General features: G+C 43.8%; 1 protein-coding gene and 1 long non-coding RNA gene across 2 annotated transcripts; both read right to left on the reverse strand.

Annotated features, from left to right (window-relative positions):
• Positions 1 to 21,740: 21,740 nt before the first annotated feature.
• On the reverse strand, positions 21,741 to 44,427 carry LOC146204933 (uncharacterized). The gene is made up of 3 exons (XR_014703057.1): positions 44,158 to 44,427; positions 23,336 to 23,495; positions 21,741 to 21,895 (listed from the first exon to the last, which is right to left on the reverse strand). It is a non-coding gene; the product is annotated as an uncharacterized LOC146204933 (long non-coding RNA).
• Positions 44,428 to 54,918: 10,491 nt separating this feature from the next.
• LOC146204934 (uncharacterized) lies at positions 54,919 to 62,373 on the reverse strand. Its single transcript, XM_084586686.1, has 5 exons — positions 62,135 to 62,373; positions 60,370 to 60,512; positions 58,669 to 58,757; positions 55,577 to 55,796; positions 54,919 to 55,328 (listed from the first exon to the last, which is right to left on the reverse strand). Exons 1-5 carry the CDS (start codon positions 62,176 to 62,178, stop codon positions 55,246 to 55,248), a joined length of 579 nt encoding a protein of 192 aa, XP_084442812.1. The 5' UTR covers positions 62,179 to 62,373; the 3' UTR covers positions 54,919 to 55,245.
• Positions 62,374 to 72,089: the final 9,716 nt, after the last annotated feature.

Below are 72,089 nucleotides of genomic sequence, written 5' to 3' on the forward strand. Positions count from 1 at the left end.
CTGCTGTAGGCACAGTTTGCGACGTCACCATAAGCTGATGAAATGTAGGTTTTGTGCTCGGGTAGGTGTTGCCAAATACTTGCTTTCTGTTGCCGATCTTTTGGCCCTATTTAAAAAGAAGAGTAATCGGATTCTGATGAAGGGGAGGAGACGCGAAGTTGCGAAACTCGCGAAAACCACTCCACCGTTTTCCTTTTTTTTTATCACTGAGCCTAATTGAATGTGTCGCGCCACGCTGCTCGTTTGGTACTGTGTGAAAAATGTAAAATTTGGGTGATGATGGTTCTTGTACGTGTTTACCCGGGCCTTGCAGGAGTATCTGTGGCGGTGAGTAGAGTGTATATAGGACAGGACCAGGGTGAAGTGCTGTCGGGTAACCACACCTGATAAGCTGAGCATTAGTCTCCGGTTGGAAGAACATCGTGAGTAGTGAACAGGTTCGCAGTAAAGGCAAAACAAAAAAAAAAAGCCGAAAGAGATGAGGCTCAGCCTAGAAGGTTTAGAAATTGATGAAACGATGGGCCGTGCTTCGGGGCTACCCTAGAAAGCCAAGGGGAGGAAGGAAAGAAGGAAATAAGTATGTAAGGAAAGAAGGCGGAGGGTCAAAGGGCTCGTATTCCAAGTTTCTTCGGACCATGGCTTAGAAGCGCCTGGGGCATGCATAGCGCGGTATCCAGGAATGCTGCAGGTACTGGCGCGTTTCTTGGAGGGGGAAAACGTCAAGGAGGCAATGAAGGCTAAGGCGTCTATCTATGCCAGTAGCAATTTTGCTGGACTGAACGTTTCGACAGTTCTACGGAGCCTTGTTTATTATTAGGCGGTCAGCTATCACAGGGAGCCAGTTTCATCAAGCACAGGGAAAAATTGTACTTCTAAGGACTTCGAGGGTGAAGAACACCGGGAGCAATGACGTTTAGATAGGGCCTGCTCAAGAAGATGAAAATTTTTTTTTTGTTTCTTCTTCATTGACTTTAGGAGGGCTGACATGGTGGTATGACCACCATGTCAGCCTGAAGGAAAGAGCAGTGATTTCAGTTTGAATGGCGACGACTTGTATTCGAAGGGTATCGAGGTTAGGAAAGCAAGAGACATGAAATGGAAGGTTAGCCAAAAAACAGTGATTGACGCGATTTGGGCGATGAGAGGAAGGAAATGAGCCTGAATGTTGGCCACATTGGGGGGCAGTTGGGAGAGCGAAAGAGTAGGGGGTTAGGGCTTGTGTACCTGGCTGGAGCGGGCCAACGGTGGGTTCAGGGGAGACGAGGAGCGCCCCGGCACCTGTCGGGTGCAGATTTTGGTTGTGTTGGCCAAGGACGCAACCTGCTGGCAGTATCTCACACTAGTTCCCCAGTTGCCTGACGAATAAACTTCATTTCCAAGAAAGCTGTGCGTGGCAGCGGAACCACGGGCGCACGCCGCCGCTGATAGCCTATGCGCGGCAGTGGACGAATGATACGGTGCCTAAACTGCTTTGAGAGCGCAGTTAATAGAGAGATTTAGCTTGCAGGAGATGTACTGACATGGACGTATACCGGTTTACCGTACCTCTCCCACGCAGGCTCAATGGCCTCGATTGCACTCACCCCTGTCAATGCGCGTGCGCAGGAGGGGCTCGGCGAACCGGTATACATCTACGTCGGTACGTCTCGGGCAAGCTAAATCTACGGCCTCTGGAGGCAGCGCCAATGTGCCCCGAAATTTATTGGAGCTGGCGTTTTTTCAACCCATGCTTATTGACTATCGCGGGGAACTGGAGAATCGCTTTATGCTACTTGTAATCAATCTTTATATCTGCCTGCCCTCTGTGGCGCAGAGGGAAACATTGTAAGCAAATTAGTTTCATTATTATCAGGGAATAGAAAACTGCTTTAGAAAAAGATTTGTCATGCAAGCTCAGGAGGTAGTTCGGCGAGAACTTTTTCTGGTAGCAATTTTGATCATAGCGATACCGCTATAAAGTTGTCCGCATCACGCGCGGTGACTCCAGACGATATTCTTAACGTTTAAATACCAAAAAAAAAATGCAAACAACCAATATTCTCACGTTACTGGCAAAACTTCATTTATCAAGATATTTTTCATGCAAAGCCAGATGCAGTCATGCTTTGAGAGCTAACTCTCCTGACGGGGCAGCCTGAAAACTCAGCATCTCTGTACTGCTCCATGACCTGTTTCGAGTTTTGGAGCTCAGCCCTTAGGCCCCCTTCCTGGCTTGAGCGGCGGCACCGTCGGCGTAACCAATGGGCAACTAAAGATTGCCCCTGGAGGCCACCCTGCCACAGTTTCCACTGGCCAACCTGGAGCGCAAGTTTCTTGTAGGCCTCTCGCAACCGCCATGGCCAGCTAAAACACAGACGTACTGGACAGTCGAGAGAACGGCACCGTAGGCATCCTGAGGGATTCCTTACAGCGTTGATACAGCGTCCTACATTTAAGGCGGAGCTTAAGAGTTACCAGAACGTTGTGCCCCGTGCGGCCACCCAAGTGCAAGTGGCAAAGGCCAACCTGGGACACAAGATTCTGCTCATCCTCGTGCAATACTCTACGGTTACACGAAGCACAGACGTCTTAGAAAGTCTGGTGAAAGGCAGCGTAGAGATCCCCAGGAACCGCTTAACGCTATCGCATTTTGCCCTTAAAAACGAAGCTAAAGCGTCCGACCAATTTTTGTAGCACGTTCAGAAAATGCCCCACACATAGCGCAGCATGAAGAGAACGAAAAAAAAAAAAGAGAGAACAAGTTGATTCGAACTGCCCCTTTTTGAGTTAAAAAACACAGAGCTAATATTCAGTGCTTGACAGAACCCGCGGGAAGCAACGTATTTCATTGCATTTTCATTCGTTTTCATACAATAATCGCCGATAGGCCGATTGGTGACGCTGCTGAGCTGGAAGCGGTGTGTACTAGCAGTGCTGCTGTAGAACTGCACCACTGAGAGAACAGACGCGTGCTGCTCGTCCTACGCCTTTGAGCACGAAGAAACTAGGTTTTCTATGATGTTTTGTCCTATTCCTGGAGATTGTGATAGGACAAAACACCACAAAAAACCTGGTTTCTTCATGCTCCCCGCACTACTCCCCATCTTCCCCGGCACGCGCGCCGGGGCCGGGAAGAGGACGCCCATTTCCGATGGAAATAAAAGTTGTGCAACCAACCAATCGGTGATGTTTAGAGCTGCACTCAAAATTCGCATTACCGAGTATCGCGATTGTCGGCCAGTATTTGTATTATTTCTTATATTTTTTATGATTTATTATTTATCTATTTAATTGTTTATTGAGTTAGGAGACAATATTATATGTCGCACTTTGTTTTTTGATGGTGCGTAAGGTGCTGCTAAACATCATCCACTATGTCATTAACGATAACTGGAATATCTTTCTCATGTAGTCTTGGTTACAATTTTGCCAACTGAACGGCAGCAGCACTTACAAACCTCTGCCTGAGGCCTTATAAGCAATGATGGAGGGTTCGGAAAAAATAAAAACACCTAGTAAAAATAGCTTGTGTTTTCCCTTCCTTCCCCGATGCATGCACTTTCGTAAAAATCGCGACGTGATATGGTGGCCCTTAAAGAGATAGTAGACGGCTGTTGAAAAAAAAAACAATAAACAAATCGGTTCAGACACCTAAGACTGGTTACGTCTGGAAATACGAAAGCATCAGCTTTTGTTGCAGTAATGCTGAAAACGTTTCTAAATTCGCGAAAGGTCTTTCTTGTAAAGTGTTTGCGCGTTTTTTGCACACCAAACCGGCGATATACCAGAGTTTCTCCGTTTGCACGGCCTGGTATAGCAAAGACGTCGATGTGCATTCGAGGTTTCATTTGAGCTTATTTCACGAAATGCTCGCGTGTGCCGATACCTGCCAACATCTATCACTGCGTAGGCGCCGCCACCGTGTTCCACGATTCCATTTCTCAATTATTATTACTGCTGCAGCGTCAACAGTCATTCCAGAAAGATGCTAAGTTGTACTTGCCGCAACGCGTTGACTACGTGCTCCTCTACACGCTAGAATTATGTGCTCTCCTTAGTCTATGCGTGTAGTACGCGCCAGCTCCAGGCGCGCAGATGGCCTGGATTCGAAGCTGAATGATTACCGGATTATTTTAGTGAATTACTCCTATTTTCTAGCCGTCCCATTCGCCGTCATTTCATTAGTACCAGCGAGTGTTGACAACGTCAACAAGAACAGCAATAGTGCCAGACAAGTCTTCGTGTAATCGGCGTAGTAATGCTTTACCATTAAAAAGTAAAGGATGGTGTTCAGATCATTTATTAGAAAAAAAAAATCGTGGAGTTCAGATCATTCAATCTTATGGTTCAGTTCCCAAATAATTCGGGGTATGGCCGTATTATCGTGCTTGTTTTTCAATATACGAAAGAGGCTTGAATAAATGCGAGAGAAAGTAGGAGCCAGCTGGCCTGCAAAATTCAGAGTTGTAATTTGTCAAGCATGGAGATTAATTGCATAGAAATAAGCAATTCCCTTCCAGCACTCCCAAGTAAGCTTGATTGAGTTACATGAGAATTGTTTGTGTGCCTTATCCCACTTTTCGACTCCGTTCTTGCAACCTCATTAGTTTATAGAGTTCATATGAATTACGCTGGGCACGTAGCCGCAGCTAACCTTGAAATGGTATGATGCTGGCTTATGTTAGCCGGTATGCAGCTTACAAGTTGTTCGCATTGTCTGTAACTATACGGTAAACTATTTTTCACTTCCTAGCCTTGCAATAACCATTTAAGTCTAAAAATGTAAAAATATACAATATCATGTTCGCCTGCGATTCTTTTTTTGTTCTTATAGTATAAGACGAACCCTGACCTACCTGGCGCAGTCGCAAGAAATTTCATTACACATTCTCTGTACTTTTTGGCCAAGCAGCTAGTGAGCAAGAAAATATGTCCAAGGCAAATGACTTCTTCTTGCGTGTCCCATTATTCGATAACCTCCCGCCGACCTTGTCGGCGGTTTGAATTCGAGCCTTCGAAGCTTGAATGCATCCAGTTCGCAAAAAAAAAAAAAAAAAAAAATGGTGTGAACGTGAAAGCGCCTCAACAAACATATTCTGTCACACTGGTGCCATGCGTCTGTATTAGAAGTACTGGCAATATAAGTTACCGGGAGAAAGCACCTCAGGTTATATCAGTGCGGCAGCGTTACGAAGGGCGACTTCTGTACGCAGCCTATTGGTGTTTTCGTGCTGTTTTTAAACCTTCACAATGAACTAGCGCTTCTTTGTGAATGACGACCACCCCCCCGGTTCGGGGCTTTCGTAGCTGTACGGTGTAAAAAGATTATCAAGAGACGAGAAAGACTAGCAGACCCGTAAAAAACATTTGCAGAGGTTTAAGGTGAGAAAGAACAAGTTCGGCGTAGTTTAACGTGGTAGATCGTAGATTTAGAGGACGTCGCTCTTTTCTCGCTGCAGGGTATGTCTGCCTCTGACAATTTCCGCAAAGGGCCTTTCTTTCTATCGATTTCACAGTAGACTGAATTCACACATCTTATCAAGCGAGTTTATACTGCTAAACCACGTTGTGCTACATACGTCACTGCTGACGCCACGCATAGTTTAATGCAAACAAACACAAAGGCAAGTAACTTACACTAAAGAGAAAAATGAAGTGGGCTTGCATCGATAGAATGCCAATTCCTGGTTACAAAAAACTCACTCTTACTGAAAACAGAGCTGTTATAAGGTAGTAAAGAGGAAGAACAGAAATATAGGTATCGCCGGCACAGCAGAAACGGTCGAGACTCGCAACTACAAATCACGTGACGCTCAAGGGATCCCGGAGGCTGACAAATGCGAATTACGTTGACCGTTTGAATGCGGTGATAGGTTTTGTCTCGAATATAATAACACGCTTTTATCATACGTAAACGACGGCGAAACGACAACGTAAACGTTGAAACGCAAATACAAAAATGTTTCGGTTATGTTCCGGCTCAGGCACTTCGTGCGTGCTCGGATAGTTTCGTTTTGGGCCTGCGGCGTCTGAAATGCGAGCTTGGAGCAGCAGATGCGCCTGGCTCGTTCACATGTGAGCATTCGGAGGTGCGAGAAAGCGAAATCCGCTGCCGCCGACACGCTCCTTCGTTCACACTTCTGAGCCAGCATACCGCCGCCGTCGCCGCTTCGACTGCGAGCTCCCGTTAACCCTGACCTGACCGCTCGACTGCAACTACGTACGCCACGAAAAGCATACATATGCTAAGTGCCGAAGTAGAACCGCTTTATTATTCAATTGTTCACTAAATCATGGCTCATCTGACCCCCGCACTGTGGCAACAAGAGCTTGAACGTGCTATTTGCAGGCATCGTAAACAAGAGGGGCCATACTTGCCACTCATGCCAAGGAAAGCGTCGATCTTATTCCGAATGTCATTCTTCCCCTGCTGCATCCTTGCCTATTGCGCTGGTCGCCCGGCGAAAAAAGGGCCTCGGATGAAAAGTAAAAACTAAAAAATAACGAAGCACCACAAATGCATTAAAAAGCTAAAAACATCAATTTGTAGAAAAAAATACGACACCACCAGCTGGATTCGAACTCGCTACTGCTTGCTCAGTAACGCTCCGCTTCTTCTTTTCTTTCTTTTTTTTTTCTTTATGGAATTACTCTCTTCATTGTTTTGTTTATTTCGGCTGAGGCCGTCACTCACTGTGAGCCGATGGTCGATTGCGAGTAAGCTGTTGCCATGTTGGCCCCTGAGGGATGTTAACCGGTCGACCTCGCGGGCCTCGCCAGCAATCACGGAGTGTCCTCTTCCGTCATAGTGTGCGTCATCCTTCCCTACTACGTAGTAGGAGAAAACAGTTTGAATTCGACCGGCGGGAACACAAAATAAAAAAAAAACCCTCAACTTCTTATCACAATATCTCATCAGTAATTCGATTTTTTTGCTGCCGAATATGCGGCAACATTGTCACGAAATGGCATCTATTAGATTTTGATAGCATATTTGGGTGTCTTTAGTGTCCCTTTGAGGCCGGTGATGTCGAATAAACCGCCAACCAATCAATCCCCGGCCATGTCACCTGCCAGAAGCACACACGTGGGGAAGACCTTCATTTATGCTGCCCAATTTACCGAGAACCACACACTTCCGCTGAGCGGTACAAACGTGCCTGCACAGCCTAGAGACAACGTGTCTAGGTCAAGATCCAGGGGTCATGGAAGGCTGGATGGCGAATTCCAATTTGGCAGCACCTGCCAATTTCGCTATGACTTGTGATCTCTTGACGTCAAAGAATCCGCCCACCAATCAGGGACGCACCTGCCAGATGCATCCTCAAAGGCCAAAGATCGGGATCTCACAGTTACCTCCTATTTTTCTAATTTACCCTGTGATGTAGCACTTTCGCAACAAAACGACTTGAGTGAACGAGAAATGATGAACGAATGCTACTCACTTCGGGGAAAGCCTGTAATCGATAACATCGACGTTGGACACTTTCGCAACGGGGTATAATGATAAAAATGGGAGGGTGATTTTTGTCACACACAGCTAAGCAAGCCTCGGAAATTCTTATTCGGCTGGCGTAGAAAACAGCTAGAAACGTGCTCTCAAACACACGCGTTCTTACTGCTAACGCTCCACCGTTTTGCACCTTTTTTTTTTCTCTTCGTAAATTTTAATGATTGTGGACTACTTTCAGGAAAAGGAGTTTTTTTTTTGTTTTTTTTTTTTTTTTGATGCCATAAACAATATAAGATCGCCTTCACCGCACGCTGCTTTTTTTTTTTTTTTTTCAGGATAACTGTGCCTCAGTGCACTCTCTTTTTGTTCGTAAGCAGGAGATTCCAGACATATAATGCGATTATATACCACTATCACGGAATGTTTTCGTTCGATTCTATTCAGTTCTTTCTATCGACCTGCTTGAATACATGTTCCGAGTTACAAGCAAGAACGGGACAATAAGGGAGTACAAAATATAATTTATAGCTAAATTGAGTTCGAGTAAATCAGATCACATCCTCCTTTTCGCGAACAGCAAAACACCACACAGGCCTCCTGTTACAAGGCCTGCCTTTACAGGGACACCACGAACAACTCGTTAGTCTTCTGTTAGTCCCGTATACCGAGTAGTAATAGTTGTTAAATAATATGCCCCGTATTTACTCAGGTTTATTAAAAATAATGTCTTTCGAAGCAGGGGCTTCATACTGTTATACAAGTGTTTTCGCCAATATACTCCGACGATGTTGCTGTTTTGCTGTAGAAATATACATTTGGAGCCCTGTTACATGGGTGTTTGCCTCGCTACGGACCAGAACCTGCATTAAATGTGATTTCACAAGTTTTGTGGTGCCGGCCAACAGCTAGAGAGACCCGGAACTCGCAAGATATATTTTTATGGCAAAATTTCGACAACAACGTCTCAGAATGCCGGCGAACACCCTTACGCAATGGTGCAGATGCTGCGATTAGCTTCTAGAGGAACTCAAAGAGGGTTCGTGCATTTCCGCGACCATAATCTAATGGCGGTGTTTTTGCCTCACCCGGCAGTTAAGCGATGCATTTAAAGTAGTGGCCCTTACTTTTGAATTTCAATAATTATAGTTATTTTTCATTTGCGTTATCTGTTGTTTATTCTCGAAAACAGCAGTTATTCGAGAAAAGGGACACTTTTGCACTGTTGTATGTTATGTGAAAATGTCGCAAATAGCCCCAATTCCCCCATTTTGCGTATTACTATCCATATTCTTTGGTCTGGGAAAACAACTATTCTTATCGAATGAACTCCTTGAAGTTGCAGTAGTCTCATGTGCACTCGTATCTTTCAGTAGATGTTGCAGTGAAAGAAACAGTTATCTCTTCGGATTTATTAAAGTAGAAAAATGGACAAGTTTGCAGTTTGCAGCTGTTTGGGCGCCCAGACTCTGTCTCTCTCTCTCTTCGGACCAGCGGCGTATAACATCCCACGAAAAACATTTCTGGCTACTCCACCGGTCAATGGGACATTTTGCTTCTAAAGTAGTTTTTCAATGCTTCCATAATTTCTAGGTAAACACTTGTGTTTTTTTTTTTTTTTTTTGGTGTGTGTGAGGGGGGGGGGGGGGTTGGCGCTGAGGACAAAATGTGCTTAGGGTTTACATTTTTGTTCGTGAGGGATAAAGGGCAACTACTGTTTAATCGATGCATCATGATTGAATTTTGCTTCACGACGCTTTGTATATATATATATATATGAAGGAAAGAAGCCAACAGTCGGCGAGGCCAAGGAAAGCGTAGGGGATGTTACTTTATGTCTTTTTTTTTTAATGTTTACTTGGATAATCACAGACATTAGTAATGTAATCTTGTTTAGGGGAAAGATAATTAAACACAAAATAGCAGGAAAAACAACGTGCCGATGGCGGGAACCGAACCCACGAAGAGCACCGGACGCGATATTCGGAGGTCGTGGGTTCGGTTCCCACCATCGGCACGTTGTTTTTTCTGCTACTTTGTGTTTAATTTACTTTCCCCTAAACAAGATTACATTACTAATTTCTGTGATTATCCAAGTAAACATAAAAAAAAAGACATAAAGTAACATCCCCTACGCTTTCCTTGACCTCGCCGACTGTTGGCTTCTTTCCTTCATGTATTATAACGAGCACCCTCATTTCCCCTAATTGATCTGTATATATATATATATATATATATATATATATATATATATATATATATATATATATATATATATATATATATATATATATATTGCGTTCAGATGAAGATGAAATTCACTCACAGTGCTTGCAGTATAAATGCCGCGAAACCGTCTGTTGGTTTATCTCAAAAAGCACTCAATTATCTGCCCTGCCGTGATGGTGCAGTAATTACGGGGCTCGACTACTGTGCCCGAGGACGCGGGATTGAATCCCGGTCGCGGCGGTCGCTTTTCGATGGAGGTTAAAAGCTGTGCTGTGCGATGTCAGTGCATGTGAAAGAAACCCAGATGGTCGAAATTTTCGGAGCCTTCCCACTACGGCGTCTCTCATAGCCTAAATTGCTTTGGGACGTTAAACCCTACAAACCAAACCAAACCAAGCTCAAATATCTGAAAAACTATTGAAAATTGTTTGGCCTCCTGCGCTTGCGCAATGCATTGCCATGCTGTGTGTACTTACCAGCCTGCGTTTCATATTAATCTGTTCGAAGTTAGCACTCGTGTACGTGTGTCCTTGCTTGTCCTTGTTCTGTCCCACGTTTTTTTTTTTTTTTTTTTTTTTTTGACAGGTTTTGTGGCGAAGAATGAAATAAACTGCCCTACCGCGCATCGTTCAGACACTGCAGCAGTCAGTCACATAATCGCTAGTACGTAGTATTTCGTCTAAAAGTATTGCATCATTGTTAGCAGCGCTCGCGTCGTCTGCTTTCTGTGAGCACGTTTGCTGAATCGCCTCCCATCATTCTGCGCTATCCAACTAATTTCGCCGCGCCAACGGTGGATCATCTCTTTCTTAGTTGATTACTGTTTTGAAAGTAATGTTCCATGCGCATGGCGCGACTGGCACTGCCTTCGTGGACTCGCTGCCCCTTCGGTGGCCTCCAGTGATGCCAGAAATGGGTTATATAACGCTGCATAATTAGGAGCCAGATACCTTCTATTCGTGTTGTTGTTGTTGTTTTTAGATTGATTCTTGTTTCAGTTTGTTTTACTTATTTATGACACATTGTAGGCACGGAGGCCCAAGCAGGACAATAGTATAATGAGAAGTGACAAAACAAATTTAATAAACCTTCGTGACTAATGTGATCTGCTGTTAAAGATAATGATTAACCATAATGAATATTATAAAGCGGTGCACTCAACTGAAATCATCTCAACGCATGCAGTAGATAATACCAGGCTGTAGAAACGCAAACCTGAAATTTCGTATTGCCCAGGCAGGGCCACGTAAGATTCCTTGGGCAAGGATAGGTCGTGTCAATACCTGCAAGGCTGTGAAGGAATTGGGGTTCCTGTTGCGGATTGTTTGTTCTTCATAATTACATTACAAAAGGCCTATATGCTTCGTCTATCAAGCGTCACCGCTGCATGTCATGTGCTATCGCTTCTTTTTAAATGAGAGATATGTTAGAGCCGCTTTCAACACCTAGCTTAAGTTGTAGAAACGAATGCCCACAGGTCTTGAGACTGTGGCATGAATGTATGGCTGTGAAGATTTGTGGGCTTATTTATGTGGCATTCAGTAACCTAAACCAATCTGCATACTTCGAGAGACTACTCTTGAATATTGCTTACGGTCGAATTAACCTGCAGGCATTCGTTAATTAGCCGCGCGTTTAACGAAATTCGAGAAAGATGGTTGACAGATTTTTAAATAGCTCTCGATTTTTAGGCATTCCACAACCAACGTGTTTTTAGAGCTTTCTGTTAGAGCTCAAGTGGCACTATTTTTGTGCTTTTGATTATCTTGTCAGCACACAAGCAGCTCCTGCGAGGTCAATAATTTAAACAAGTACTCACTCATGTGCGCTCTCTTCACGCAACCGTCGAAGGGCCTAATCATATACGATGGGAGTTTTCCCGCTGAAGTCCGCAAGCTCAGCTATTTTTAAAACCGCATCTGAGAGCGCAAACTTGCCCGTGAGGGGAGATGCGAAGCGGAGCTATCCCGGAAAGTGTATAGTCGCTGCATCTGTGATGCCAACTTATAAAAGTGTACGTTCGGCGCCGACAGACCTCTGGATAGCGAAAGGCTTGAGCGAGTAAGAATATCAAAGGGCCCTTTCCATATTTCAGGGCGCTGTAATTCTCATTCATGACCTAACGTAGGCATAGGTGCATAGTTGGTACTCTGGCCCTAGCCGTGCAGAGATGTACGCGCCCCCGCCTGTTAAAATTCAAAAAAAAAAAAAAAGCCAGCCGAAGTCAGAACTGTTTCTTGCAGCAACTCATCGCATTCGCTACCCTTCAGCGCGCTTACATGAGAATGTTTACGTGCAACGGATCGCGCCTTCCTTTAGCATCGAACTTCAGAGGAGAAAACGAATACTTCAGCTCCGTATGACTGACCACTGTATATAAACGACCAACTATCTCTGTGACCGCAAAAAGTGTACGCTCGAAAGCTTCTGAGATGCACAAGCGCCATGGAAGCCGATTGCAGTCTTTATTTATTGCGGCCAAGCGCCGAAAGGTGTGATGGCAACCAGCTTAGTATGTGATAAGGCGAAACTTTTTCAAGCACGGCGCCAGTTTGAAGAAAGATTGTGAAAACGCAAAGGAAGCAATGACGTCCTGCAGTATGGAGGAGGTGCACGTCGTGCGGTATGAATAAAGCGATTTTATTTATGTTATTGTTTGCTTTGCTTATGGTATGTCGGACAACTTTAGCGCGGTTCGTTTCAAGGAAAGGAAGAAAGAAAAAGGATCACAGTGTGACAGTGTGACAGGGGATGAGGGGCAGTATGGTTTTCACTCGGAGATAGTTCCTTGGTGCGTCCCTGGCCAGTTGTATTCTTCGTGTAATCAAAGGTTGGAACGCTACCTATGGGAGCATGATCTTTATTTTTCAGCTTCGTACAAATGTTCAAGGAGAGGAAGAGGAAGAAGAGGAAAGGCAGGGAGTTAACCGGTAAAAGAAACCGGTTTGTACCCTACACTGGAGGAAGGGGGTGAGTGGATATAAAAGTGGTGGGTAAGGGAGAGATGGTTGAAGTCAATATAGTCACATGAAAGCCATATCACGTCACATCCCATCTCGTCAAATCACATCACGTCACAGTCATATCACGTCACATAACAGCGAAATCACATCCTATCGATCAGGTCCGTGGTTTTCATGAAGTGGAACAGTGCCTGGGAGGCCTTCACCGCCGACGATCGCCGCGGCCAGTGACCTAGAATCTTGATTTCAGTCAGTGGGCGTCCATCTAAACGCTCCAGCGCACGGCATGAGACACTGTCTTTCCGCACTGTATATGGGGCATTCACAAAGATGTGGCCTATAGTCTCGTCACACCCGCAGATGTGCCTTTTTTATATCTTTACTCGGCGCACCCATGCAGTTGAGCGCACGTGCAGACGATAAAGCTACAATTCAATTCTGTTGCAATGTTACTAACTTCAAAACCTTCTGATATTCACCGACAGCCGTTTTCTGGGCAGAAACTGCCCGCTTGCTACTAGAAGCCGTCTCTGGTTTGGTTTTGTTAATGGGGTTTGTGGGATTCGGGCTTGCCGCGGCTGCCCTTTACGCGGCCTCCGCCCGCTTCCCAGTGGTTCTCCTCGTTCCCTTTCTCCCGCCAGAGGCGGCGGAGAGAGGCTCGGACGACTTGTCACTGTCGTTCGGGCCACAGCTCCTCCCTGGCGTCCCAGTGGCTGTTCCCATTGGCGCCTTTTGGCGGGAACATGGCACCGCTTTGACGGCCGCGCTCGCGCGACCCTCTGAGCGGGGCCGAAAGAGACCCCCCTGAGACATCGCAAGGTGCGTACGCTACTGTTCTTGTCTGCCGGCCTTTGTCCGCGCAGACCAGTGTGTACTCGAGTTCGTCTGCTCCGGGTCGTACCTGAGAGCGAAGCTCGAGCCTGTCGATCGTGACCCAACGATCCGCGACAGGCGTACCTTGCGGTGGTTGCCCACTCTCTCTCAAAGGAACCCTCCGGTCACTGCGAGAGAGAGAGATCACAGCACGCCCTTGCGTGCTTGCGGCGCTCATTCATTGTCACTGCGTGCGCGTAGCGGGGCCTTGCTCCTTCGCTCGCTCCTGGGACGCGGTGATGAGTGTTTGTGTACCGCTGGTGGACGGCGTTCAATAAACGTCTTCTGTGTCACTAGGAGACTTGTGTTTTGCAGCGAAGCGCTCTCCTCCCTGCGGAGGTTGAGTGCCCGCTGTGGTGTTTCAGTGTGCGCGTGGTAACGGCTGATCGGGGCTTCGGCTCGCGCGACGCTCGAACCCGCGGTGATTGGTGGCCTATGTCCACGTAGAAAACCACAGGTTTAAAGGTATACTAAATAAAAAAATTGCCGCCGCGATTTCCAGCGTTGTTGTTGTTGTTGTGGCTGTAGGAAGAAGGAAAAGAAAATGCACGGGCCTGCTACTGGCTCTGTAGCTGAGCCACCTCCGCTGCCTCGTGCCAGCAGAAGAGAAAATGGAGAAGGAAGAAAAGGATGAGGGGAAGAAAGACGCGCGCTACAACAACAGCCATCGTCCATCACCGAAACGGTGGCGGGTGCAATGACGGCTTACAACAGCTAAAAATTCTCTGGCAGGCTAGCCCCCACCGCAATCGGCGGTGACCTACCTGTCCCAGCGGTAGCTATCGCATTGGAAGTGGCCAAAACAATCCACTTTATGAACAGAAACGAGCGGAAAGTAAGTATTTTAATGAATATTTCTCAAATCACAGCACCTAGCGGGCTTCTGTGAAAGCTCTGACAAAACCGGATGGATGGATGGATGGATGGATGGATGGATGGATGGATGGATGGATGGATGGATGGATGGATGGATGGATGGATGGATGGATGGATGGATGGATGGATGGATGGATGGATGGATGGATGGATGGATGGATGGATGGATGGATGGATGGATGGATGGATGGATGGATGGATGGATGGATGGATGGATGGATGGATGGATGGATGGATGGATGGATGGATGGATGGATGGATGGATGGATGGATGGATGGATGGATGGATGGATGGATGGATGGATGGATGGATGGATGGATCGGTGGGTGGGTAGGTGGGTGGGTGGGTGGGTGGATGGATGGATGGATGGATGGATGGATGGATGGATGGATGGATGGATGGATGGATGGATGGATGGATGGATGGATGGATGGATGGATGGATGGATGGATGGATGGATGGATGGACGGATGGACGGATGGACGGAGGGACGGACGGACGGACGGACGGACGGACGGACGGACGGACGGAGGGACGGACGGACGGACGGACGGACGGACGGAATATAGGAGTTAACAAGCGTTGAGGTGCCGGCTAGTTGGTTGTAAATTTTGGAATAACAGCTCGAAGGACGAGATCTGATCTTCGTCCTCGTCCTTCGCGCTGTTATTCCAAAAAGGAATATAGGAGCGTCCCCTTTGAAACAGGGTGGTAGCAGTAGCTATCATGCTCATTTTTCTCCCTATATCTTAATTATTGATTTAGAATGGTTAACTAAACCATCCTTCTATTTATTAAATTTTTGTTCCTACATTACTAACATTATGTCACTCCTCTGCTTTTAAGCCACCAATCTTCCAGTCGTTTTTTGCTAGTTTCCGCCGCCGGTTTATTCACCAGGCCAGTTATCTCTGAACCCCAGAGCTTCAGGAACAGTGCGCCTGCATCAACTTCCCGATAGATACCATTACATTCGAGTATAATATGGCCAATTGTTTCACTGGAGTTTCCACATACAGCACCATGCGTCATCTCCATTGTTAAATTTCTTAGCTGCGTGTTCTAAGGCACCCTGATCTAGCTTAAAAAAGTAGGGCACTGCCGCTTGAGTTATCAAATAAATCTTCCTTCCTGATCTGCATTTTCCACTTTCAGTATAATTCCACACTCTGTTTCTTTTCCATCGAATTTATCCAATTTTTACCTTCTGTGTTTTTCACCTGTTGCTTAATGCTCTTTATTTCTCCGTCCTTGTGACTAGCATACTTACTAGTTAGTTTCCTAGTTCTTTTCCTCCATTTTGAGTCAACGCTTTTTAAGTACACGTATTTAAATACTTTAGCTGCCCATCTGTTACTGTCCAATTTCCTCAGGCGTTCCTCATACAATATTTTACTCTGAGCTTCCCGTACTTCGAAAGATGCCCAGCCCATGTCTCCCTGTACCGCCTCATTTGTAGTTTTGCCGTGGGCACCGGCCTAGTGCTAATCGTCCAACGGATCTCTGATTTATTTCTAATGTCGACTGTGCCTCTGATTTTAGGCATAAAACCGCATTTCTGAAAGTAAGTCCGGGCACCATAATTCCTTTCCAAATACCCCTCAAAACCTCATACCTATTGTATCCCCACAATGCCTTATGCTTCATTATCCCGGCATTCCTTCACCCTTTGGCCTTAAGTGATTGCTCATGCTTTCCAATGTATGCCAATCCTTCGTTTACCCATACCCCCAGATATTTATATTCTGCTACTCTAGGTATTTCATAGCCTTGTATTTTAAGACCCTGGTCAGTTGAGCCGTTGAAAATCATCAGACCCGACTTAACTGCGCTGAAACTGAAGCCTAGAGCGTCCCCTTCCTCTCCGCAATACTTAACTAGAGTTTGCAATTCTTCCAGACTCTCAGCTAGCAGCGCAATAATGTCTGCATACATCAAACCGGGGAGACGCTGCTCTACCGCCTTTCCACCTAATCTATACGACAGGTTAAAACCTAGGTTACTGTCTTGTATCCTCCGTTCCAGGTTTATCATATAAAGCATGAACAGCACCGGTGATAGAGGACAGCCTTGTCTTAATCCTTTGCATACTTTGACATCCTCCGTACTTCTTATCCCTTCCCACGTAATTTCTACTTTGTTATCCCGGTATATTTCCTGTAGGAACTCTATTATCTCATAACCGATACCTTCTTCTTTTAATATGTTCCACAGGAGTTCCCTGCTTACGTTGTCGTACGCCCCGTTTATGTCCAGGAAGGCCAAATACAAAGGTCTATTTTCCACTCTATATATTTCGATGCATTGGGTAAGCACGAACAGGCTATCATTTAAGCGCCTACCATTTCTAAAACCGCTCTGAAGTTCTCCGAGTATCTTGTTTCTTTCTACCCATGCTTGCACCTTTATTTAACCGCCTGCATGGCTAACCTGTACATAACAGAAGTTATGGTAATCGGCCTGTAGGATTTTATGTACATCCTGTCTCCTTTCCCTTTATAAATCAAATTCATTTTACTCTGCCGCCAGCTGTCCGGAATTTGCGTATTCGTTATGACTGTTTCCAGAGCTTTTAACAACGTTTCCTTACTTTTTGGACCGAGTTCATTAATCAGCTTGATCGGAATTCCATCTATTCCTGTAGATGTGTTTTTAGGAATATTTTTTTCTGCCTTTTTCCAGTTTAGATTGGTCAGTTCTAAGCTCAGCACACGGGCGCCTTGCTTTTCGCCTCCATCGAAAAGCTGCCGCCGAGGCCGGGATTCGATCCCGCGTCCTTGGGAACAGTAGTCGAGCGCCGTAACCACTGCGCCACCCCGGCGGGTCAGTGCACGTTAAAGAACCCCAGGTGGTCCAAATTTCCGGAGTCCTCCACTACGGCGTCTCTCATAGCCTGAGTTGCTTTGGGACGTTAAACCCTACAAACCAACCAACCAACCAGTTCTAAGCTGCTTTGTATTCTGCTACCTTGTTGCTTCCTGATTTGCGGAGATTTGTTCCCTGGTGTATCAACATACCTACCACTCCACCCTTTTTTTCCGTTCTCGTTCTGTTGCACCCTTCCCAGACGTAGCCTTCTATAAACGGCGGATCTTCTAAACCCCTGAGATGAGTCTCGCAAAGAGCGTACACACCTATTTTGTCATCCTTCAACTGCTGTTCTATCTCTAGCCATTTCGCTCTTTTTCTGCCTCCTTGCATGTTTATGTAGCTGACCCTAGTGTTAAATTTCTTTTTTGTACTTTTATTTCTCGACCTACTCTTTGCCATTTTTGGGGGCTCAGCCTCCATTATTACACTTTCTTCTGCTTGACTTCTAACTACCTCTGTGCACGGAGTCCTCGCGGACGCCCTAAAAAAGCTACAGCCCTGCCTGCCAGGCGCCAGCCGATCTCTGCTTCCAGCCTTCTGTTAAAATGAACGCCATCGCTGAAAAGCCCTACCAAAACCTGCTTTATGTACCTCCCTGTTTACCTCAACCACTTCGAAAAGCTTCTCCAGGCTTAACTTTCTTATATCGCGATTAACTGTCACCACGTCCTTTTCCAGCTTTCCGTTCAATCCTAGCACTTCTGGTACTGTGCATACAACTATCTGCGTTTGCTGTGCTATCTCCCTGATCTCGTCAACTCCCTTAGCTAAATTTTCCACCACTCCTGCAGCGTCACCATTTAGGACATCTTTTAGCCCCGCGGCTACTATTATCATACTGCGCTCGGCGGAATTCTTCGACAGCCTATTTTTACTCTCTTTCAGCACTGCCCTCATTGTTCTCCCTGGGAAGGCTCCAACCAACACTTTCTTATCACCCTTTACACGTTCCAAGATATCTCGCTTGCACCTGTTCATGTTAGAATCTCCGCCGATAAGCACCTGGGCCTTCTCTCTCCCTCTCTCAACTGTTGACTCCTGCTTTCGGTTATCTGTGTCCTTATCTCTGGGATTTCTATTCTTCCTTACTTCTTCCTTTTTTTCCGGCTTCTTAGCTGCTTCTAAATAACTCTGACGGTTCGGATCCTCCTGACCTACTTTGCTTATGTCTTCCATGCCAGTGCTGTCCCCAGCCACGTGGCCCGCATTGGAATGTTCGTCCTTGTTGGTTCCAAGGATAAAGTCGGCCCCTTTTTGTTGTTCAATTTGAGGAAGCTGTCTAAGCAGTTTCTGATTTTCTGCCCTTAACAAACGCACTTCATTTTCTAAATCATCCACAAAAGACACTAAACTGCTCCTTTCTTGATCAAATCTATCTAGACGCGCACTCAGTACGCAATACCGACACAAAAAGTCGCTGCCTTCCGCTTCACCACCAGAGTCAAAACGCGTTTCCTTGAGATTAACCTGCGCTTCACACTTAGTACACTTTACCTTCTTTTGATTGCACATCTTGAGCGCTCATCGACTGAACTATATCTATTACGAATTCTCAGAATATACAGATTGCCAAAAGAAGACACAAGAAACGACTAGCAAACACGCGTTAAAAACCAATTCTGCGAATGCCAATAGCCTAGAAAAAAAAGTATTTATCTAAACAAGATAGTTAAAGAATGAACGGCAAGAAAACCTAGCTGCCGGCACGAAAAACCAGGCCGCTAGGACCAAGAGCTAAAATCTATTCTTTAGGCTGCACCTAACATAACTAGCTGAAAACGAAATAAAGTTAATAAAAGAAAGATCTCATCTATTTGACGCTTCGGAAGCTCCCGCTGTCACCAGTCCGTCCGTTTCCGGTAGCCATGTGCAATCGGAGGAGTGATAGAACACGCGTCCGCACCACACGGCTCTTTTTTTACTTTTTTTCATGACCAAGAACTTTCAGGCTTCCAGTTCGACTGTCCACTCACTTGCTGCGCATGCCGCGTTTATTTTTTGGTATCTGGTCGCCGCCAATATAATTCCAGGTTCGGTTCCCGGAAAAACAATTCCCAATTTAAAAACAATAAAAATTCATTTCGACATGGCTGTTCAAGGCCTACTTTTTTTTGCCATATAATATAGTACTCTGACATCAAAAGTAAAAATAATTTGCTAATGACACATAACTAATAGGCTTCTAGCTAGCAGCTGCTACACCGAACGTAGCGTCCTCCCGGCTGTACAATACGCTCGAAAAGGGCTAATTGTCATTTTCTCGTATGGCTTTTTAAAGGCATCTGTACAAATGAAAAAAAAAAATGAAAATTCTGGTTACAAGAATAGCGCTTCAAATGGCGACTGTATCGGGCATGCGCTGTCTGCCTTATTGTGTCAGCGCATTGTCTTATCAGTGCTACCGCAAACTGTACGCTTGGCACTGCTAATGCCCCGCCCCCCTCCATCGCCTATTAAAGGGCGTGCTAATAAACCCTTCTTGTTCTTCTTGTTGCTGCCACCATGTAGTTGCATCTATCCTTAGTGCGACACACATCGCGACACAGCGACTGAGTATTTGGAACACAGGACGCACGCGAGCGTCCTCTCTTCTCCTTCACATATGAAGCGCTAGTCGTTCTATATTTTCATGCGAAGAACAAGGAGGAGTCTTTTGCCTCTTGTACAATATGTTAAAGCGTGTCACAGTTAGCTAAAGACATGCGTCATGGTAATTAGAAACTCTTAATTTGAAAGCACTGAGCAGGAAGAGAAACACATCGCTGCTGCAAATAGAATAAAAATACATTTTGGGGGGGATTCCAGTTGAAGTAAGCCCTTTGTTGAAACTGTTATTCGCAGGGTGAAACTTGGTGCTGCTCGCACGAAGAGTTTTCGATAAGATGAGGTGACATTGTGACACGTGCATTAGGCAAGTCGCGGAGAAAAAAAAAAAAAACACCGCGTGCCTGTTCTGGCGCTTGTTGATACACGATACATAACGCCGAAAACTCAGAATTTGCAGCTTACGCTTTCCATAAATGAGCATCATCTGCGCCGCTCAAGTTCCAACCTTATGCTCAACAAGACCTCGCTATGTTAGTAGATTTATGCCGGCGAAGTAAAAACATACAAAAAAAAAACGTTTGGTCAGTATTAAGTCTTGATTATGCAGCGCCATCCATCTTCACTGGCTCCCTTGAGTATATGAGCCGGGTGCGCACGTGTGCCGGTGAGAACAAACTTATGTCCTTGTTTACGCGTGCCTGTTACATTCGCCCAGGCACGCTTTTGCCATCTTGGTGCGCGTAATTCATCGTGTGTACTTCGAGTTCTCTGTAGATTGCTTCTACAGACAGCGTTTACCATCATTCAGTTTTTTTGTTTTGTTTTGTTTTTAACACCGGCAAGGACTGAACCGTTGCCGGTGTTGTACTGACTTCGACGTCGACTCCATATCTTCCTTCGTGGTGTTATTACTTAACGAGGGACGAACCTTGGGCTCCCTCGGACGATGCCACTGTCTTTTTTTGTTTCTTTATGCACCACTAAATAACCAGCGCAACTAGGCCCCTGGACTGGTTGGCACGATAACACCAGCACCATCTAAAACAAGAGCAGCTGATAGGATGAGAATGTAGTGAAGTGTACGAAGATTTCTGGTCCACATTGTATTTTGCGCATACTACACGTACCATAAACACTTCCTGAGAGTGCCTCTGTAATTGAGTTCAGCGGTTCCTGCGGTTCGGCCTCACGTGAAAGGCCCCGGCGTGCCTTCGTCCACAGCGTTCATATGAAAGAACTAAAAGGCAGGCAGGGCAAATTACATTTCCTCCTTACTTAACAAAAATGCCTTTTACTTGCAGCTACTGCATTACCTGCCCTGCTCAAGCAGCGCGCTACCAAATTGCGTTTACGACCAGGAAAAAGGGCATTGTTTACTCAGCGAGTACGCCTCAGGAATATGCAGGCGGTTCCGGGAAAAGTGAAGTAAAAATTTTAGAATATGCTTTCAAAATATGTCTTCATTGGCAGTGTAATACCAGTGTTGATGCACATGAATATAGTGAATCACGTCAACTAGTAAGCCAGTTAAATAGTTTGTAACACTTTCGGCTGTTAGAGCTAGGCCCTCGATTCCAATTGGAGATTTGTGGCAGGGCATTAGTACGAGACATACCATCCTTCAATTATTGAAAACGTAATCAACAGCAGCGTTCTGGCACACGCGCACTTTTCTTAATGTGCGCATTTTTGGCGCTCGCGAAGCAAAGTTCGTCACCGCACGTCAGTCCGTGGCTTACGTGCGCCGTGATCTTCCCCGTCCTCTCCCCGTTCTCGATGTTCCAGCCCGCACGAGAGTGAGTAGGCCGAGTCTAAACAGTATAAGTAAAAGAGGTGGGCAGGTAGTCCCTTGGGGCGCCAGCAGTGTCCAGCGCGTGAACAAAAATGCACGCTCACGCCACAATCTAGCCGCCATGGTTGCCGTTCTTTGAGTAAAGCGATGATACCAAGTACTAGGGGCAATTTATTTAGTGCACTAGAAATGATCATATCACATCGCAGCTTCTAGATTTTCTGAGGAACACGACATGTAAGTCACAAAAAAAGTTCTTCCCTGACGAAGTGTTTTCTCAAGACTTCATTGGCCCGCTAACAATAGGGCCTTGCCTGAAAATATAGAAAATCGTAACTCTTGAGACATTGATTTTGTTTTCCTTTTACAGAAGCATGGAAGGAAGAAAAAAAAAAAGGAGTTTGCCCGTAGAAAGGAAGGAGGAGCTGTGTGTGTGTGTGTGGGGGGGGGGGGGGGACGTGTTGGATGAGATCAGGAAAACTACTTGGAATAGGGCATTAGCGGCTGCTGCATAATCAGGTGCAAAATCAATAAAGGGGGTATATATGTGCCCTGCATGTGGTGATATGCCTGGGGATTATGATGATGCCGACAATCTGAGTGTAGTGGTAGAGATGCCACTTGTGTTTGTTGCAGGCGAAGTGCAAGTTTAAGTGTGCAAACTGGAGCAGCTCTGTTTGAACGTTCTAAATTGTTTGTTATCAAATCCAGTAGTCATTTCAGTGCAATTTCATGAGCGTTTCAAGAGCATAAGTGATGTCCATCAAAAAGATGTAGTTCCTGGAGATGGCACTTCGGTTCATATAGGTTATCTGTGAAGACTACGTGCGTTTGTAGTATGTACAGTTTTAATATCAGCAATGCAGGAAGGACAAAACACAACCTTTGTGCTTTACTTTTTGCTGCCTGAAGGCCTTTGGTGCGGTATTGATTTTACGATGACGTCCTGCAGTTACTTTATATGCATGCGCTAATATAATAAAAGACGTGGCTATCTCCATTACTTGTCCACCACTACTACGTTGCTGTCCGGATATTAAGTGTTTCCTATGGACCCCACTGATATTTACATTTCATTACTTTGGTAGTTCAGGTGTAAATTTTTACACATGTGATCTATATGATTAAGGATGTTCTGTCTTTATTGAAAGATTCTGACAAGACTGACGACCAATGTTGCTCACGCAATTATGCATAGCATTTCTTGAGCACTGCTATCTATCGTAGCTATCTTACACGGCTGCGATTTGTTGTATCTCCAAGTAGGAAACAGAAGGAAGAGGAGGAAGATGTGTAGGAAAGGCAAGGAGAGAGAGAGAGAGAGACAAAGAGAGACAATAGTTTTAGCCTAAGAGATGAAAAAACAGAGACCAATGGTTACGAAAAACGGCACCTAGTTTTGTTGCGTAACCAAAGCGATATCGAACCGACCCAGCAATATAGGCTGTAATTATAAGGCTCAAGAATCAATAAATGCTTTCACCACCCCCACCACCACCGAAAGAGCTGGCAGAGCCTTTAATACATATTATGAAAGTCTAGCTGTCTCTCGCAGCCAGCTTTATAGCTCGCATTACTTGCAAATAAAGTTTTACAACACATCTATATGGCTCGGTCACACAACCTTCGGCTCGCTTTAGATTGCCTTATACTGAAGGATCAATTGCCCCTTTTTTCACAGCTCAAGCATTTTCTGTTATGAGAAAAATCTAAAGCATACTACCGGCCGTAACTGAATAATGCAAGACACTTGCCGGGCAAGGGCTTAGCAGCTGCACCCTTCAATGCAATGCGATTACAGGGCGCTATAACACAAGGTCCGTCCAAGCTTCTATGTGCAATAGAGAGCCGACGATGTTCGCCTCTCCTTATGCGCTTGTCCACCGATGCGTCTGCGTTACGGTACCCGGCACGCTACAAAAAAAAGAAAAAGAAAAAAGCGCTCAGTACTATAGCAGATTGCCCACATTTCACATGCTGCACAGAACTCGTGCCTTCGTCGCTTCGCGATGCCGTCCCACCTCTCCACCAATTCGCATGCTGGAAAGTGTGCGAGTGTGTAGCAGCGTCTCGAGGTGGTGCATAGCGCGGGCGGCATAACGGCAGAAGCCATGCGAGTTACGTAAAAACGCGGCTGGAGGCTCCCCTTTTGATGTGGAGATGCCCGAATGGGAGACAGCCGCGCCGCCATTGCGCTTTTCAGGCGCCTTCCCGGAGTCTGGCGCAAAGTGCCCTCGCCGCGCCATCATGCTACGCTATTGCGTGATGCTCGCTCTCCCGCTATTGGTGCTGGGTGATTTAGCGAGAAAATGACCCCCTTATTTGGTCGCTCGCTAATCGCTGGGGCGGTGCCTCATCATTGGCTTGATACAACGAAAGCTCAGCAAAAATAATGGGAAGCAGAAGGCGCTTACGGGCTGACAGGTTGGCACCCGCTTGCATATAAGCACGACTCTTCTTAAACAGGCAGAAGCAGAGAGTAAGGGAAGGGAGAGTGGCACGGTCCAAGTGCATGTCTACACGAAATTGTGCGGCGACTGGCGATGGCTGTACAAGTTCAAGCAGATATTTCGTCTCTGCAAAAAAAAAAAAAAAAAAAAAAAAATGGAAAGGAAGAAAGGACAGATAAAAGAGATAGGAGCACAGGAGAAAAAAACTTTTTTAGAAGGTCTCTTAGAAAATGTCTCTTAAGAAAAGCTTGGCGAAAGCCTACCCTTCCTCTTCTATCATTTGCCTCTAATCGGCGTTTGTTGCAGTGTTACATATAATTATAATTGGTTTACAGGAAAGGAAAGGCACATTATCTGTCACACTTTCTCCGGCAAGTATGTTTGGACGGTACACCAGCGCAATCTATCGCATTGCGTTTCTTGGCGGTTGGCGCGCGTTCAAGTGTGGGATTGCAGAAGGCAGGAGCGCTAGACAAGAACACATATCGCGGAATCTTATGGAATATGACAGATCTTGCGCACAGAACTCGCGCACTGGATTGCGCTCCATGAGCCTTGAAAGGATTTCGCCTTAAAAATCAACCCTTTTTACAAAACGATCCGTATTGCGCGCGTTTGTCGACATTTGATCTATCTGCAAAGGCTATGTATGCCACTGTCATACTTTTTACAATTGCACAGAAAATAGCCTTCAGTATGGTTGATAGCTTTACTCTATCAGCGCTTCAGAAGCCCGCTGACTGGAAGGAAAATACTTGTAAAGAGTCCAAAGAAGGCACGTCTCAATAGTCATTTTGCTTCTGTAGGGAGACCGTCGAAAAACCGGCTTTTCTTTTCTATTGTTCATTTTTGGTTCACAGGTGGAATTGAGATAGCGCTTTGAACATGGCGATATCTTTCTGGTTTGTACCCCGGGTCCTCCGAACCGATATATTCTCTTCCAGGACCAGTAGCTCTAATGCCATTGTGTGAGCTGACCGGGGTGACGATGAACCATATTCTTGTCAGGCCCAATACTATCTTTGCTCGCAGCTGCAGTTGCGTGACAAATATTTACACCTCGTTATCATGCCCTAGCTTTCGTACAATTTTTGCGTTACTTGAGGGAACGGTAAGCGGGACCGAAGATTAGAGAGTTTTAGCTTACCGTGATCCGCGATCCGCTACGGTGATCCACCACCGCGCGTTCCACTGCGCATGCCCAGATCTCCTTTACGCGCCACATACTGGATGTCGGCACACAGACCGGCCGCATCGGGACCAATCTGCTTGAGCCCCCCGCCCACGTGCAGTAGAGAGTCACGGTGGCGGATCGCGGATCACGGTAAGCTCAATCTCTCTAGGGGGACGCTGCGTAACTGCGAGAGTGATCGCTAAGAGCAGAGTGTGCTTCTTAGATTTACAACTATTAGTAAGGATGCGAATCTTTTCGAAAATCGGCTCGCTACTTTGTTTCCATCAAACTAGCGGTTACGTAAAGTGTCTTTTTTTTTTTACCAGCTGGAAAACGATGCCTAGCGCAATAAAAAAAAACTTTCTCGTATACAGATAGGTTCGCATACAGACCAACATTAGTACCAAAAAAATAGCAGGTGGGGCAGCGGCCGATGTAGCTCAGTTGGAAGAGCATCGGACGCGATATTCGGAGGTTGTGGGTTCGGTTCCCACCATGGGCACGTTGTTTTTCCGTCTACTTTGTGTTTAATTATATTTCCCCTAAACAGATTACATTACTAATTTATCTGATTATCGAAGTAAAAATAAAAAAAAAAAACAAAGTACAATCCCCAAAGCTTTCCTTGGCTCGCCGACTGTTGGCTTCTTTCCTTCACATACATACATACATACATACATACATACATACATACATACATACATACATACATACATACATACATACATATATACATACATACATACATACATACATACATACATACATACATACATACATACATACATACATACATACATACATACATACATACATACATACATACATACATACATACATACATACATACATACATACATACATACATACATACATACATACATACATACATACATACATACATACATACATACATACATACATGATGTCTTCAAGGCGCACGTGTTACGCTTGCCGAGCAAGCGAAAGGAGTTATTAGCAAAAGCAAACACTGCAGTATTTCCCCCTTCTGCCTCATCGAAAGAGACGGGGATTTGAATTCGCTTCTGGCCGCCGAAGAAAGCCATGATTTTATTACACTCATACATCGCTGTCATATACCAAGCGCTAACTGCATCGTCTGTCTGCAGGGACCGGATCAGCACATAAGAATGTTATTACGGATACTTGTAAAAAGAAAATGTGTTCCAATGACACGGATACGTACAGTGCCTACTTGCCTAACGAACCTCAACAAAGGTCATGTAGAAAAAGCTAAAGTTAGAAGCTGACGCCCAGGCGCTCACTTCCAACTGACATTTACTTGAAGGAACTGCGACTATTCACTGATTTCGGAATGAAGTACGCAACTATAAATGAAATTATTTTGTGCGCTACTTTATTAAAACTCGCAGTTCTGCTTTTTTCACGAATAACGAAGACACGTTAACACAGTTACTATGCCGCCTAGATATCTGAGAGACTTCTGCAATCACCCGCACTATCTGGCCAGAGTCTTACAGAGCACGAACCGCTAGCAAGATCCGGTGCACAATCGCTTGTCTCACAGGAATCGGGGATTTCCCCAGGAATTGAAATTAAGGGGACGTCTAAATATATTGAAGGGCAGAGCGGGGCGGGGAGTGTGAGTGTTGAGATCGGAGCTGAAGAGGTGGTCATTTTTGGTAGTCATCAATGTACAAAGAAAAGTATTACGAACTAAGGGGGTGCTTTGAAAGTAAGGGAGCCCTGAGGTGTAACCCTTCCTCCCCTCACCTTGAGGGTGTGTAGCGAAACAACTGGAAGGAATCTTGACTATCTTTTTTACAGCCGCGACAATCCAGCTCCGGGTTTCCCTGGTCTGTATGCGTGCGCAGTCAGTTTCTGTAGCCATGTTCCTTCAGGGGCTCGTTTAAGCACCTTCTTGTCCGATCGACATTCTACATTAATGTTCTTACAGGCGCTGGTTTAAGCACCTTTTCGTTTGACCAAAGTGACTAACGTCTTTTTCTGTGTTGCTCCGCGATTCTTCGTTATGGGTCGCCAACTAGCTCTCACACTCGCCTTAGTGAACGTAGTGCACCATTCACTTCCATGAGGAACCAACATACTATTGTGGGGCTGGTATGTCTGCGTGAGATAGACGAAACGATGCGGAGCGACGAAGGGATGCGAAGCTTCAGTCACCTTTGGCCGCAGCCAACCTGAAAGGCGTGCGTGTGATGTGTGGAAGCTACTGTTATTTTATTAGATTAGATTGTGTACACAAAAAGTACTTGATCATGCTAAAGAAAAAGTATCTTGGAATGGCAAGCGCGACGAGAGACTTCGTATGTAGCTGGAGAAACTGATTTTATTTAATTATTTACATTCAATAAGAATCTTGTAGCGCCTCCGTGAAAAGCGCGACTGGAGATGCTATATAGTGGCAGTTCCGATACTTCCGAGGAGCAGGAGGAGGAAGATGAGGAGGAGAGGCAGGGAAGTTAACCGGTACTTCTGATACTTTCAATATAAGGGTCGGCGGTCGCTCTAGTTTGGCGCACAGAAAACCTTTAAAATGATGATACTCAAGGAAAGCTCAAGTGTATGCGATATATGCACCTCATTCTGCCGAAATTCCGTTCGTGCAAATATAATTCATTGCTAAACGATAAATCTCCCGTGAAACAGTCATGAGTTAATAAATTATGTGGACGGCTACAAGAAAATAGCTTACTTCGACTGCACTTGCAAGCCAAACAGGATATAAAACAGATATGTTTCAGCTGGACCACCCCTTTATTATTCAATAAATTGAGATTTAAACCCTGCATCCAGAATGGTAATTTGCGTGCTCTATCAGTTCTTTCTGGCATGTATCGTGATAGACTGTCCCTCGTCTGGGCACATTGAATGTGTCTTAATTTGGTCTTGATTATCGATGCACTGCCTCTATTCCCGATATATGTGCAAAGTTCTACACGCCGTTCACATTATTCTACACGTCCTGACATTTACGGGTAAGTTTATGCAATGCATTCTTACATTCCCTTCGTGCATACATTAAGTTTACTCCTTTCTTGAAATAATCTGCTGCATTTTGCTATAGTGCGTAAAGCCTTGTGTACGCAGTCTTCAGGTGATTTGAATAATTTCACTTTATATTACCGTATTTCACTTGAATTATTGGTCCCACTCTCTCCGGCAGACTATATTTGAATATATTGGGTGTCGGGAGCCTTGTGAAGTTACTTTCGCAATTTCAACACATGCTTCTCCCTTTAGAATTGGTTTTAAAAATAGTCACATTGATTAAATGAAATAAAAATAATCATCTCTGTCTATGTTAGCAAGTTCATAATCTGATAATATAAACGTACAATGCAAGTGCATGTTGAAGAACCCTAGGTGGCCGAAATTTCCGGAGCCCTTCACTACGGCGCCTCTCATAGCCTTGGTCTCTTTGGGATGCTAAACCCTAAAAACTAAACCAAGCCGTAATATAAACGGAAATGTGCCCCTGCACCAATTTGAGGCTCAAACTAGCTGGGTCTGCACTGTAAACGAATACACGAGCAAAATAGAGCTGCTCTTCGTGTATCCATCTGTTTATTTTGTTTCGTCGCCAGAAATAACAGCATTCCACCAGTTCTCCATTATTTTTCGCAGTCAGTGTCTCGTCCATCCAGCACTTTTCCGACTCACATTTTGAACTTTTTTTTTAATGCGCCAGCATTATATGGTTATGTAGGCGGGTTTCCCATGGGCATGACCTTGTCGGAGTTGTAACAGAGGAACTAGTTGGTATATTGGAAAAAGAATGGTGGGTAGAGTGTCAAGGAAAGATGTGCAACTGACAAAATGGTTGATGTGGATTAGTTAGTTAAATAATCAGAGCTAATTTTGTTAATCAGACGTCGAAATAGCCGGTAGGGTAATGAAGACTTCAATTGGGGCCGCGTGGTATTCGACTTCCGGTCACGTAGGCCTAACTTCCGGTGGATGGAAATTTGAAATGTTCGAACGTGAACGACCTGGGAGAGGGTGTGATTTGCGTTCCGTTCCCAAATGCGTGGGAATGGTTGGAAAGTGTTTAAAGAGAGTTAATTAACCAACTGCAGCCTGAAAAATTCCGAGGGCACTGCGGAATCTGCAATGCAAAAATGTGAGAGCCTGAGCATTGCTGCTGCACATGGTACATCGCGCTCCCCTTGTTGAACACAACCAGCGTTCGGTTGAAAAGCATCAAAGTTCACCGGCGTTCTATAACTGGTTTACAAGAAAGGAAAGGCGCAGTATTTATCAGTCGCGGAGTACCGCTGACACATCTCGCGGACAACACAGCAACACACAGGCTTACGCATTTTCCAGTGCAGATTCTGCAGGGAGCTTAGAAAATATTTAATTGAAACTCATTACACACATCTGATCACTAACACGCATTTATTGACGTTACGTCCAGGCGCGAAAAGCGCCAACCCAGAGCCTTCGGCCGAAGGTCATTGCCACTCTGGAATCAACGCGATCGATCTCTACTGATAAGGAGCTGCTGGAGAATCTGTCGGCGAGACCATTATGTTCTCGGTTGCGTAACCGGCGCCCAGAGTGTGCGTTGGGACTAGCGAGCGTAGGCTAAACACCAGAGGGGGCGGAAGCGGCGGGCAAAGAGCGCACTTAGGCTCCCTCGCGCCATCAGCAACAGGTGAAAGGTCTAGAAGTCAGAGGCACCTCCGCCGCTTGGCTGACATGATGAAGTTGCCACCCACCGGCACACTGTGCACGTTTGCCGCATGGCCGTCCTCCGACGCAGCCAGAAGGAGTGGAAGCGGAGCTAAGCAAAATGTGTAAGGAAAACAAAACATTAGCGGGGAAATCACACCGAAAAAAAAAAAAAAATTCTAACGCGGAACACAGAGACCCGAAAAGCTAGGAAATTAAATAACAAGGCACCGGTGCCTACACCGGTAAGGGTCAGCGTGCGTGATTCCTGACGGGGTCATATTTATTGCCATTCTCGTAGCAGAAAAGCTGCCGTGTCTGCGTCATTAGCTAAGGGCTTTCCACGCCGCCGTTGCGTCCGCCGTCCTGAGAGGGTGTTGACTTCGGGTTTGCTGCGAACGCTGCTCGTCTAGCGAAACGTGAGGCTCCTTAATTGGCTGGGCGATTCTCTTTTGATGCAGGGTAACGCGCCGTTCGCGGCTAAGATTGCTACGTTCACGTGAGCGTTCGTGTCGGAAAGGACGAGACGTGATCGCCTGTCCGAAAAAAAAAAGGTCGTTTTTCTGGATGGAGCGTAAGTGCACCTCACTAGAAGCGGCGAAGGCAGATCGGATCCGCCCATATGACGGCGCGGCTTAATCATACCATACAAGCTGCTTGGTGTTCCTACTTTCAAGCTCTTGCCAGCCCGTCAGTGCATCGCATGTATATTTTGTGGCTTCCGGGATCGATATTTTTGGAAGATTACGCACAATCAAGAAACTGGTGTTTTTTTTTTTTTTGTTTTTCAGCAAATAAATGCCCATGCTATTGTCGTTGATCATGAATTACACACGGGCAGGCTCCCGCACACGCACACAGGGTATAGGGTCACACTGTGTGCTGTTGTGCCTGGCCAAAGCCGCCCAGAAATTCAGCCGGACGCCAAACTTCTGCGGCTAACGCCTCTTTCACAAAATACGGATACTTCTTTGCAAAGCATCATTGCACTGGAGGCGAGCCGTGCCAAAGGGAGAGAAGCGACGTGTTTCAACATGAGCTGAGCATCCATCCAGACAGCACGGCGCCGTGGCCCTGACGGTGAACCCCTTCTCGCCCCGCGGCATATTTGAAGCTAGAGCGCAGCAAGCTCTCCCATTGGCCCTGCGAAGGTGCTGCCGTCGGATTGGACCATTTTGACCGTCAACGGTTTCTCGATTTACGGAGACTCAAGTGCTTCAGCTCGAGACTCCGAGTGTGAGTTCGCCACTAGCGTCCATCGGGAGCAGTTCGCCCCCTGACAGTGCGGACGCGGCGGAATCTCCCGGCCGTCGCTGCGCGAGAACAGTCGTGTACGGCTATGTTAGCTTTCGGCCCCAGAGCCGAACTCGTTGTTTAAATGGCTGTAAATAGTGTATAAAGCTTTTTCTCACACTGATTCCCCTCTTAGCATCCCTTGGTTTTCAAAACACTTCCTGTAGGCTTGAAACACGCAAGGTTAACACAATGCTACGCTCAGCCTTTCTCTAAGCTACCCTGTGTGTTAGAGAAGTCTGGCGTTTGAGGGAAACTTCAGGTACTCACCGCGCCGAAGTGCCTGACGGTGGGCTACTGTGTGATAACCCCACCGGCTCAACAGTGCCAACTATGCTCAAATCCGCCAAGCTAACAACACACAGGCGTTCAACGGAAACCCTGTCCCCCATCCCATGGAAGAAAAATCTGCAGCCACGGCAGGTTTGGGCGAAATAAACAGAGGCAGGGCTCCTTAGAAACTGTGAGTTAGCCTCACACGTAAAATAAAAGGCACTATGCGCCTGAATGATGTTCAGCCTGGTGGGCTCACCGTAATCGTCGCTCGTATCATCACCCACAGGTAGGAATAGGGACTCTAGGAGCGGGAGAAGCTGATTTGTTGCAATAGAAACGTATCTAGTGCATCGCCAACTAATGCTCGCAGTGGAAATTGTTAGCTCCCGGGTTCCGGTAAACACGTCTCCGGAAAAACGTCCCCGGAAAAAAGTTCCTATTTGCGAAATAGGAAAACATATCCCCAAACGGGTTCAAACATAACGCAATCTCAGGCTTTTGCCTCGCCTGATGCCCGCGACTTATCAGGGCTGAATTTAGTGTTGCTGACCTTTACTGATTTGTCGTTCCATATTTTTTTATGGTTTCAAATTTGACATTATTCGCGTCTTTTTTTTTTTTTTTTTTTCTCTGCTGCTGCCCCTTGCTGTAGTCTTTGCGCTATAGAGCACTGACTGTTTCCCCATGGCGAACTGCAAGTATGTTTATACAGCACTTCCGCCTGTCGGCCCGGAAGTGACCGAACATCGAACAGATTCGGGGAGTTAATAACAAAAGAAAAACATGATGGCAGCTCTTCGCTTTGTTTGCGGAGGAAAAAGCGCGCTGACCACCGGCTTTGGTAGCCGGATGATGGAGTGCTGCTTCAGGTTGACCATGATTAAATGACGGTTAAATCTCGCCTGCTTTCCCTATGAACATCTCCACCGCCCCTGTAAGTGTAGGAAGGATTCTAAAGCATTACCTCAGGAAGAGCTCAGCCTTGTTATCAGAAAGATTACGAGGTTATTCTATAGGGACGCCTTCTGTATTGTGTGGTGCCCTACTAAGTGCCGAGGCGGTTATACATATATATATATATATATATATATATATATCTCAAAGGGTATATTACCCATCCGATTAGACCTTTCTTAATTATTGCTTACTGAGCTGCGGAACAGGACGACTATGCACTCTAAACAAACTAGAGGTATTGCAGGTTGTGGAGAGCTCTTGCACCATGCCTTCTCCCAGTGTTTTCTGCCTGTAAACATGCATGTCAAGCGCTCAGAGGTCCCAGCACCCAAATGATGTTACTTCGATTCTCAAAGCAATAAAGTATGTAATACAATGTGCAAATATTGGCGATGTCAATTCCGGATTAATGTATTTAATTTAAGGACAATTTTTAGCCTGGGGGCATTTTTTTTTCTGTCGGCCGTTTCCTCAGATGCCCTTTCTTCCGAGGACGCTTCTTCCGGGGCCGTATCTTCCGGGGAAGTTTTTACCGACACACCCTCCAGGAACAGCGCTAGCTCTTTTTTCTTTTTCTTTATCTGAGCAGCCAGTGCACCACGCCTCCAGAGACCTAAGGAGAAGCAGACGCCTCCACCTCTATTTCGAGATGGCTCCCGCGTCGCCTTGTGGTGCTGACTCGCAACATGTGCGTATGCATACACACAACCTGCGCGTGTAGTTGAGCAGTTTTCACAGGAGGCGCGATTATGTTGTCTTCTTGCCCATTCTCTGTAAACGTTAGAGCTTGTGTTTGGGCGAATCTATTGAAAAAGGCGAGCCTTCTCAGAGAAAAGGTATTGTTGCACAAACGCGTTCATGGGGAACAATGACTGAAGTAGCATGACGATGGTGCTGAACGTAAACAGCGCCATATGTATGAAACGAGAAGAAAGATGAAGTTACTATAATGCACATGCATTGGGAATCAGCGTCCTGCAAATGCTAGGAAATGAAAACAGAGAAAACATAAACAGATAGGAGGCGAGTACGATGCGATACGGAGTTTGCCAAGCATATCACTGCTGAGCTCCTGTAAGTGGAACTTGCCCGGAAGTCTGCGCAGCGCATGATTTTTTTTTATTAGAGACCTTTTTACTATTTCCATGTCTCTCTTTTGTTATGCAGCTCGGGCTGCCAGGATTCCACACGCAGGATGACGCACGCTACCACCTGACCCCCCCCCCCCCTCCCCCCGTTGCAGAAAGCGCCAGAGCTATAGATTACAATTGTGTAATGCAGCATGTACTAACGGCCAATAAATATTTCAGAAATCTTCGTACAAGCGCACTCACTTCTTACAGCTTCAGCTTTTTCCATGGCAACCGAGTATTTCTCGATCTCTTATTTTTCGATCGACTATTTTATCTCCCTAGCATGATACAACCGGGGTTCGGTACTGCAGGAAAAACAGCCGTTCTCTTTTGTTTTGCTACGCGTAACATCGCATGGCGTTTCGACACTAGGAAACCTATTGTGCCCGGTCCCAAAAAGGCAGAGCATAACTTCTTCCAGCCGCTGCTGCATTCTATAACTGCGGTTAGAAGTCTAAGTATAGGTAGGACAATAGGATCGTCCTCAGTGTAGTGGGCCCAACTTACAAACTGTGATAATCGTGTTTCTTCCCGTTCTCTTAATTTCTTGCTGTCCGTTGCTGCTGCCTTTGCAAACTTCGTCTTATAACTCTTACCAAAAGTATGGCCTTCATTATTGCATTTCCATAGCCCTCTGCGCTGTCCTCAACTTAAGTAGAACCCTCTTGGTTAGCATCCACGTTTCAGCCCCGGCAGGGTAAAAATGGTAGGGGTAACGTTAAGAGAGAGGAAGCGTGCAGAATGGGTCAGAGAAATAACTCGAGTTACTGACATTCTAGTGGAAATCAAGAAGAAGAAATGGACATGTGCAGGACATGTAGTGCGAAGAGAGGATAACCGATGGTCGCTTAGGGTAACAAACTGGATTCCAAGGAAGGAAAGCGTAGCAGGGGGCGGCAGAAAGTTAGGTGGGCGGATAAGGTTAATAAGTTCGCAGGGGTCAAGTGGATGCAGCTCGCACAGAACCGGGTTAATTGGAGAAATATGGGAGAGGCCTTCGCCCTGCTGTGGGTATAGTCAGGCTGATGATGATGATGATGATGATTGCATTTCTCCTGCGCCAGTAGAGGAAATATCTGCAGCTTGCATATCAGTATCCAGCCAATGGCGCATCTTTTTGTACATGGCCGATGAGCGCAACGGCGTGCCGCAAGTAACGGCGTCGGATCATGCTTCTCAAAACCTCCGCCCCGTCACATAAGGGGCGATCAACTCACCGTTATGTTTACGAACCCATGTTCCCCATTAGGCTTACGGAAACCGATATGCACCTTCCGACGCCATGCAGCTGTTCCTTATTACACATCCAACTCGCTGAACAATAAAAAAAAAGGGTACTCTATTTGTGTCTTTTTAACCGAAACAAACAAACAAAAAAGAGACACGAGCAGGAAACAAAGTTCAATCGAGTGAGGTAAAATAAATATTGGTATTTTGAGGTGGACACTGCAGGTCAAGGCTCCAGATCACTTTCGGTGGTAAGGCACTAGTTACAAGCTCTCCTCGTGTTCACCGGCCTTCCAAATTTAAGGTTACCAAATCAGGCTTGCAATAGCCGCATAGGACAACAAAGCCAGAATGTAGCGTAGAGCAAGACAGGATACAAGAAGAAATGAACAACACGAGTGCTCGTGTTGTTTGTTTCTTCTTTTGTCCATGTCTTGCTCTGCGCAACATTCTCGCTATGTGCACGCACCAACAAGTCTAAAAAGCCACGCTTGAGGACCACTATTTATTCCAAGTTGCCGATGATTTTTTTTTTTTTTTGGCTTCCTGGCTCTGGGCTTCATTTTTTCCTGCGCAATTTCTACTTTTCTGTTTCATTTCCTGTGTCTAGTCATCAATATATGCGAACAAATAAACACGCCCTTTCAGTACCAGGCTCCGGACCCTGTCAGGGTAAATAAAGAAACGATTTTTTTTTTTTTTTGTGAAAATTCTAATGGTAATGTTCTGTTTTCTTACGCACAGCCTGACAACACGGAATGTATGTAGCACATATTACATGTCAGGGAATGCGTTTTCTCGACTGCATGGAGAGAGCGAAGTCTGTTCTCAGCGACTGTAGTCAAGCTTTTCAGTTGGAGACGTGCCGCAACATTATAGCGCATATTTAAGCGGCTTCCTGCGAAGCTGGAGCTTCTGACTGACCAGCGGTTTCTCGAGCCAAGTGACGTAACAAAGTACTCCTCCGATATTGTGCATCGCTTATTCGATGCGTTGATACCGACCAGTTCAATATCTGTTCTGGAATCTAAGTAGTATCTCCAGCTCGAAACAAAGTCGAAGATGTGCTAGTCCAAAACGAGTGTTGGGAAAACATGAAAGATACCTGTAAAAAAAAAAAAAAAAAAAAAAAAAAAAGTCGGCAAATCAACAATCCCACTGATGCCCGAGTTCGCACTCTCTTAGTTTTCACTGCTTGTAGCAAAGGCTGCCATCGAACATGTGTTCGGCAAGGTTCCATTTAATAAAATTTTAATAAAATTTAATAAAATAAATAAATAAAATTGACCTGCGAAACTGAATGACTAACGAGACATTCGTAACGCTCCCATATACGTGAAGTTTGGGGGAGCCAGCAACGACGGCTGCCGCAAGAATTTTAAACGCGAATTTTTGTCCCATTTCAGCTCCATTTTGAGCTAGCCAATCATTTCCACTTTCAAGTCAGCTTCATAATGCCTATAGGATCATCTCGGCATTTTGTTTGTTCTACTATGTGGTCTTCAGCAAAATTGCCATGAGCTGTAACCATGGTTGAATGTACGTGATGAGCTGAGTAATAAAGGAAATAATTAACAAAAATTAGCTAATGAACTTGTTTATTTGTGACTTCAGTGGTCAACATTATAATAACAAAATGGAGGCCGTGAACGGAAAAGCTGAGTCCAGCATTTACATTTTTATTATCGGCAACGCATTTCGAAATATTCTGCGTCAGAAACACGTTTTTTTGGCTCGTAAAGCTGGCTTCCCGCAATAAATATATGAATGTGGTGAAGCTTTATCTTTTTTATGCAGTAGAAGCAGTGAGCGTTATTTCCGTGACAATACCACAGTGGTTAGGGCGCTCAACTGCTTAACGCAGGGATGCGGGATCGAATCCCGGCCGCAGAGGCTCATTTTCGATGGAGGCGAAAAGCAAGGCGCCCGTGTCCTGTGCGATGTCAGTGTACGGTAAGGAACCCCAGGTGGTCAAAGTTTCTGGAGCCCTCCACTACGGTGCCTCTCATAGCCTGAGTTGCTTTGGGACGTTAAACTCCACAAACCAAAACAAAACTACGCCCAGCGACGCAATTTTAAAAATGTGCGTTGCGAGAAGACAGCTTTACGAGCTAAAAATACGTATTTCTGACGTTAAATACTTCGAACTGCAATGCCGAAAAAAAAGGAAATTTAAAAATTGGATTTAGATTTTCTCTTGACGGCCTTCATCGTCATAAAATATTGTTGACCTCTAAAATAAACAAAGTTTATTCTTTAATTTTAATCAATTGCTTAATCACTGAGCTCTATCACGTCTTTAATGTCCGCCTGCTCTTCAATCTACATCCACAGATCGCACTGACGTATTTCTCTCAGGGTTTACCATAATGACCAGTAAACCGTCAAAAATAACACCCTGCATATTGTAACGCAGTGCTGAGAGTGGCGAAGGCAAAAAAAAAAATGAACAGACATGTGCGTAGCATTGTCATCACCTCTTCCTTGGGCTGGCTTGTGCCTGCAAAGTATTAAGTAAGTCGGCGCCGATAGCAGCAAACGTGCTGCATTCAGCAGCGCTGAATTTAATGTCGGCGTAGAAAGATTAAAAAAAAAAAACGGCCAAAAGAAAGTATAAATTTCTGGAAAATGGGGAATCCGCCGGGCTTAACTGCACTCGTTCGGGATAAATCCGAGCTCATTTAGCGCTCCAAGTAATAAAGTCGTGTATCGGCGACATTGAGCGTCAACAAAGAGCAGAAAATCATACAACAAATAACGATTTCAATGGTGCGCAGCAGTATTTGTGAGCATAAGTCAGCAAACTTCATGCATGTGCGAATCTTTCTCGCGGCAGAGGTCAAGAGCTGTGCATAATACAGAGGCTGTAACGAGAAAATATGCCCTTCCGAACATATCGCTTCATACGACGGTCAAAAAGGCTGAAGAGAGCACATTGGTTTAAAACAAAAAAGGGGGGGGAGGGGGGGGGGGGGGGAAGCGGGTGCAGAGCAGCACTTTATCATTACTCGTGTCTATGAACTCGCATTGCGGATTTGTTCTCGTGTTAACAAAAACGCAAGCGTGAAGAAAACAAGATCGGCGCCGTTTTCAAACTCAACTTAATCTCTTCTCTTTAAGGATACATGCAAAAGGATGCGGAAAGTTGTGACACCTAAATCAGATCAAGAAATTTAGGGCAGTGTTTTTCATTGCAGTGCTCGAAAATAAAGAAGCACAAACGAATGGCAGAGGCGTTCGCTGCGTTTCGTCATGACAAAATACGTCGCGGATTTTCGCTTCAAAGTGTAAATATTGGTCCAAACATTTTTAGATTTTTTCTGCTCTGCATACAGTGAGTACCTAAGTTAGCCCCGCCTACAACACTGCCAGTTACAGCGTACTATTCCGTTCTTTATATTCCGTCTGGCATATGCGACCTTGATCTTGGATGGGGAAATCACTTGCAATAAAATAAGCTTGCTTATGGAAGGCGCCGGTGCAAGAGGTCACACAATGATACTCACGCTAAGGTTATTCATACTATCGCTGCCTTTACAGCCATATACGATGTGCCTGCTTGCCCGCTCCATCTGACCACTCGTATAAACACATCTTCGTTCGTGGAAAAGGCCAGTGATATTATTGCAGTGAAGACCACTACAATGTCGCACGAGCCAAAACGTTAATCCTCCAGTGCCGCTGCTGCTGTTGTCGCATACGCACCTTCTGACTTTACCGTGACCGTATGCCGCAACCGCTGTGTTCGGCCAGAGTTTACGAGCGGTTGTTTAATTGGTCTTTTCGCTCATTTTCCCATGGCTGCGTCATGAGCATAGCAGTTCGGGGAGCTACGTCATTTAACGGAATATTTTAATTTTTCTTCTACAAGCCATTCTTCACTCTCCATGCCAAAGAGTTTTGGACGTTGAAAAGGGCACGATGAACATGCCTCTCATTACACTTTTTTACTAACTTTTTTTAGCAGTGTCGTGAGAAATCATCTTTATGTAAGGAAGCACGGCAACTCTCATTACCTGTCCAATCGTCTGTGCCCTCAGTCACGTTCAGCGCCGGTAAGATGGCTTTGATAAACTGGAGCTATTGGGCTTTTAGCTGGTGTACACAAAACCCACGTGAAAGCATTCAATGAAAGGAAGCTTAGAAGGCAGCCTGGTTAGTGAAGGTTTGGCTTGGTTAAACTTGGAAGGTCAGACAGCTCGACTTCAAGGCCTCTCCTCGGAACACAAAAAAAAATATCGTTCCTCTTTCTGCAGTTTGTGAAACGAGCCACCTCTGCAACCAAAGCAAAGATAACTTTCCACAGTGTGCAAATTGCGTTTAATTTCAACTCGACCGACGCCGATGTTGCCGTTCGATTGGGGTACGACCTTGCCCCTAGAGCAGCAAAACATCAATGACCACTTGAACAAAAACGGCACTTGGCAGATAACCCCATCGCGTACAATGTAAGGTCCCTTCACTATAGCAGAAGGTGCAGAGACCACCTGAGATGTCTCGTTAAGTGAACAGCAACCGTGCGCGCAACACCCACTGTACGCTCCTTAACGACATTTCAATGGCTTGGGTGGGGGCAACGTTCCAGCACACTAACACTTGCCGTTTCTTCGGGCATACATCACGAATTATGCGGCATGAGGTACGCCTGCGTACACCGACGTGACTTCACTTTGGGAAGCTGTGTTCACTAGTATGCAACGAAAAAGAAAACGTGAACAAAAGAAAAACCGCATACTTCCGCTAAGTTGCATTCAAAGTGTAATTTCACCCGCCAAACGTGACAGAGTGTGCGGTAAATGCATTGCGCTGCGCGGGTACAGTTGCTGTCGTTAATGTAGGGTCCAGCAGATCCGTAAAGAGCGAGCCTGCAGGCTGCCTGTTTCTTAGCTTACCGCAGTATCGGATGGTGAAGTCGCGGTTATAATACCCCCCTCGTCTTGACCTGTCATTTGTACACGTTGATGTTTTCTGTCGAAATTGATAGGCTGTACGATAATGAGGGAGTTGCAACACCCGTGTCTTTGTGCGATAGGAAGTTTCAACTCACTTCGGCGTGCGCCTTGAAAACTTGTGTTTACTAGAAATATGAGCCAGCCACCACCACCACCTAAGGCTAAAATAAATTAGAGAAGAAAAGCATGCTATTACGTTTCCAGCTTCGGCGCACATTTTATCAGCTAGTGACTCCAAAAACCCGCCTCACAAGGTACGGGGAAAAAAGTGAAGTTACATCGGCATAATTTTTTTTTTTTTATAGCTCAGTGTCAAACATTTTTTACGAACGCTACTGGCCCCTCGTACGCCCTTTTTTTCTGCCATTTTTGCGCAGTTTCTTTCCGAGAAAAAGAAGAAACAGATCGGCTGCGCGCTGCTTTTTGCCCCGCGATTCCTTGCTGTCAGCCCAATTAAAAACGCATTAGGACGGCTACTGTGGCATTTTCTTTTTTTTTTTTTCTTCTTCTTCTTCTTCTTTTTTTTTCTTTTTTTTTTTTTGCGGCTCAGAAAAACGGTACTTTCGCTCATCCAGTTGAGTTTCTGTTTCGCTTTGCGGCGAAGACGTGCTTTTGCGAGACCCTTCACTTCTACAGTATTTATTTTGTGTGTGTGTGCGTGTGTGTGTGCTGCAAATTTCATCTGTCAATTTTTGCGCGATAAGAGACGTTTGTTTCTGGCGGGCATTGAGCGCAGCGCTGTCGAAAGTTTGCGGGTCATTATGCTTTCAATATAAAGAGCCTGGTATTCAATCTTTCCAAAGAACGTTTGAAGGTGACATTCAAACTTTAGCATTATTACTTTATCAAAGTTTTCACCACGAGGAAAACACTAGGTGAAGTCGATAATGACACTAGAAAGAAACCAGGTGGATCGAAGACAGTGGAAGAACCTGGGGATTCAATTTCCATACATATTTGTCTCTTATAAAGGATTTCTCGTGCGGCCGCACACTATTGCCTATGTCACAGTTTTCTGACTTAAATTTTCATTTCTTTACTCTCGGCACGACAGTATAACAGTTATAAAAAGCAGACCTTGAATTGTACTACAAAATAAACGCTTAAACAATACAGAAAAAAGTAAATAGAGGGGTGCTCTGCTCTGCAATTTCGCAGCAGGCACACTTTTTGTATACGGGCCGCGCCAGTGCATTGGAATAACACGTTATCACGTTGGTTTTCCATGATGATGAAAATCAATCTAAGCTTAAAAAGCCCCCCCCCCCCCCCCCCCCCCCATTCAGTACTTACCTTACTGTTCGTATTATCAAGAAACTTGTACAAAGACGAAGCGACCAAAGACGATGATGATATAAAAATAAAAAAGGGACAAAAGTACTCTCGCGTGGCTTGCTTTTTTCCTAGCCTTGGCTAGCGCTATATTCTTGAAGGCTTTTTGTAAAGTCATTTTTGACGTAAAGCTGCATATGTGCTTTTGCCTGACCTCACCCATGTGTCGCAAGCTGGTTTCTTTAAAATTGAAATAAACCTTAGCCGAATAACGCGGACAACTTTTCTATGAGCCCCATTTCGTACTGTACTCCCTCTCACAACCTTCTATACTGTAATCTGGTGTTGTCAAAAGCTGTTATAGCCACGCATATTGACCTGATTAGAAAGCCCTTTGCCGGGATGATCGAGTCGAGCACCCTTGTCACCTGAGCTCGCATATCGATCGCCATAGTGCGCTCGCTCGAAGCACCATCCGAACGTTAAGCCCTTCGCTACCGACGAGCAAATTGTTCCCTTTATTTCAATTTTGCTGCTACCTCACAGCTAATGCTAAACCACTACGACATCGTTGCAGCAGCAGCGGCAATGGCCAAGACGACGTGCTTGTTGAGGCGAACACAGAGTTCCGGGAAGGAGCTTTGTGACAAACCAGAAACGGCCAGCGAGAGTCTGATTGGTTAATCGCGCGTGAAATTTCGGGCAAACAGCGAAATTTTCCATTTCAGCAGATCCTAGCGACAAGGCAAGCGGCACATGTATTTCTCTTTGCGCGATGCTTACCGCCTTCACGTTCGGCTGAGCTTTTGCGTACGTGGACGTCAGCCTTGCAGCAAAGTTCAAAAGCAGCTACTGCGCCAGAACCCAGCTGGACAGTCTTTTTTTGAATAGCACAGGCACAGGCGCCTCGCCAGCGGCAAGGAAATCTTAACAAGATTTAACTTTCTCCCAGGACACCTCTCGCGCGCTCTAGACAAATTTGATCTGCCCTGTACATTCTTCAAATAATTTTCGACATTTTTATAATCATAACAAATTGCTTTTTTTTTTCTATGACAAAATGACGGCTTCAAGTAATTCATTTTTTTCCCACACTATGGACCAATGACAAAAACTTGCGGATTTTCGTTTGATCAGCTGAATCTATGACTCTGGAGTAAATTATATGCAATTGTCGGCGAAATGTTTAATTTGAACACATGAATCAAGAACTTTCGAAATGTCATTAGCATAGATAAAAAACCACATCGGACCCAACATCGACCCTTGTGGATCTCTGGACAAACATTTTAATATATCAGACACAGGATTATAAAGTAACTCTACGCGACGACCGTTCCAATAGGCTGCAGTCCTTTTGATAATGCATCAGCGGAGCAATAGCAGCATTCCGAAGTTCCAAAACAAATTTACTATTTAGGACCTTAAGAATGCCTTGAAAAAAACATGAGAATGTCGTCAGTTTGTTCCCGGCGTTCCGAAACTAAATGCAATTAATGAAGCGTTTCGGTAAGTTCTGGAAGAATGGATAAACCACTTTAGAATGCATGATGTGTGTGTGTGTGTGTGTGTGTGTGTGTGTGTGTGTGTGTGTGTGTGTGTGTGTGTGTGTGTGTGTGTGTGTGTGTGTGTGTGTGTGTGTGTGTGTGTGTGTGTGTGTGTGTGTGTGTGCGTGTGTGTGTGCGTGTGCGTGTGTGTGTGTGTGTGTGTGTGTGTGTGTGTGTGTGTGTGTGTGTGTGTGTGTGTGTGTGTGTGTGTGTGTGTGTGTGTGTGTGTGTGTGTGTGTGTGTGTGTGTGTGTGTGTGTGTGTGTGTGTGTGTGTGTGTGTGTGTGTGTGTGTGTGTGTGTGTGTGTGTCAAGCTCAAGCAATTGTCGGAAAATGCCTGCTATAGTGGCTTCTAGAGGGATGGTTATTCAAACGCGAATGCGAAGCATCGCATTCGCAGTTTCTTACAAAAAAAAAAAAACGTTGCAGCTGTCTGTATTCGTGCCTTCTCTGAAATCATTTCAGATTGGCTTCTTACTGAGTCTATTTCTTCATTTTCGTCACTAAAGTACCTTCAAGATTTCGTGGGGAAGACTTCAAAAAGTTACCAATTCTTTCTTTAAAGAAACCTTTGTTTGAATTCCTTTAAGGCTTATAGTTTCAGTTCAGCACGGAGATTGAACATTTCAATTGAGTATTGCTGCTTTCTGCATAGCAGATACATTTTGCGCTTCTTGCGATTTTCTTATACGAGTAGGAATAAATGTACCTGTACAAACGTTCCGCTGCTCTTAAAGCACTGCCATATTTTTATAATTCCTCTACAGTCATTAGCTGAAGCCAGCTGAAATTCTCTCAATGATAAAATTTAAAAATATCTAATTACATTGCCTGCACTTGCGTAGGTTTATCAATTTCTAAAAAGATTTACGTCACATAATGCGCGATTCTATATGAACTTACTTCACTTTGGTGCCTGACACTCCGGCTCAGCTGACACTTCTCAATCAGCTCTTTTGCAGGATAGCGACCCAAAGTACAAGAACGCCTAAGTATGCAAAGTGGCTCATAATTTTTGTTCATAATCTACCTAATTATGATAGTACATTACTTCCAGTAGCTTTCCAACTCTCAGGATTTAGGAGTGAATGCATAAAAAATTTCCTAATTAATATTGAGCAAGTCGAGACTTTCTGTTATCAGCCTTGTGCTACCATTCAAATGAGCACCCAAAAAGGCGGTCAGCTCCTCTACAAACTTAGCTGTGGTAGCAGGGGCCATGAAATTTCCTCCGAATATCAATGCAATGCCTCGTAATTATATATTGCACCATACTGCTTCTCAAAATCAATGTAATTATCATCATCAGTCTGATTATTCCCTCTGCAGGGCGAAGGCCCCTTCAATATTACTGCAACTAACCCGGTCCTGTGCTAGCTGCATCCACATGACCCTGCGAACTTAACCTCATCCGCCCGCCTATCTTTCTGCCCCCTGCTACGCTTTTCTTCCCTTGTAATTCAATTAGTTACTCTTAGCGACCACCGGTTATCCTCTCTCCGCAAAACATGCCCTGCCCATGCCCATTTCTTCTTAATTTCCACTAGAACGGCATTAACTCGAGTTATTTCTCTGACCCGCTCTGCACGCTTCCTATGTCTCAACGTTAGACTTACCATTTTCCGTTCCATAGCTCTCTGTGTTGTCTTCAACTTAAATAAAACCCTCTTCGTAAGCCTCCATGTTTCAGCCCCATAGGTGAGTACAGATAAGATGCCACAGTTATATACTTTCCTCTTGAGCAACACCGGTAAGCAGCTAGTCATAATCTGCACGCTAAATCTACAATCTTATTCTCTTGGTTATTTTCCTTCCTTGGTCTGGATCTGCAGTTACTACCTGCCCTAATTATACATATTCGCCTACAACTTCCAATTTTTCGCTACTTATTGTAAACTGCTGCTCTTTCCCGAGGCTGTTGAACATTACCTTAGCCTTCCGCATATTAATTTTTAGGCCTACCTTTCTGCTTTTCATATCTGGATCATCAATCATTCTTTTCAATTCATCCCCTGAGTTACTTAAGGAAATGTCATCAGCTAGTTGCAGATTACTGAGGTATTCTCTCTCAACCCTTATCCCGAACTGCTCCCATGCTAAGTCCCTGAAGAGTTCCTCTAGCAAGCTGTGAATAGTACTGAGGAGATCGTGTCTCCTTGCGTAATGCCTTTCTTTATAGGAATTTTGTTACTTTCTTTATGCAGAGCTATGGTTGCTGTGCAGCCACTATATATGTCTTCCAGCACTTTCCCATACAGGTCGTCTACACCCTGATTTCGCAATACCTGCATGACCGCCGAGGTTTGAACTGAGTCAAATGCTTTTTCTTAATCAGATAAGGTTATGTATAGGGGTTGGTTATATTCATGGATTTTTTTATTACCCGCGTGATAATATGGATATCGATAGTAGAGTATGTTTTCCCAAAACCCGCTTGATGCTTTGTTTGATTGAAATCTAAGGTTGCCCTGATTCTATTAGTGATTACGTTAATAAATACCTTGTATGTAGCTGATAGTAAGCTTATAAGTGTATAACTTTTACGTTTTTCCCTTACAAAAATGTGATGAGTTCCTGTTTTAAGGTCAATGATTGTAGACATCACACTCATAAGGTATTTCGATGGCTTCTGACTTTAGTTTCTGATGCATTGGTGATAAAAATTGGCCACCTCCTTTCTGATCAAGATTTAATGTTTCTGATTAAGATTTTTAGTAATTGTGACATATAAATGAAATATTGGGATGCATTCCCACAATAATAACTAGTGGTTTGTTAAAAATGTAAACTGCATCGAATGACATTTCTTGTATTTTCTATGTAACATTACACAGGTGGTGCTGTAAATGCTCTTTTCAATGCAGCGTAAAAACCCATTTTGTTCACTTCCTCTCAATGTTGTAACGAATCGGTAAACAGCTTAAATCAACCCTCTGAAACCACCAAGTAACAAGAACGTCGAGAATACAGCAATAAATCCAGTATGAATACATGCTATCCTGATGCACTTCCTGGATCCGACCATCCTCATAGCCTGAACTTTTGCTTATATATTCACAAATTATGAATGTTTACAGGATAAGTGTCACACGGCACATCCAAATGCACGCACATGAGGATTGACATGGTGAAATAGCGTCTTTATTTCTAAAGACGGCATGCAATATATATATATATATATATATATATGTCGTGTCTTGTGCTCTTCCACGTGGCCAGGCTAGAAAAGAGCAGAAAAAATGCTATTGTTAGTAGCATCATTTCACAAATGCATTGTAAAAACAGTGCAGTGATATCCAGTGCAATAAAAACTAGCACATATAATTATTCACTGGGCAGAGATCAAAGAGCCTTCACTATATGACCATTCACTTATCTGGTATGAAGGAGCACTGAACAAGGGTAAAGGGAGTACACCTCAGTTCACAGGTCCAGCCAACGTTTCGACAAGTGAACTTGTCTTCATCTGGGCAAAGGAATCCTCATTGGCAGGAGTTTAAATACGCTTTTGCTTCCAAAGAAGAAAAGCTGGGGAAGGGGAGGATGCGTGAGAAGAAAGTAGGTCATGGAGTAAAAAAAATGTTTCTTCAGTATGTATTTCTCAGCCTGGAACCAGGGATCCTGTGGCTTGCAAAAAAAATAAAAGCAGCACTACCAGGAAAAACTACAATGCTGGGTAGATGATTAGTCACCACGTAAGCAGGTTTGGTGCAGGTACACCTTACAAAGCAACAGGCTTTGCAAAGTGCCCTGATAAGAATATATCTAAGGTCCACAATTCTTAAACCTTTCTGCAAAATGGGTGGGGGGGGGGGAGAGAAGGACAAAGGAACAGAATAATAACTGCACAGTGAACCACAACTGACATGCAAAAAAATGTTCGAGGGTAAACTCCAGTAACAAGTGATAAGGTGGAAATGTGTTTGAAGAAACATCTGCAGCGTATGCTATTGCGGAGGGGACTAAGTGTACATGTGCTGTGAATAAGCTCTGCAATTAATGCAATGTGGGATTGCTTTCCCGAATAGTTATGATGCAGACGGAATATGCCTAAGGGATTCTGACGTTCTTTTAGAGATATTTATTCCTGCTGGTTCCAATCTTCAAAATTGATGAATTAGATATGCCTTGCTATATTTCCTCTCCCTTGCAGATTTAAAGCCTGACTGGAGAATATATAACTTAAGTTTTTCGAACTTATGGTCTTTGTGATTGAAATGCTGGGAAACTGCTTTCGGCAGGTTTTTGCCTGTGTCTGCCCAATGGCCATTAAGCTTATATTCATTGGCTGCCCTGTCTCTCTGATGTACTATTTGACAGAAAGAGCATTCTAGAAGGTAGACAACATTTGAAGATGTGCACTTAAGGCCTGATTTTATGTGAAAAGTGAAATCACTTGCATTACCTTTAACTGTGGTGTCTTTTTTTATGTGACTGCACGTCTTACATCTAGGTTGAGAGCAAAGATGTGGTTGTGTTGGATGCTTGTTGTTGAGTTTAGAATGTACTAAAATACCTCTGAGGTTTGCGTAATGTTTATATGTTACCCATACAAACATAACATACAAATATAATGCAAACCTCAGAGATATTCTAGTACATTTTAAACTCAACACATTAGTACATTCTAAACTCTCCAAACACATTTCCTCCTTATCACTTGTTACTTGAGTTTGCCCTTGAACTGTCAGTTGTGGTTTACTGTGCGGTTATTATTCTGTTCCTTTGTCCTCTCCCCAACCCCACCCCTTTTGCAGAAAGTTTTAAGAATTGTGCCCCTTAGATATATTCCTTATCAGGGCCCTCTGCAAAGCCTCTGGCTTTGTAAGGTGTATCAGCACCAAACCTGCTTAAGTGGTGACTAATCATCTACCCGGCATTGTACTTTTTCCTGGTATTGCCGCTTTCATTTCTTTTGCAGGCAACAGGATCCCTGGTTCCAGGCTGAGAAATACATACTGAAGAAATATTTTTTTTTACTTCACAACCTACTTACTTCTCATGCATCCTCCCCCTCCCCAGCTTTTCTTCTTCGGAAGCAAAAGCGTATTTGAACCCCTGCCAATGATGATCGCTTTGCCCAGACGAAGACAAGTCCACTTGCCAAAACATTGGCTCAACATGCGAACTGAGGCATAACCCCTTTACCCTTGTTCAGTGCTCCTTCATACCTAGTAAACCATCTTTTTCCTTTCGTTCTACCTGGATCATTTACCTATCTGTAACACTAGTTTATACCCTCTATTTGAACATGGCTGGAAGGCATACATGGATATTGCACCAATAACTTTAGTAGGGAGTATGCCATTCTCAACACACCAGGAGTGTACTATTAGCAGACAAGAACAGAAATGAACCCATGATAATAACACCTGACCAAAGCACATGCATAACAGCTTAGCTAAAGTGAACCAAGAATAACTAACAGGTTTTGCAAAATCAATGTAAAGAATATCAATCTAAATGAAAAACTTAGATGAAAAACTTGTAAATTCACAATTGAATTTTTTTGCACAAGCAGGATGGAAACTGCAAACTGAAAAAGAAAAGAAATAAGTTAGAATTATGATGAGAAGAGTCATGCAGACAGATTATATCCTGAAATTGTACATGCAAAATGCATGCTAAAAAATATAACAGGGATCCGAACAGCTCTAGGCATTAATGTCACCATTTTGCATAGCTTCAAGGAGGCGGAGAAAAAAAATAAAGACTGGCTGAAAATAAAATTTGGCTAGCATATTTTAGTCCTTTTAAGCAGCTCAGGTTTAAATAACAGCACATAATGCATGAGCTCGTATTAAGTTCATGAGTTTGCAGATACCATGAGTAGTAATAATCGCCAGCATCTGAGAAAATGAGGCCTAGGTAATAAGTAATCATGCAAAGCTAGTTCAGTCTATAAGCATATATAAATTAGGTATTCATTTAAGAGCTTGTCGGTCAGATGGAAATTAGAAATTAAAATGATTAGTTAAAACAAGTGCAAATCAGTGCATACCAACGATTAGCAGATCCAACAATTTTGAGCGTTATGTCATATGTTGGCTAGCATGTCCTGATGAAATAATTTTCTTTCAGAGCATTACAGTCTAAAGCTTACTTTTTTGTAGGCATATGACAAATTCGTATCATTAAAAGCATGGTTTTTCACTTCATGGAAAAGTTGCCTTATTCTGTAACCAATTTCTGGCAGATAATCAAGGCTTCATTGCATCCAAGTAAATGCAAAATAGGGACACATATGTGCTAAAAAGTGGCATTTTATTTCTGAAGGACTATTGAGACTAACTACTACTGTTAACCGAGACCAACAGATGTACTTGGAAAATCTGCTAGTCAGTGTTATTTCTCACATAATGTGCTTGCAGCTCCCAAGATATTGTTGGTCACAACATCGGCATGGGAGTGGAAAGTGGCCTCTGAAACCTTAACATTCAGCCTTGTCTGGATTAAGTCTGGCTGTCAGCAAGAACAAAGTTGACAGAGTTCATGCTCCGAGCTGGCATGCAACCTTTTCTGCAGTATACAACGCAAGGCCTAAGCCGCCGTAAAAACATAGTACAGCAATGACAGCTGTCACACGTGCCCATCTGAGGAGGCTAATTTTTGTTCAAAGAAAACACATTTATCCCCAGAATTATTTACATTAAAAGCTTCAATCATTTGTTGCCAAGGTTTAGCTTTGGCACTAGCTAGAATTGTAGGCTTTGTACAGAGGTTTGGTTTTTTTCAAGAGTGTGCCATCTCATACCTTTATTGCCTAGTGATGTTCATAGACTGTGCTGTTGATGCACTTCCCCATTTGTACAATGTTTATACAAACGCAGCTCAGAAAAATGCTGTGCACAACTTTAGCGGTGTATTTTAACCTGCCATTTTTCTTTTCAGATATATTTCATTTCTTGATGAAGAGGGGACCGATTACCAGCACTTTAGTAGTTGAGGAAACCACCTTGACATCAGATCTGTTGTGTATCTTCATATTGCGGGAAATTTCATAGAGATAGAGATTTATTTCACGCACTGTCTTCAGACTGCGACTCAGATCAGGTCGGTTTCTTTTACCTTTTGGAGAAGACATGCTGCAACACTGCAGATGATTTTTGAGCATAACCTGCTTTCTCGAGCAGTTCAAGCTTGAGTTCAAAGTGTTATTCAATGGATGTGAACAAAAAAGCCATCTGTATTACAGCTTCCAATAAAAGCTGATAAACGTGCACTTGTTATATTCTTTCCACAATGCTGACCAAAATCTTTCCACAGTTTATGAATGACAATTTCAAAACCAGATTATTGTCTAGCTGTTGAAAGGAAGTTTATCCTGGTCTTTCCAGAATACACATCTACAATGTCAGTGTGTACAGCAGAAGGTATAAAAAACCAACAAGGAGGGCCCAGACAGTGCATCTGTAAGACACTGCATGAAATTAGTTCCTTATTTCTATTACATCTCCCACAACATAAAGATTGGCCACAGATGGTGTCTTTTTTCCACATCTATTCAACTGTTTAGAATCTGTACCCTCCTACACAACAAGTGAGAAATATGTGAAAAGAAAATCAGGAACTGTACATTGAATGCACCACTAATGTTGCGTACAGCCTTGTTCTTACCTGTGGTTGCATAAAGATTTGGCAAATGAGAAAGTGGATTTGACAGCAGGCTGTATGAATGTGAAGGAATAAAAACAATGAAAGATGGTACATTCTATACAGAGGCTACAATTCTGGCACAAGAAAAAAGAAAGCTTTAGGAGGAACAAATTGAGATTGTATAACTGAATGTCGTGAGAAATCCAGCAGTGCTTCAGCTTTACTTCTAAGCAGAGACATAAAACAGCCACATTTGATCTTACTGATGTCGCTCCCTGTTCCATCAGTTCTGTGACTGAGGGCATGCAAAATAAATAACTAAATATATACGCTTTTGCATTGACATTTTTATTGTTTGCTTTGCTTGATGCAGCTTTAGCATCAGTTACCTTTCAGTCTATTTTGCTGGGAAGCTTTTTATCCAGCTTGCAAGCCATTTTCTTGTTAACAATTTTGAATTATTCTTTTTTTTTTATATTGCTCTTCCTGATGGTAATTCTGATACGATGGACATTCCATACTTTACTGTTAGCTGCTTTTTTTAGGTAGTTTATGAATTTTTAAATGATGCTGCAGCTGCTTAAGTTGGGGTATCTTCATTACATTGCATTCAGGATTCTTGCACCCAGCAACAGGCTGCCCATTTAAATCAAACAGGCATTCATCTTTAGCCATATTTGTTAAGTATGTGCTGTAGTAATGTAGCAGCTTCCTAAGAAAAATATAATTGAAACTTCTGCTTTGCATATGCAGTATGTGTTTGTTTGGTTGTCCTTGTCTTCTTTGCAACAGTATCGGCCTTCTAGAAAGAATGGACTGGCTGACAGCCAGTCCATATTTCCAAATTTGCGCAAGATATATTAGGAAAAGTTAAGCTAGGCTGCCGTTCTAAATGAATCATAGCTGCAATAAAGGTTGTTAGAGGGACTTAGGGGTACAAGTGAGCGGTCATTACAGTTCATGGTTTCATTCGGAGGTTAACAAGAGACATACGGCATGCGCACCATAGCAATAAAGGCATGTGAGATGAAAATCTGTGGTAGCAATCAGAAACGCCAAGAAAACAAGTCATTAAAACCACAAATTGGATTATTAATCTGGACACAACTGGGGCAGGGTATGTAAAAAACCCATGTTAAACAAGTCTATTGCATGACCACATTCATTGTAGGTGCATACCCCATTAGTCCTAAAGGATTACTGGCTTGTGTAGGTGAGACAGGCTCCAAGCAGTGAATCTGGATATAGGGAATGCACTCCACCTTCACATGCTCTGTAGATGGTCATTGGGAGCAGCAAAGCAACCATACCTGGATAAGTGGCGGTGGGGTTGAGGGTGAGAAGCAGCTGCAGCTAGGCAAGGCTTAAAAGCAGACCTGCATCTAAAAAGACTACTTCCATATCTTGCCTTAGAGTAGAATATGTTTATAAAGAGCTGGTACTTAGTGACATTTTGAACAATTAAGTATACATTGATCCTTAGAGCACAGTACAAGATATTACTAACAGTAGATTGCGGGTGGTTTGCCCATGCTGAAAATTAGCCATTCAGGGAATGATGTGATAGCATTTCGTGCACACAGATGTTTTTTTTTTTCTTGCTAAATTATTATTTGATAATTTTTACTTTTCTACATCAGTACTTAGCATAACCAAAAATTTGCATTCTATTCCGAGAAGTTTGACGACTTTGAAAGCTTTTTTCATTTCTTTCAATTACTTCATTTGTCAATTAATTCATTAGCAGCATCAAGCATTGGCTTTTCAGTCTATGAGGTTTGAACCTCTGAATCCCTTTTCCCTAGTTTTTCACTTATTCAACAATTTTTTACAATTTTATTAACTTGTCAACTAAAAAACAAATATTTATCAATTAACTAGAAGCACAAATTGCCATGATATGGTTTTTTTACACAGCCCCCCGATTATTTCTGACATACTACACCGACCACTACTGCTACGATGATGGCTTTCCGATCAAACGAGCCGTTTAAGCAGTCACTTAAAACAACATTTGCTGAAGTCATCTCAAAGGAAGCAATTTGCACTAGTTAAAAAAATAAAAAAATGGCGTTTACCCAACCTCTTCCCTCTAATAATTTAGCTGCAGACCCTTTGTAGCCACCATTAGCAAGAATAAAAGAAGAGGCATTTCCATGATTCCCAAAAATTGTAGGCCTTTGTGTATTGCCAGAAGAGATTATTGCTAAATATGTGTTGAACACCTTCCTGTCCCCAAGAGAGTGGGTCTCACGAAACACGTCATAAATCAAAGAAGGATGCATGGTGTGCAGTTATGCATCTACTGACACAGAAAATAAAAAGGGTAGCAAATGCAAACTGAATGTGTATGTTGTTCAAAGTCCCAGGAATATGTCTATCATCTCAAAAATCTGGCAATAGAGCTGTAATCAAGCCTGCTTCTGGTATGTAAGATAATGAACTCTAATTCGTTCACCCTAATTTCCAATGTTTTGCATGCATCAAAAACAATTCTCCTTGCCATTCTATCCATGCATAAATTGATAAACCTCAGTTTGAACTGTGTGCTCTTTGTTTTCTGGCTTTGTGCGACCTTGTTTTGGTCACACCGCTATAAGACTTAAAAATCACCAAGGCAGTCAAATTGCAAATGCATCAGGCCTTACTGGCATGCATCAAAAGTCCATAAATAACATGCTTACAGGCAATATTATCATTGGAGGTAACGTTAACAAGAGGAATAACAAGTTTTCGCAGAAAAGCATGTACTATGTATAAACGTTTCCAATAAAGCCAGCTAGCTATTTCTGCTTAGAAAAGCACAATGTGTGGTGAACCACCGGGTTAAGTTTCCAAAAGAAGAAAGTTCAGATGCATCTTGTGTGTCTGCAAACTGATTCATAATTGCTGATAAGTTCCTCTTACTGACCTGCTTAAAGAAAATCACAGTAGAAGCTTCTTAATTCTTAGTTCTTTTCGCACAAAAAAGTAAGAGAACAGGAAAGAATGAAATGGAAAGGTCCCTTTATCTGCGATTACTTTTGCTCTGCATAATTGAAAGCCATCTTGTCTGGTATACTACTGATCACAGGCTGTCGGCACCCGCAGATGCTACAAAATAGGTAACCAAGAATGCTCGTCTTAAAAAGAAAGCAGCACTGAGCCTCATGAAACACTGTCAAAAATAGCTACAAATTATTGTGAATGCCACAAGCCTTTTCATTTCAAACTGAAATTTGAATATAAAAAAAAACAATGTGTTTTGCTATAATCATGGCAAGTCTGATTTGGCATTACGATGGCATAGAGAAGAAAAAAAGTATTTTCTTAATAACTGAAACAGGGAACAATACAAAAGAGTTATCTCACTTGTCCACTCTTTCATTCACCTACCTGTAAGCTGAATCACAGGCCCCGTATCGCAGCTTTAAACAGTTTAAGGGGACAATGTGACATGCATGTACAATAGATTCATTGCATTTTGTTGAAACAAGACCACACAATGCAACCGCACCTGTGCACGTATTTGACACGTCATTCGTGAAATGCAATATCTATATAGCCAGGGAAAGTAGACATATACTCTGAACGCCACATGTGGAAATTCCGACCACCATTTGGCCCGCAGTTAGAGGTAAATATATAGGGGTGAAGCTATTTGAACAGCTTCATTCAATAGTATGTACTGCCTAGAATGTTGGTTCATGGAACAGAAGTAACACAGCACAGAAGTAGCCGATACAGAAGAATATAGCACAGTGGTAGCAGGGACAAGAACGACAGATGCAAACACAGGCGATCACTAATACCGCTGTCACACGGGCAGTTTCAATGCCCATCGGGTCAATAGAGATTGAGCTCAATGGGGATCGGCCACTTCCACACGACGGTTTTCAATGATGCTTGAACGCGATCAGTATTGACTCAAGAGAGTCAAGAATGACCACTGGCATGCCAAGGAACATTAAGAGCTGCCCCGCATTCTCCTCAAGGTGAAAAACAAAAGGCTAAATTAAAAAATTTTGGAATTAAATTGTTGACATTAGATTAAAGTTCGTCAACTAGTCTTTTGGGAGTCAAAATGATCACTCTAGATAATTTGCTGTGTTCAGATGCAAACAAACTGACAATTTTCTTATATGGCAGCACGGCATGCCACAGCGTTTTGCTCATGTTCGTCTTTTACCATGCTTTGCGAAAGCCAAGACCAAGGAGAGCTCATATGGGCTTTTAGCGATAGCAACTACGAACGCAGTGAACACAACCACCGAGCTGTGTCAGCATCCTGGCACAAAACGAATCCGGCAAATACAAATCATTCCACATCGTTCTGGCATTGCTCGCCTGGAGTGCCTGTGGGTTATGCAGTGCTGTGAGGTATTTGAATACCCTTCTCTGAACGATCTTTAATTTAAAAAAAGCACTTAGTGTGATATCAACCTCGTATTATACTGTTTCACTTCATATTTTTACTAGATGTTGTTGCCCATCGCTCTATCTGTCGGATCACATGCTCAGAATGACCATTGAAATTCGCTGTGTCGCAGTGGTACATCTCGATGACCACAGAAAATGTCAATTGCCATTCACTCAATAAACATAGACTGTCCATGTGACAGAGGTATAACATGGGTGTTGGCAGGAATGTTTTTTGAAGGGGCGGGGGGGGGGGGGGTGTATAGGGTGGCAAAACCAACACAACTGCATCCTAAAGACAGCGGGGGGGCCTCCCTTATAAAAATGGGAACATCCTTTGAGTTCAATGTGAACTCAAAAAAGTCAGAAGGAAGCAACTTCCTCTGAACTGAGAATTGGCTACTGATTTTGAATTCACAGTGAATTAACTTTCTCTGACCATACTGTGAATTTCCTGTGAATTTCCTTTGAGCTCCCAGTGAACAGACCGTTGTCAGTTTGAGTTGAGTTCACAGGCAGTGGCCAATTATTGGTTCAAAGGAAGTTCGAAGGAATGATGACTATAGGATATTTGGTGGATGTTCGAAGGAAGTATGTTCAGACTGAAACATTTGTTTGTACGAGCTTATATTTATTTGAATAGATGTACTTCCCGTGTTTAGGCCTTGCAATTAGGCCTGCTTTCGAAGACCCTGCGACAAAAAATCTGATCACTGTCCACAATCCCAGTGCGAACATGTGCAACTGCCGGTGACCACCTTGGCCAGTACTCCATTGAGCAAGCAGGTGTAGGCTGCAAAAAGAAAAAAAAAAACATTAGAAGCATGACTGCAATGAACAAGCTAGAGTCCATCCAGCCTTCCTTAGCTTTTGTAATATAAATACACAGAGCACGGACACTGTGAGCGCCATGCAGGCACCACAGCATTATGCATTAAGGCAAGCATTATGGCCCTGACCATCACTGAAAAGTCTGCTGTTTGGACAATATTTCAGAATGCTCTTGCATCACATGCACAGGCTATGAGCTCGAGGACTTACAGATAACAGCATGCAATTTTGGGCAGCCCAGTGCCTTTTTTGGAGCTTCTTCCTTGCGGGCATTGCAGACACTGCCATAGAGTGAGCTTTCTTCCAGTTCTTCGGGTGAGAACACAACCCGCACCAAGTTACACGCAAACTTTGTTGCTTGATTGCCAGCACTGAGTTTCACGCGGTCAATCAACTGCTGATTTACCATAATATTGCTGCCAATGTGCACCTGCAAGAACAAAAAGTATATATTAGTACTATGACCAGTATTGTAACATACAATATTCCTTGATATGCAATAAGAAAATGAAGGGGCTTTACAAACAACAAAAAACTTAGACCAGCTTCAGAACATTCAAAGAAACCCCAAGACGCATAATTACGGTCATTTGTTTGCAAGTAAAAATACACATTCAAGAAGCCGTACTTTAACATGTACAACAATGAAGGCATACGAAAACTATTGGATGTTTTTGACACCTTCCCGAGCGGTGTTTTGATCTAATTTTGAATGATGCCAAACATTTTTTAACATTTTTATTAGCGTAACCTGACAATTGTGTACTATGTATTTAAAGTAACCAGCCAAAACGAGGGCACATAATGCCCCGCAAAGGATTGAGCGCTAATAGTGCATTGCTATAGCAGAAGAAAAAACAAGAAATGAGATTTTTTAATGACCTAATTTATGCTTGCATTTCAACAATAAAAAAAAACAGATTTTAAGTCAGAAATCAAAGGGATTTACTCATCATTAACATTGCAAAGGTCATTAAAAGCCAGTTTAGACAGAGCACACTGCCCACATTGTCACCTCCTGTTTAAAAATACTAACATCCTTTTCGTACATCAGAAGCTCAACCAATTAAAAAGCTGCCAATGAAGGTTTAGTAAAAGCATGCACTCCCTGCTCTGTATGTGCTACTTTGAGGCAACATTTAGTTTCCAGCTTGCACAGGTAGCTTTCATAATTTAACCCCTCAAGCGCTTTGGACAAGCAGCTCGTCCTTGTAAAGCTGCCCTCAAGCCATTTTGGACAAGTGTAGCTTGTCCTTGCCGGATAGATCCTCACCCTGAGAGTTTTAGGCGAGTACAGCGATCCTCTGTGGCTTAGGTCATGCGCCATTTGACAGATGGCACCACTGACCCGTTAACTGCTTTTTGTTCTACCGCTTGAAAGCCTTTTAAGCAGCCTTAATGAGAAAAATGGTGCCTGGTAGAGGCAACGCATGCACTGTTGGCCCGTCATCGCGGGAAAGAAGCTTTTCTTCGTTGCCATCCTCGCCATCCGAAGATGGCTCAGACACCAATTTTTGCATTGTTATGGGAAGCGAAGACGACAGTGATGACATGAGTAGTTCTTCCGACGAAGATGATGACAGCTCAGACGATACTATTGCGAGTTCTGTGTCAGTGGATGAAAATTGACAACATTCCGATGAAACCCCCTGGGCTTCCATTCTTGGTCGTCCCTTGTAAAACATTTCCGGTTATCTCGCTATATGTTACTCGACTAGATTGCTGCTTATTGGCGGGCAGTTGATTTTTCACGTAATGAGCAATAAACTTCACTGCGCTCATTTGACTTAGTTTCTGGTTCAAATATTTTTGTCTCGGATACCTCCTTTTTTATTACACTACCAATAGAAACCAGCAGTAAAAATAGAAACTAAAGGGACACTTAAGCTCTGCCTTTAAGGGTATGATGCGACCAGTGTAGGCTACCACCCAACATATAAAGCCCTGCTTTAACCAAGCTGTATCAACATGTCTGCGTAGCCTAGGTGTAGCAAACCTGACTCAGCATCGAAGAGCACTGGAATGTTGATTCGTATTTCACCTTCCCACCTCAAATGAACGACCGGAGTTAGCAGCTCCTCCTTACTTTTGGATATCATGTGGTCTCGTTAAGCCACACAAATCATCGAAGAATGTGTGTTCGGCCATGCCACTTGCCAGCGCCATGCTCTTGATGTTTCACTCACAACACAGACAACAAATTTTCATGTAATGGGGCCTTTAACGATATCGTAATTTTAAGCAATTTTAGCTAGAAATCTCGAAAAATAGTGCTCAAAGGGTTAAAGTGAAATTGAACTATTGTTGGATCAGCTTAAGAAGCCACAACTCCTTCTCAAAGGAGACCCTCCTGGCAATACCATGGTGCTTAATTGCCTTTGACTTGCCAGAGTGACAATGCAGGTGGCTGTCAGGTGCAAGTGGATTATCTGCACATTAGCTTGAATACCATGATGACTGGCCCAAGTCGCTAAAATGAGTGATTAGAGGAGCACCAGCTGCGTCATTCGAGTTGTAGTGCAAAGAGATGGCCTTCTGAGATCGATAACCTAAGAAATTGCTGAATATTAAACAAGCTAATGGAAATCTCTTTTCTGATGAAAAGGGCTTTGCTATAGCCCAAGCGAAGTATGCTCAACAGGAAGCGTAAACAAAAGTAACCTTGCACTTCCGATCACTACAGCTTTCACAAAAACTCTTCGAAATCAATGTACACACGAATGAAGTAAGTCACTAAAATGAAAGGAAGCAGTTGGGATTTTTTTTCATGGTTGTTTTGACGAATTTAAGAAAATAGCACTGTCTTTCTTTTGTCGTTTCTATTAAATTGACATTCATTTAAAATATCATCATGCTACTAATTATGCAGTCTGTGAGCCCAGCCTCATAAAGAACCTCCCGGGCACGTCAGCCGCTTTTCAGTGGAGCCGAAACGCAAGGTGCCCGTGTGCTCTGTGTTGTCGGTGCCCGTTAAAGAACCCCAGGTGGTCGAAATTTCCAGAGCCTTGCACTACAGTATCTCTCATAGCCTGAGTCGCTTTGGACATTAAACCCTAAGAGCCAACCAATTATAAAGAGCATTGCTTCTTGCCTATCTCTGAATTCAGTGACTGCTGACTTCATTCACATTGATAATGAGCTCCTCATTTCCCTATCCCTGCACACTTCTCAATGGAAGTGCATGACATGTGGTAGTGCTATCATAAAGCTAGAACCAAGTTCTTGTGTGACCCTTAAAAAAGTTTCATCGAGAAAGGCAGTAATGAGGACAACCATGCAGACACTAGACTAAAGCAACTAACCTGAGCCTCGGTTGGCGGCACAATTGCTTGGGTTGTACACGCAGCATTATTAACGGATTCCGTCAGCTGATTGGCCAGCTCAGCAACATCTGGAAAAAAAAAAAAAAAAGGAAAGCTGAAACAAAACATACTATTTCATCACTAGCAGCAGCAGCCCATGTAACATTCACCACAGGAGAAAAGCCTTTTCTTTGCCCTTGACTGCATGACCAACCCTTTTCTGTCACCAAATGCGCCATTCAAAATTTAGCTGCTAGACACTGGCATCACTCACGCACTCAAGGCACCCTATCAGCGGTACATAATCTAGGGGATGCTGATAGCAATTGATGAAGCCAAGGCCGACATCCCACTTCTGATCTCTTTGTTCGCTGTGGAAATGCCTGGAATGAATTAACTGCGGAGGACGTTGTAACTACATTGCAACTGATGGGTGCTGCTATTGCTTAGAATGAATTCATGGGTGCGGATGATGCCGAGATAGCTGTGAGCGCTTTAACAGAAGTTAGCCAGATCACATCCCTGAAACAGTTTGTCGGTAGCAAGGGCCTTGAAGAGGTCAGCATGCAATATACATGTATGGCGGCAGCAATACGCCATACATTTGGACAAAGGCTGACACTCGAGTGTGTAGCTGATACTCGATAGCCCATGCTTCACCTATCTCGTGTCTGTCTTTCGTGTCGACATTTGTTAACATAGTGTAGTGACCGAGTTAAGTTAGGCAGATTGCTGAGCCAGGTGCCGAGCTTGGACAAGCATAAATTTCCTGTTGTGAAAAAAAAAAACACCACCTAAGTGACCAAAATGGCACAGGAAAATGAAGCGCAGGCCATAAGGACTTCAAGGTCCAAGACAGGACGAGGCCACATATGATAATTTCATACAAATTTAGATTTTTTGGTGTCCCTCCTGCGCTCATTCTAGATGCACCTCATCATTTGCAGGAGACTCTGAGGTTAAAATCTGAGGGAATCAAGGGTTCCATTCAGATACGCCGTCCACAGTAATGCAAGAGCACCACAGACCTGCCGCAGCCATCTGGCTACAACTTATACCCCGTGAATGTGTTTGAACCTAATGCAGCTCTCCGGGTTCACTGGAGCGTTGTTGTCACCGACCACTCCAGAACAGAAAGGAGCCCGATCCCGCGCCTGTTTTTCGGCCTCGGCTTGAGCAGCACAAACCAGCACAGGTGCTCACTTTGAGTGGCATTTGTTTACCATGCATTTTCATGTAGCTATCACATACGACAACAGGCTCAATCTCAGATGCATGCCGATCCCAAGCAATGACATGTGACACGCAAGTCACTGTAACACAAACAAAGCATGCTTGCAGAGCAGGAGTGGCAGCAGTTCATCTGCTACGTGCACTGCAAGCATGGTGGTTGGTGGCGTCATGCAGCAGCACCTCGGTGTAGCTGAGCACTACTGTACACCACCTATAATGTGTTGCAAAAACAACTACAGGAAGAACACCAATCCTAATCCTCAGAGTAGGGGGAACCTTATTGCAGCAACATAATCTTACTGGTGCGTTTACTAGGACGTGCTACAGACCAAGAGGTCTTATTCATTTAAGAGTTAGCACTTGAATTTGTTATGCTTTACGTAGCATCTGGTGACACAGCAAATAATTTCAGTCTCATGGCAATGGAGATCAGCATTCCAATGGCTTCAGAAAAAAGCGATCACATACCAAGCATCTGACGTGCTTCATCTCTTGCGGCCTTATATTTCCTCATTCTTTTTTTTTTTTGCAGACTCCACTTCATCCTCAAGCTCCAGGACTCTCTTTTTTGCATCTGTTGGCTTAGACATTTTGCCACAGCTGCTGTTTTCCTGCAAAACGACATGTGGCAAGGTCTATTCACTAAATTGTATTTGCACTCAAATGCATCATACAAAAATTATTCAGTATAACGCATTGTGCAGATATCTGGTTCCACACATGAGATTAGCAAAATAGTAACCAAATGAAGACCACTGACAAGAGAAACATAGCATGGACACTGTTTAGGGTTCAAAGCAACACTTCTTAAGGAGGAACATTAGCCCTTGGGCAAACCTTGGCACATAAAAGGACACGGTAATGTTTAACTGCGAGCTGACACCATCCAGCATCACTACTGCTCAAGTGGGCAGAATGACCACTTGAGCAGTAGTGGACAAAACAAAGGATGCATTTCCAGAAAAACAGTTCGAGCTCCCACGCATACCGTAAAACATAGCCACTCTGCTTTATGGTAGGTTCATGATGTTTTATGTCCCAAAGCGACTTAAGCTATAGCTATGAGGGATGCCGTAGTGGTGGGCTCACCTGGGGTTTTTTAATGTGCAAATGACATCATACAGTACACAGTCAACTTGCATTTCACCTCCACTGAAATGCGGCCATGAATGCTGGGATTGTACCCATGTACAGGCGTGAGCTTTATGAAAGGGAGCACGCGATCCCGTGGCAGACAACCTCGTCCTGAACTAGTGGCAAAGCGCAACGGCAGCATTGAAAATGAAGTGGAGAGAGCGGTGCTCTTCCACCTGTTGGCCGTACCCCATGCACTGGGAGCAACTTTTAGATCGGCAGCTAAAAATCATTGCAGCATTATGCTTTGAAGTAGGATGGACAGTTGGGCGAGTTGGTACAGTTGCATAGTCGGTGGAACAGCGCGAAAAGACGAAACACACTCTCTTCTTGTGTGCTTCATCATACTTCTTTTGTTTTCCTTTTTTTTTCTTTTTGAAATAAAGTTTTCTCTCTCTGCGCGAAATCTGGAGAAAGGCTGATAGCAAAGAAAGGAAGCATGTTTGATGCTTCAATAAAAAAGAAACAAAGAAATGAACATGAAAATAAATGAATGCGACAAAACGTTGGGCGCTTTTATCTGCTTAAACTTCAGTCGCCTGCAGCTGTGAAAGCGTCCGTTTCGCTGCTACACTACCAGTTGTCTCGGAACGAGCACCCTGGGCATCTTTAAAACTTGTTCTAAATCAGCTTCAACAATCAAGGAGCTGCCATTCTCTATGCCGCACCGTACCGAGACAACAATAAGAACTTTTTTTTTTTTTTTTTTTTTTTTTTTTTTTTTTTTTTTTTTTTTACGGAGCCCAAATTGGAAGCCTACTCCTGTTATCACGAAACACCTAGAAATGCCATTTGCTGTGTAAACAGGGAGAATCAGGTCCACGTAACGACAGCAGGCACGTTTATTCTACTTCTTATTTCCGCAAATTCTGTTCATTAGGCTTTTTTTTTTTATTTCACGTAATTCCCGGAATCAACGGTCTGTCTACCCCGTGCACCATGTGCACTGCTGTCACCTGCCGGTTAACACAATGCGGTCGTAATGAGGGCATGTAAACGACTTCGCGACACGACTCACCGCGAGTTTTCAGTATAGGTGTCTTCACCGGTGAACATTATTACGAAAACGAAACGAGACAAGAGACGTTTGACTACTTACCCACTCCGAGGCTGAACGCAGGAGAGTACGACCCCTCCTTCCATTGGACATGTAGCACTCCTTGGTTCAGAATAATCTTCCAGTATTTTGGATTATCGACCAGTTTCGCCTGCAGTTCTTTTGATTGTAGGTTTCTTACGGGGTATGCGTACCACTTCTGAGCGGTCGCCCATTTAACCAAGACGTGATCGGCCATTTACACTTACACTACTCACGCTGTGAAAACACGACGAACACAACGAACGCGAACAATCAACTTCCTACAGTCACGAAATACATAGTGAAGTATGCCGCCGGCTGTTCTCACGAAAACGATAGCGCTAGAGTCTCAAGCGCCATTTCAAACGAATCAAAATTTTAAATTCACTTTTGCAAATTTAACAAACTTTTAAAATAAAAACTATAATTAAAAACAACCTTAAGAGTTTGTTTTTTTACTAATGATATGTGATGCGTAACAAACCCAAATAATTTAAGCAAATTATTGCTACTAGCAACGGCAGCGCTCTTTTTTTTTTATGCGGAATTCTTGTGGTGCGTGTCAATCTTCATTGGTTTTACTCAACGTGAGTGAGAACGTTGGTTTTACTGGCAGTGCTTGGTAACCTCGGCTGCGTGGGCTTCTTGTGCACGATGGTACCGACGTCGCCGATGTATTAATTGCTGGTCTTTAAACTGTGATAGGAGGTAAACGAGCTTGACTTTCGTGAATAGTGTGACATCCGGCACTAGGCATATCGTGAAGTGCATTTAACCGCAGACTTTTGAAGCCGTTGAAGGCTTCGATGGTGCTGCATTAAGGTGGCGGTTCCACGGTCGCCATCTTGGAAGTAGTTCAGATTCTGCCACCAGGCTACGCCACTAATCCATGACTGAGGAATTGAGTACCCAGCCACCCAGCCCTCTCGACTTGCGCTGCCTGAACGCTTTTCTTGTGTTGCTGCGCGGACTTTCAAAGGTTTTTGTGGCTCCACAGCATTGTCCAGGCAGAGAAGGGGAGGGCTTTTGTCCCCGTCCTGCGCAGCATGGGCTGCCTCATTGAACTCCCCTCTTCACCCCACCGCACCACTACTTCGAACGATACGCGCCCCGACAATGGGACAAGAGCCTTCCCTCTCTTGCCTATACTTCGTCTCACAAGATGTTTGCAGCACAGCGAAAGGCAGAGGCACCCCAGCCGGTCCAACCAGGATCACGCGTACAATAGGCAATTGTGCTCCTAAGCGCCTCTCGCCCCCCCCCCCCCCCCCCCAAATTGGCGGGGGTGACCATAGGAGCACAATTCTCTATTATAGTGCGCACGGGCGAGAGGCACTTAGGAGCACAATTGAAAGGGCTCCTCTGCTTTTCGCAGTGCTGCAGATATCTTGTGAGACGAAGTATAGTTTCCGCTGTAGAGCCACGAATCCGATTTCTCCTACCCGCCGAGCATGAGGGGGTTGGACTGGACTGCAGTAGGCTAGCTTGAGTGACACAAAACAGGGTGTCAACATGATTGCACAGTGCAATCTTAGTACGAGTGAAAAGGAAAAGCGAATGCATTATTTCTGCAGACTTCGTCAATGAACTAATAGTTGAATTCGGCGCCTGCCTTGTGTTCTTTTGATCCTCGTCTTTTGGGCTGTGCAATCGAGTGATCATTAGCGAGCTTTAGAATACGGCGACCCTATCCGTTAGTGGGACAGAGTAATAGCGGAGCGTGCGCACTATAATAGAGAATTGTGCTCCTACTGTCACCCGCACTATTACCCTGTCCCCCTAAGCGGTAGGGGTACCATATTCTAAAGATATAGTAGGAATCGGAACACTCATTGACTGGAGTGGAAGCTGCCAGCTCTTGTGGTCAACAGAAATTTGCTTTATCAAACGTGATTACAAATATGATAATGTAGCTATAATTAGCTGAACTTCAGTCAACCGTCGCCCTTGTTTATTTTTTGTTCGTGCTTGTCCAATCTTGGAAACTAGAGCTGGTAAGTTACAATGTGCAAATAAGTGAATGATTGCCAATTTTTTCCTTTTGAGATGAATCGATATTTCGAACTAGATGTAAAATCCACCAAGAGGCTATGCATCGCGCAGGAGGCCGGCATGTGTTCATGTTCTCTTCGGCACTGAGGAGGCGCATTCACACTAAACTATGTGGCAAATGGGGGAAGGGGAGAGGGGGTTGTAAAGGAATGTTGCCAGAAGAAAGGACCTAACGGGGACAGTTTTGTAGGCGCTTATGGCGGCCACTTCCCCACTCCCAATCGGATGCGCCACAGAGTCCTCATTTTATTTATTCGCTCGCGCGTACGTACGCGCGCGCGCGCGCGCGCGCGCGTGTGTGTGTGTGTGTGTGTGTGTGTGTGTGTGTGTGTGTGTGTGTGTGTGTGTGTGTGTGTGTGTGTGTGTGTGTGTGTGTGTGTGTGTGTGTGTGTGTGTGCGTGCGTGCGTGCGTGCGTGCGTGCGTGCGTGCGTGTGTGTGTGTGTGTGTGTGTGTGTGTGTGTGTGTGTGTGTGTGTGTGTGTGTGTGTGTGTGCAATCAAAGGAACACAGTATTTTCAGGCAATTAGAATAAAAAATTAACAACCAGTCTCCTAGAAACATTTGTCTCCTGCAGAATTTCACTCGACACTGAAATCTGATGTGAAAAGTAGCATGCATGGAAGACGCTGACCTGTCCTGCTGCAGCTTCCCGTGATGATGCATGCGCTTTCTTCACCAATATATTGGCTGGACTACTGTTCATTATTAGCTTGGAGTCTACTTTATTGTACTCATTTCACAGGCCACACACACGTATGCAACTAGTATACTTTAGTGTTGAGCCCGCCTTTCGGATTCATGTGTTGGTAGTAAATAATTTCATGATGTGGCACTTGCTTGTACATTCACACATTCACACATTTGCAACATAATAATCAGAGCCCAATTTTTACTCCATGCAAGAGCGCCCATGCTTACCAAATGTTTTCCTGCAAATGCCAAACGATTATAGACGCATCGATCAGATCGTGTTCTGTCAGATTTGGCATGTGCTATAATTTGTGAATTTTTCCCTACTAATGCAGTACAGTGGTTTTGCTTCATGTTGTCAAACGAAAGCACGTTCTTTGTATGCTTTGAAATTCTCACATGCTTCTATGTCACTTTTGCTAACATGATCGGATGCCTTTCAGAGCACAGGAAGTCGAGTTGCTTCAAAAGAAGGTTCAAATATAAAGTCAACAAATTGGGCGTTGAGACGAGTGAGTGGACGCCTGGGTGACACGGTATCTGCCTTACTCGAGATAAAGGCCCCATTCTTTTGGAAACGCTCTGCCTGTCGACGGGCTTTTAGAGCGTTAGCTCTGTTGCTCACTTACGCGAGTGGTGCGTTTTTCTAAGAATCGTAAACAGTGCCATCACCATAGCAACATCGCCGTCTTTATTGTGCCCGGGCAAACTAGACCGAACGCTCCACGCCCCCGGCCACAGCGGCAAAGCGCGGTAGCGGGCGATGCTATAGCAGGTGTAGCATTATAGCAAAATCAACGCCGAACCAGCTTCCCTGCCGAATGCATCAACGGTTTACTGTAGACGCCGTAATGCTTCGGACAATCCGCGATATATCCCCCTTCACGAAGCGGAATTAACTGGGAAGAGGACGGGACATCATGCACATATAAAATAAATAAAATAAGCGCAAATAAAAGCATCAAACGGGAAACCAATTTAGTGTTTTCTCTCATAATATATATATATATATATATATATATATATATAGCATTTTAAAGGAGCGAACAGTCTCAGAGTGCGAGGCAAACTTATTTTTGTTATTCATAATGTTTACATTTACGGAAATGTTGTCGTGTGTTGATTATTGGAATAAAGATCAATAAATTCAAAGCAAATGCAATGCAAATGCAATATATATATAGGGCCACTGATCAAGTCAAAGTATTTGAAGATATAAACGAATGCTTTTTGTCTGGTTTCTCCATTGTGAACAACGAAGCTGTAGGGCTGTCGAAACGATAGTACGTTTTCATGAAACTTTGATTTGGTCAATGACCCTTTATATTTTTTTATGCCACCACCTGATCAGACTGCATTTCGTCGAACTCTTGATTACAGTAGTTTCTCTCATTTGAGCTAAAGCTCGACATTCGGTTCAGCAGCGTTGAGCCTCATCATTTTTTTTTTTAGCATTTAGTGAGGCGAATGACGGAAATGCAGTGGCAAAACCCGATTCAACATCACATTTTTGTATTGGAGAAGCTTCACATGGCTGTTTTCTACTTGCCCATTCACCGAAAACATCCCCGGCAGCTACTCCGGCACGTTATCTTTACGATCATCACCGGAACACAACATTCGGAAAAAAAAAAACATGACTGAAACGCTGGTGATTAGCTTGGGCCGCCCACTATATCATTTTTTCTCCTTTTCTTTGGAGCCTGCACTGCTTGCGCTATATAGGACTTCAGTGGGAAGGTTGAAGAGGCGTGTTTCTGCATGTTTAGGTTTTCAAGTTGTACTTGGCAGACTGTCGAAACATTTTATCTGTACCAGTAAAGTGGCAGAGGGTACAAGTATTCGAGCAATTTCTCCTAGGGAGACGCTCTTTGAAATTATATTCTTTGAAATTATATTACATTAATTTATGCAGTGTTATAGTTCCGTTCATTTTATCGTAAAAAGGGGAAGATATTTTTTCTTCTTGCCACTGAAAAAAAAAAAAGTCTAAATTCCACACCCTCACAATATATGCTAACACCGCGAACATCTGAAGATAGCTTTGTGGCGGAGCTAAAACGAGGAATAACCAGCTCCGACAGCGTTCGGGTTCGAACTGTTTTTTTTTTTTTTTCGCTGCTTGCACTTAGACGCTTAGTGCCAAATTCTTCTTCGTCCAGCGCCGTGCCCTTGTTTGTGATAAAAGCGCGGCGCGAGGGGCGCTACAAGACTACAAAACAAAACCAGAAAAAAAAATTCAATGTCTCCGGCACGATTATATCTTGCTGAGTAAGTAGAGTAAGTAAGTAGCGCGAGAGCCTTAGCTGGCAACGTTTCGGCACACAAACAGTATGACACACCTAATTCGAGGCGATAAATAAATCTCAAAGCAAGCAAGTGTACATTTGTCAAGGGACCATTTTCAAGTAGCGCTACTGCGCATGCGCGAAGCACCTGAGTGCGCGAGGCACCTGCACCTTAGTTCGACCCGACCACTCGACCCGCCTCGCCGTTGTTTACCTCTCTCACCCGATGGAAAGGAAAGGGCAGAGGGAAAGCGTTGTAGAAGCGCAATACCCTCTCGTAAATACCCCTCGATTCAGGGTGTTTGTGGCGCCATCCTCGTAATTTTTCTGAACTGCGACATTTTAGTGCACATGAAATTTCATAGATGGCGCTATCTACTACATTTATTACACGTGGCTCTGTTATTCCACTATTATTTGCTTTTTGTACACTTTGTAGTTTATAATTGTTACCGGTTGAATAAAGGAACGAAAGCCCGAACCTTTAAGTTATATTCGCCAAAAACAAACATGTCATGGAGCATTTCAATCATGCTTAAAATATTTCATGAAGAGCTCGCGCGCTTCAAGTGAACCACGAAAAAACTAGCTGAAATTAACCTGACCGTGCACATTCCTCGAGAGTCGTAGAACGAAACCGATGCTTATCCTCTGATAGCGAGGTGTAAAGTTTTTCCACGCGAAATTTCAGCACAGATAAAAGCTTATTACTTGAACAGTTTAGCATTTACTTTTAGCCATTTTACAAAAAACGCTAAGTTTGATCACAAATAACTTTTACACTAAATGAAGCAGACAGATGATATTTTCAGGAAAAAGCGAACTATGTACGACCACCAACTGTGCAAAAAATCTCCGCAGCAGAATGCATATCTTGGAAGTTATTGTATGTATAATTACCTGTTTTATACACTTTTCACAGGCACGTGGCTAATAAACTATGCGATACACAGTAATAAAAATGCTTAACTTTGTTCATTAACATCTAATCTCAAAAAATCTCGAACGTTTTTTTTTCTAAGTGCAAAAGATTTTGCACAATTTTGTTTTTCCTGAGACAAGTAGAGCTGAAAAGCCGTTTCTTACCTTTGTGTTTTCCTTTACAGCTTAAACATCGTTGCAGCTATTTATAAACCAAATGCACCATTAAAAAGGAGAGAAAATAAACTTTACAAATATATTAAGGTCACATTTATAAACTAAACGAGTGAGGCGCAGTAGGTGTATGAATATCACCAAAAAGGTCGTCTCTTCACCACTGGAGTGGGACCGCCACCTTGGAAGTGCCACCACGGTAAAAGCGTACTTGCGCGACGTCAACGTCGCGCCGTACCGAGGTGCACTAAATCACGACGGAAGCAGGCCGTGCTTGCTAACAGCGTCGCTGCGAGCCAAGCGTTGCCAGGCTGCAGTGCCGACCCAAATACTGAAGAACCCTGCCAGCCCTACGCCGAGCTTCGTTGCGTACCGTGTCAGAGTGCTGAAGCAGCTGTCACAGATGTAGACGCCGTCTCGCGCATGCATCGCCATCGAAGCAGCGGGCTGCGAAAGCGATGAATTTGAACCACCTGGTTCTTGAATTCTTGAATGTGTTATATTTTATGTAAAAAAAAATTCAGAAGGGCAAGACATAGACCAAGTAATTCCACACACACAAAAATAAGCACAAGAAATGCATGAAAAGAAAGTTATCTTTACACTTAAAGACAAAGGAAGGAAGGGGTGAATATTATTGGTCCTTGTGTGGTGACTAAGAAGAAACTCTCGCTAAAAATAAGATCTAGCGCATGAAAAAAAAAATAGCATGGATTCAAAATAAAATGAAAAAAAAAAAATGAAAATGATGTTTACTTGCACAGCAAAGAAACGAATGCGATTGTGTATATTTTGATAAATGTATGATTGGTTTATTCTAAAAAGTTCAGAAGTTAAAAAAGTGCAAGGGATACTCATGAAAGAAAAAAACGAGAAGTAGAGCTGAAAAGAATGAGCTTCGTATGTTTTCACTTCAGAACAAAAAAAGAAGGTTATGATGCATAAAGAGTAAAGGGAACTTACTTTCTCTTTACTTGAGGACAAAGGAAGGAAGGTCATTATTGGTATTGCCAAAGAGAGCCAGTTTAAAAATGAGCTTCCTTCTGTCAAAAGAAAGTCTCAACAAGGTGAGTTCAAAGGAAACTTCCTTTAGTAAAAAGAAAGGAAAAGTCTATAGGAAGGCTGTTCAGGAAGCAAAAAGGAAAAACAAAGGAAGTAAAAAGGCAAATTCCATTTTCATATGCCCTTTTTGCACCCTTCTGCTGACGCCCATGATAATTAACAGCCCCTTCCTGCCAATATAACATAACATGATCACAGGTGCTCAAAAACAACTCTTCTGAGGTGCATGGACGGTGGACACACTCATGTGGGGGTGTCATAGCCATTGTACAGAATAACTGTTCTTCCAAGGGCAGATGAGCAGTTCTTACAGATGCTGCAAATTTGGCTGAGCTCACCCAAGTTGACATCTTTCAGATCCTTCTCACCTCCTGTAACCCAGTGTTTAGACACCTTCCTATGGCTGATAAACATAATTCCACATGACAAGGGAGTGATATACTTTTTTTTTCCAGTTTAGCTGGTACAGGCTGTTTGGCCACACAGACGGGTTCAACAGTGCTCTCAGATTTCCTTTTTTGTACCATTGGTTCAATATCTTTGGCACGGAGAAGACAGAAGTTCATGCCTTCTTTCAAATCTTTTTAGGTTGTGTGATACAGTATGTAGACACAATATGAAAGCACTGAATAAGGTTTGACGAGGAGCCTCAGTTCACAAGCCGAGCCAACATTTCGACAAGAAAACGTGTTCATCAGCACGCAGACAAAAACAAGTCCATTTGTCAAAACATGGCTCAGTTTGCAAACTGATGCTTCTCCTCAACTCCTGTTCAGTGCTTTTTTATACTGTGTAGCCATCTTTCCCTCGTTCTGCCCAGTCTGTAAACACAGTATCATAGACACCTTCCTTTGAGTGTTTGCTTTAAGTCGCTTCCTGATAGCAGAAAGCTCTCTGCTACAGCAGTGAAAAGGTTCGCTGGATACCTGGCATCTTTAAAGCAGTGTAGTTGGCTCTGAAATGCATCTTTCTGTTGGCGTGCGCATGATTTTTCAAGAGCGCTCATGAAGCAACAACTTACTACAGGCCTCTTTACTAGTTCCGAATGTGCCGAGGCATGCACAAAAACTGGCTTGTTGCCCCTTAGCTCCCAGGCTCAGCATACATGTTTAGGGTTGCAATACAAGCACAAATCCAGACACCTAAAATGGCCATCTGCTGGGCACTGAATGGTTACCTTAACTTTTGAAAGCAGACAGTGACCATGGTTACAACTTGGGACACTTATGTCTCAAAACAACCCCTGACATCATTCAGAACTTTAAGGACGGCATCCAAAAACCTAAATATCATGGCTTACATCACGCTCTGTGCACCGATCCTGAAACTTGCAGTCTTGGAGAGACATATATATCACTCAAGACTGGTGCAACACATGGACCAATACAAATTCCCCTTCGTTGAGAGACAGGCCTTCACACAGTATGAACAAATATGGAGATCAAGTTTTTTGTAGTTGCTTTCAACATACTTGAACCCCACTATTCAGAAATGAGGTCTCTGAGAGCAGGATATATATCACTCAAGAAAACTCACACAAAGATTAAAACTCGGGTGAGGTAAGCAAACACTACAGCAAGTGTAAGAACTTCAAACCTGCCTTTCAAAAGAACAGCTGTTCCACACAGATGCTGGGACACCAACACAAGAATGATGGCAGAAGCTAAGGCCATTTCAAAATTTTTCAAGTGTGTTACCATGCAGTCCATGCACTTGATTGGAAAAGGGTTCTTAAATGTCCATGAGCATGTTAAACGTTAGAGGAAGGACTGGAGCAACAAAGTAATCATGTAACAATTGCATGACATGTTTTTGTTTTTTTTTTCTTTGTATTGTCTTAGAACTAGCGGCTCTATAAGCCAGTTCAAGTCTGTAAATAGCGTCTTTAATTCCTGTATTTGCATCACTCTTCCTTGCCCCAATTCCCTACTGCACTGTATTAATCTGTTTCAAGCAATAATTTTAAGAAAAAGAGAAATGTAACTCAACATTTTTTGTGACCCATAAATACAAAGGTAGAACAAGAGAAATACGATGTCTATGGCATGAAAGAGCCACGAGCAAGAGATGCATAGGAGCCTGAGTTCGCAAGACGAGCCAAAATTTCGACAAGGACACTTGTCTGTCTGTCTGTCTGAGAAGCATGATCATCGTGCTGAGAAAACTCTGTCAATGCCTGTCCAAAACCATAGTAAGCACAAACCCAATAGCAAATCCAGCGCAATCAAAACGTCAGAACCTAGTCTAGGCAACCAGACACAAGATGAGCATAACAAAAAAATTGATGCGATGAAAAGCGTAAATCCAGACGCAGAGAAATTAATCTTTGTTTGTAATACCAACAGGATCGCAATCCTAAGTTGGATGGATCCAGCAGTCAAAAGACACAGCCGAAAAAGTACAAGCTATTAAAGTAATCTGAGTACCTGTGTCCACAAAATACAGCTCTTATCTTGATCATCAACTATTAATTTAAGCCAGCACGGGCATACATGAACACATAAAAAGCACTCACAAGAATACGGGAACTAGCATGAGCTGAAATGCGCAGAACAAAACACAGAAGTGGGCAAATTACTGCATATCTTCAAGCATTTCAATAAAAAAAAAACCAGTCTGCCTCCAGCTGAAGCTAAAGTCACAAAAAGCATTGAATACAAACGGTAGCATTTTTTTAAATTACAAAACGACCGGGTCTATAATGTTGCTGCAGCCTTTCTGCACCACGCCATCTCGCAACAAATCGGCAAGTATTTAACCCACAGGTGCCTTGACCCCTCTACGGCAGT

This window comes from Amblyomma maculatum, chromosome 1 (assembly GCF_055883805.1).
Source record: "Amblyomma maculatum isolate TAMU_Amacu chromosome 1, ASM5588380v1, whole genome shotgun sequence".
Classification (NCBI taxonomy): domain Eukaryota; kingdom Metazoa; phylum Arthropoda; class Arachnida; order Ixodida; family Ixodidae; genus Amblyomma; species Amblyomma maculatum.

Coding starts and splice junctions, on each gene's coding strand:
- LOC146204934 (XM_084586686.1), bottom strand. CDS start 62,178: ATGGAAGGAGGGGTCGTACTCTCCTGCGTTCAGCCTCGGAGTGG. Junction 60,513..62,134: donor TGCGTTCAGCCTCGGAGTGG/GTAAGTAGTCAA, acceptor GTCGTTTTGCAG/GAAAACAGCAGCTGTGGCAA. Junction 55,329..55,576: donor AAAATTGCATGCTGTTATCT/GTAAGTCCTCGA, acceptor TTCTTTTTGCAG/CCTACACCTGCTTGCTCAAT.